The sequence below is a fragment of the Mercurialis annua genome, linkage group LG2 (genome assembly GCF_937616625.2).
Source record: "Mercurialis annua linkage group LG2, ddMerAnnu1.2, whole genome shotgun sequence".
NCBI classification, from domain to species: Eukaryota; Viridiplantae; Streptophyta; class Magnoliopsida; order Malpighiales; family Euphorbiaceae; genus Mercurialis; species Mercurialis annua.
The window spans coordinates 11,399,420-11,471,508 of record NC_065571.1 but is presented as its reverse complement, the minus strand read 5'-3'; the positions used below and the strand labels follow the sequence as shown (position 1 = coordinate 11,471,508).

General features: G+C 32.5%; 4 protein-coding genes across 5 annotated transcripts; all 4 read left to right on the top strand.

The window, feature by feature from the left end:
• The first annotated feature begins 22,757 nt into the window (after positions 1 to 22,757).
• On the top strand, positions 22,758 to 34,040 carry LOC126669014 (ubiquitin carboxyl-terminal hydrolase 14). Its single transcript, XM_050362290.2, has 20 exons — positions 22,758 to 23,015; positions 23,219 to 23,390; positions 23,839 to 23,951; positions 24,098 to 24,434; positions 25,455 to 25,549; positions 26,955 to 27,088; positions 27,162 to 27,218; positions 28,293 to 28,370; positions 28,739 to 28,793; positions 28,876 to 28,914; positions 29,902 to 29,982; positions 30,892 to 31,090; positions 31,167 to 31,224; positions 31,299 to 31,421; positions 31,520 to 31,608; positions 31,704 to 31,793; positions 32,742 to 32,912; positions 33,061 to 33,182; positions 33,275 to 33,416; positions 33,658 to 34,040. The coding sequence occupies exons 1-20, from the start codon at positions 22,920 to 22,922 to the stop codon at positions 33,834 to 33,836; spliced, it is 2,430 nt and encodes an 809-aa protein (XP_050218247.1). The 5' UTR covers positions 22,758 to 22,919; the 3' UTR covers positions 33,837 to 34,040.
• Positions 34,041 to 39,190: 5,150 nt separating this feature from the next.
• Positions 39,191 to 40,571, top strand: LOC126667444 (uncharacterized). Its single transcript, XM_050360417.2, has 2 exons — positions 39,191 to 39,620; positions 39,784 to 40,571. Exons 1-2 carry the CDS (start codon positions 39,315 to 39,317, stop codon positions 40,327 to 40,329), a joined length of 852 nt encoding a protein of 283 aa, XP_050216374.1. The 5' UTR covers positions 39,191 to 39,314; the 3' UTR covers positions 40,330 to 40,571.
• A 1,581-nt stretch (positions 40,572 to 42,152) lies between these two features.
• LOC126668173 (tRNA (guanine(37)-N1)-methyltransferase 1) lies at positions 42,153 to 49,080 on the top strand. Its single transcript, XM_050361385.1, has 9 exons — positions 42,153 to 42,164; positions 42,919 to 43,929; positions 44,641 to 44,739; positions 45,534 to 45,653; positions 45,739 to 45,905; positions 46,459 to 46,529; positions 46,857 to 46,999; positions 48,475 to 48,702; positions 48,858 to 49,080. Exons 1-9 carry the CDS (start codon positions 42,153 to 42,155, stop codon positions 48,999 to 49,001), a joined length of 1,995 nt encoding a protein of 664 aa, XP_050217342.1. The 3' UTR covers positions 49,002 to 49,080.
• Positions 49,081 to 62,345: 13,265 nt separating this feature from the next.
• On the top strand, positions 62,346 to 64,099 carry LOC126669797 (uncharacterized). 2 transcript variants are annotated; one of them, XM_050363359.2, is made up of 3 exons: positions 62,346 to 62,997; positions 63,397 to 63,549; positions 63,674 to 64,099. In XM_050363359.2, the coding sequence occupies exons 1-3, from the start codon at positions 62,506 to 62,508 to the stop codon at positions 63,908 to 63,910; spliced, it is 882 nt and encodes a 293-aa protein (XP_050219316.1). In that variant the 5' UTR covers positions 62,346 to 62,505; the 3' UTR covers positions 63,911 to 64,099. The 2 variants fall into 2 exon arrangements, with proteins under 2 accessions (XP_050219316.1, XP_050219314.1); XM_050363357.2 differs by having other exon boundaries at positions 62,350 to 62,997; positions 63,394 to 63,549.
• The last annotated feature ends 7,990 nt before the right edge of the window (positions 64,100 to 72,089 follow it).

The following is a 72,089-nucleotide window of genomic DNA, read 5'->3' as shown; positions in this document are numbered from 1 at the left end:
GATTAGTAAAACATAATCATCAGTCAACATCATACTAGTCTCAATGTTCTATTAAGACTAGGGATAGATGGTATATAATTCTTTTATTAAACCTAAGGGTTCTACTATCAAGTCACATACTCGATGACCTTAGAAAGAATTAACCATTCAAGTATTTTAATCATTAATATAAAATGATAAAAACTGCCAATCAATAAATAATAAAATGATAAAGTCAAAACATGGTCAAACATGATTGACCTAGTGCATATCACTAACAAATTGTATGTTCTATGTCAAATTATCGGATTTAGTTTTAATTTTTTTTGTTGAAATTTTTATAGGTGTAAACCGTATTAGATTCGATTTAATAAAATTTGATTTAAAAAAGAATAATTTAATTTGATGAATATAAACGTGTATACATTTAATTTCTATAAAAAATATAGGAATAGAATGTCAACAAAATTTGAATACAGGGACCGAAAATAGGTTATCCAAAATAATAAATAACAACTACATGCCCATAGGTGGAACTACCTTATGATAGCCACAAATGTCTTTTTTTTTCATTTTTATTTATTTATCCGTAAATTTTCAAATATTTTCCAAAAAATATATATTTTTAAATCGGTTACAAATCATATAAACTACTTATTGTTAGGGGTGACCACGTTTCACAAACCGAAAATTTCGGTTCAGAATTTCCGATTCACAGTTCAACACTTGAATTGACAATTTTGGTTTGGAATTGCCGGTTACAGTTCACGGCTTGAAAAATTAATTAATTTTTATAAAGGTTCAATTTAAACTTAAATTGAAATTAAACTTAATATTAATAATTAATCAATACTTAAAATTAAAAATCATTTAATTTATCATAAATTTTATTAATTAATTATTTATATGCAGTAGATATAATCATATTGCTATAAAAAATGGTTAGCATTTAAAAGAAATAACAAATTAAAATATATTAGAATAAATAAATAATTGATGAAAACCCAACTCCACATAGTAATATTACGAACCGAGTCATGTGGTATTCGCCGACCGAAACGGACCTCGGAAGTCTCCGAAAAATGATAAATCAAAGAGAATCAAGTTCGAATTAAGGAAGATCGAGTCTTACGAGGTTCATCCACTTAAAATAGAATCCATACGGATTCACCTAAACAAGTACAAGAGCGAATCCTTAGGATTCAGTAATCAGATCTGAATGCGGATATTCAAAGATTTAGAATTTGAATATATAATTCAATACCGATAACGGAGGAGATTCTAGAAGATTCAGATCTTCTAGAAGAACAATAATACATTCCTATTCAGAATCATATTTCTATTTGAGAAGTATAATCCTATTTAGCAGACTTATTTTTAAATAGACTCGCATGCCAAATAAGAATCTTTTTCCTATTTGAACTCATATGCTAGTATATGCTAAGTGGGAATTCATTTCCAATTTGGACTCTACAAGGTATTTTTCTTCATGCTCACTATAAAAATGACTTGAGGTATGCCTATGCATAAATTAATTAGAATTACAATTAATACTCTCTTATACTCATAACTTACTTAAGAATCAGAGCGTTCATCGAACAACCATCGTCCTATCAACAATCTAACGTTATTTTGTAGGGTAACACCCGTTGAGAAGTCAGACTCCATCAATTGGCGCCGTTTGTGGGAAAAGCTTGACAAAACTTTGAATCGGAGAAGTTATCAGAACCAAACAAATACATATTGAATGATGAATTCTAAACAGGAATGAACCCAAGAATAAACAACATGTCGACACCTATTTTCCGGTTAGGTAAAAGTGATAAGAGACTGAAGCGTCCAATAATAACTTCTAGAGAAATTCGTCTGAGTGACGGGCTTGTGGTGCACTTGTTTGGATTCAAGCTGGTCAGATCAGTGCGTAGTTGCAAATCTAAAAGATTAAAAAATAATTAGCTATAGCCTATTGTCATCTAAGTCTGAGAAATTGGACTAATTATAATATTTTAGAAGTTTATGGGCCAATTTGCAAGTTTGAAGTCGTATTTAATATTTTCGGGCGCAAAATAAACTTTTAGACCCATTTTGCTTAGCATGCAAGGTTTAATACGAATTTAATTTGCAAAATCATAAATATAAATGTTATACTTAATCTTAATCCCTATTAGACTTCTAAAGCTATCACTCCACACACTCTCACATTCCTGATGTAATACGAACACCTAAGTCAACCTAAATCACTACAAATGGGACCTTAGGGCAGCCTAGCTAAATGTCGAACCAGCGAAATTATTACGTATAGAAAATCAAACACCAAACACTAGGAAAATTTAGTGTAGGCCGAACTCCTCAAGCACATACGTTAGTCGATCAAATAAGCTAGAAATGCTTCAATCACTAAGAACATATTATTGCATATCTATCCGAAGATGGATTCCACATCCGGATCACCAGAAAACAAGTTAAGGACTCAGAAAGGTACTTTTGAGGATCCAAATTTTTTTTGCATCACTATTTATCATATTTAATTTAGAACTTCTAAAATTGATATATTAGATTGCATGTTTAGGTTGTTTGGCTGTGAAATTTCCATAAAATGTGTTTTTGTCATAATTGTCATGTTTTTAAACTTTTGATATGATTGCCATGAAATTAACTTAGAAACATGTTTATAGGTTGTTTTATATGTTTGAATCATGTGTTGAAACTGTTTAATTTTAATACTTAGAATACATGCTTGTAGCCCAAATTGCCATAATAACCATGTTTGCCATGTTGATTGTGTTCTTAGTTGTTTTGTCACGATTGCCATGAAATCAGCTTAGAAACATGTATTTAGGGTGTTTAATTTGATGTTAGACACCGTGTTTCGATTCCAGTATGTTCCAGAGAGTTTCCTTGTGTCTTTTTATCTTTTTGAGTGTTTTTGAATGAAACCGAACCAAAAAGATGAGTCCCCTCGACCTAGCCATGATGGCACCGCCGCCACCACTTATAGTGGCGCCACTGTTCGTCCATGTTCTTGATCCCATAATGTTCACAAATCTTCTAGATTCAATCCAATCGAATTTTTGTGTTTCTGAGTTCATTTGAACCCGGAATTGGACCCCGTTTTAAGCCCATGGACATGTAATTAGTTATAGGATCTTTTGTTATATTGTAATGGGTCAATTCTAAATTATTTCGAACCTATAAGCCTAAACTTGTAACCTGCTATGCCCACCGGGCCTCGAATTCCAAGCCCACCAAAACCAGACTATTCCAAACATGATTTCGGGTTTGTTTAAATTCGGAATCAACCCTGGTTTGAACCACTGGACCTGTATCAACAAAACAAAGAACTTATGTGTTTGACTATGTCCATATTCCGATAACACAGACCGACTGACGACAGATGAGGTGTCACATCCGTATTTTATCGTTAGATATGCATTCATTATCATTCATTCAAATTATAAAGTATATTTAGAATGTCAATTCATTGGTTTGAGAACTGATAGGACTCAATTAAAAATGAAGTTCGTTGATAAATTAGGTTGATTTTGTTTGTTTTAAACGAATTAAAACTTTGAAATTTAAATGGACCTTATGAAATTGTGCAAGGACTAAATGAAATATTATCATTTATATATAAATCAATTATTTTATTTTACATACAAATATCCTTTATTATAACTTAAAAAGCACCCTTTTAATGTTTGTTTTGTTCAAAACCTTAAACCTAAAAGAAGAATTCGAATTCCATCATCCCTAACTCCATTTCAGCAACCTAAACCTCAATTATTCAAGTTGTAAGATATTAGAAGGTGTGGAAGAACCTACTTGGTAAGTTCTTGTTGGGTTTTCTAGGTTCATAACGCAGCGGAATTTCAAAATTTTTTCTAAAAACCCAAACCAAGATCCATATAATTCGAATTAACAGAATAAGTACTTACTTGTATGTCGAATTCAACAGCAATGTAGGAAGGAAGGAGGTGGTTCACTTTGGTGATACCTGGCCTCGGATCAGAAACGCCTCCAAAAGAACGCGTCCTCTACGAGTATCCACACGAACAGACCTTAGCCAAAACTAGTGCTTGTGTGCTAGCACTATTGTTTCACAAGCAATTTCGAATTTTAGTGATTTAGTGAATAATGAATTTCGTGATTCTCAAACCAATTGCTTAATGTGTATTTATAGTGATAAACAACACTAGGGTTTGAGACAAATTCGAATTTCAATCTCATTGCAATTCTACAAGTTTATGTTTATCAAAAACTCCTTTTTGATAATTATCCATATATATTAATTACTATATTTATTATCTTTCAAAAATAATAAATTAAGGAAAATACTTATCCTTAAATTTCGAATTAATATATATATTTATTAATATATATATATTACGAATTATATATATATATATAATACGTAATATATATATATATATATATATATATATATATATATATATATATATATATATATATATATATATATATATATATATATATATATATATATATATATATATATATATATATATAATTAATCACTTAATCACATTGGGCTTGTACAACCCATAACTGTTTTGGGCCTGTTCTTAGTGTGCGACCCTGTAGGTTCATATAACGTTGGCAGTAGGCTCGAAATCCCTATTTCAGCCCACAAGTCATAAGTGGCCTCTAGCAAGACATTATGACTACCCAAGTTATACGAATATCGATAATCCGATTTAACCATTTACAATAATATTTTAATCCTTTTGTCTCTCGATATCCAGATTGAATATAAGGCATAGTCCTGTCATCCTTATAATATTCAATCATTAGTTTCTTGACTCTAAGTAGACTGAAAATGACAACTCCTTATCAATTAGCATGGCCATGCATTTCCTTCAGTCTATCTTTTTCAAGGGGCCCATATATATCTTACTCAAATAAATGAGGGACAAATTCCTTCTCAGTCACTCACATTTCTCACATAGTTTCTTTCATATCCAATGACAATCTATTCCATTATCTTGTTAAAGATAATCTAAGACTGTATCAAATATGAAATAGCTATGTAGAAATCCATGATGATTTCAAGGTCAAAGGATTATACTAATAGAACTGTAATGAGAATTACTTATGACAGTGATCTATGTAGTATTCTCACAGTGGGTCATCCAGTGCCTTATTTCTCAAATAGCACCTATGATTTGACTTAATATCTCATATACATGATTAGTAAAACATAATCATCAGTCAACATCATACTAGTCTCAATGTTATATTAAGACTAGGGATAGATGGTATATAATTGTTTTATTAAACCTAAGGGTTCTACTATCAAGTCACATACTTGATGACCTTAGAAAGAATTAACCATTCAAGTATTTTAATCATTAATATAAAATGATAAAAACTGCCAATCAATAAATAACAAAATGATAAAGTCAAAACATGATCAAACATGATTGACCTAGTGCATATCACTAACAGTTCTTGTATCAATTTGTGCTTTAAATTATAGTTTACCTCTTTGTTGCTTTGTTCTGTTTTATAACATAAATTAAAGATTTTGTATTTTGCACATAAGTCGAGTTATATCACTCCAAATCAAGTAAATCTTGATTCCAGAGAAACTCTAGAGTGTCTCCTACAACTTTTGTTCTTTAAGTTTAAATTGGTTTGATCGTTTCGAAACCTAAAATCACATGGACAGTTTATTGCTTCAACTGTGAAGGCAGTTTGACCTCACCTTATTAAAACTTGCATAATTCATTGCTCAGATGTTGAATTGGTGAAATTATTTTTACTTTGAATTCTAGACTCAGAGGGCTAAAATTTACCTAAGGGTTTGTTAAAATTATGTCTCTATTGTTCCAAGGACATGTTATATTAGAGGCCTAATGTTCTGCCTACTAAGGCAGATTTGTTGCCAAGTTTATAATCATGCATACATCATATAGAAATCCATTTGTATGAGCTGAATTTAGGTCAATTCAGTTTTAGATATGTGTATAAGTATATATATGTGGTTGTGATGGTATTTTGGGATTTACATTTATGATTTAGGTACTCGTTTTGGCAACGACATTGCAAATAGGAAGTAAGGCAACTTTTGACGATATTTTGGACTAGTTTTGGTTGTTGTGTTGTGAGTAGATATACTAGCCCTTGTTACTGAAATCAATTTGCTATTTTGATATTCAAAGTGTCAAGGTTTATTGTGTTTTAAATGGTTTTATATGGTTGTTTGATAACGCACGAACGGTGTTCGATGAAATATTTCTTTGAACGTTTCAAATGATACCTTGTGCAATGGTGTTTATAAATGAAAGATGTTTTGATTTAAATCAATATGTAGAATTTATTATGGTTAAGATATTATCCTTTTGATATATATGGACTTATTGGTAATGAGAGTGTGTAATACCCCAAATTATTTAATTATCTAATTGGACCACGTGTCCAGTTTGGATTCGCCAGAGTGGTGATATCAGAAGAATTTCTGAAAAGATAAAGTAAATAGTTTCAAGTAAGTCGGTTTTGAGAAATTAACTATGAGAAAACTAAGGTTATATTTCAATTCTAAAGTTAGAATTGGAATTAAAAGGAAAAATGTCAAGAAAAGTCCAAAATAAGGTATAGGGACCAAACCGGTAATTTAGCCACTTTGTGTCGAAAATAGAAATATTGGATTTGACGGGAAAGTGTTATTATCGAGATTTGTATTATTTATAGGATATAAATAATATGTATAAGTCGTAATAAAAGAGATTAACGATTTAGTTATGGACTAAATCGTATGATTGAAAAGTTTAAAGGATAAATGATAGAAAGCAAAAAGAACAAGGACCAAAGTGGCACTTTAGCCGGATTATATATGAAATGAAAATATGAATTTGAGAATCAGGAAGCGTCCAGAGAGATTGAGAGATTTCCGATCGATTTCCGTCGTTTCGCCGCCGTTTCTCCGTTCGACGTCCGATTCGAGCGATTCAAGCGGCGATTTCTTCAGAACGGAAAGCTCTATCACCTCCGGCCATCAAATTAAGGTAAGAGGTCGGGTTTTGGCATGAAAAAGATGGTTTTGTGGGCTGTTTTCATGGGATTATGATTTTGGATTGAATTTGACGTTTTTGAGTTTATTATGGCGTTTTTGAAGAAACCGAGATATGGGTATTGAGCGTGGGTATGTTTAGCACGTCGGGATTGTGGCGAAACCCCGGAAAATCTGATTTCCGGGGCTGTGCACGTGGTACACGACCGTGTACCACGGGTGCACGAACGTGTACTTCTCATGGTACACGAACGTGTACAATGAGTACACGAACGTGTACCCCTGAGGTGCACGAACGTGTACTCAGTTGCACGATCGTGCACCCACCAAAACGCACACCCGTGCACCCCAACTCGCCTCCACACGTATGCAAACTGTAATTGACCTAGGCATTCGACGTTTTGAGTAATTTGACTCTAAAGGACGGGTTTCGGACTTTGAGAGTCATTAATCTCGAGATTAGCTCGACGTTTTAGATAAATAATAATAATGGAAAACGTCAAGGACGTTAAGCGATTTTCAATTATGAGAAATAGTATTCGCTAAGTCGTTTATACGACTAGAGATATTGAATACGTAAATAAGTGTAAAACAAAACTAAATCCTAAAACTTAAAAGAATTATACGTACAAGAATACGAGAATCACGTCTAACTATTAACGATTTATCAGACGTGTCAGCGAGTAGTGGAGTCAATAGAGGCGGACTAGCGAGAGCATACTATCAAATCGATCATATTATTTCTTGGATTGCGGTCACTGTGAGTTGCACTTTACTTTCGTGTATTATCGATTAATATTATGTTGATATCATATTATATATATATATACTGTTTATATGGATCGCACTATATATATATATATATGAATTGTTGATATGCTACATGTTCTGATTAAGTTTTATGTACGAGAACCTAGTATGCGATCCAACGAAACTAGCTACCTATTGGGTGTCAATAGGCTGTGTGATCACCAGTAATCGAGTCAGTCTAGCGTGTCTGACTATAAGATATGATTTGAGATGCATGCATGGTTTGATTATGAAAGCTATAATGTGAATGCTATACGAGAGTGAACTCGGTTACAGTGTAACCTGAGCCCCGTATCTAGCAGGTTGGACCTACCAGTGGGTTGGACCCACTTATTTGGGGATTAAGAGATATGTTCTGACTGACGTGGTTGAACGTGAACGCTCCCGGGTCAGACTAATGGAATCAGTATGATTTGAATAATAGTGAGTTACGTTATGTTTCAGGATTTTAGTTTCGAAAGGATCGAGTACTTGTTCATATGTATTTTCATATTAATATTGATTTGAAATGCGATGCTATGTTTTTAAAATAATACCGTTAGTAAACTGTGAACTCACTCAGTATTTCCCCAAATACTGACCCCTCACCTTTGATGTCTTCCAGGTGCTTAGCTTGTGGACCTAGCTAGAGGCCAATTTTGGGGTGCAGAAGTCAGCTGTATATGTTAGTTTATGACTTCTGTGAGTGCTGCAGTAGTGGTCCTGTGTCAACAGAAGAGTAGCCTAATCAGCAGTTTACTTTGATTGTATATATCAACTGCTGTATTTGTCTATATGCTTTTGATAGGCTACGTACGTTATATTTGATCCACGGCCCCAGATGCCAGTGAGATGTTTGAAACACTAACTGATGTATATAGTACCGCGAGGCCAGTTCGTACAGGGTACGGTAACTAGAGCCCGCGAGGTTTTGAAACAGTTAGTGTACATATTCGGTTATATGTTATATATATATGTATATTTGCTTCCGTTGTTTGTTGTTATTTGTTTATATTATATTTGCGAAAAATAAATTGTGATTTTAGGCTTGCTACGGGTTCCGGAGCTACCACTCCCGTTCCCTAGCGCCGGTTGCGGCTCAATAAATTTTGGGTCGTGACAATGTTGGTATCAGAGCAGTTTGGTCCAGTTACCACTGCAAGTTTGTTTCAATGCTTGTTTGAGAGCAGTTTGGTCCAGTTACCACTGCTAGAGTTGTCTGATTGCTTGTTTGACCGGGAGTATCTGTCAGTAAGTATACCTAGGAACTACTGCAGCAAGAGTCAGACCGTGGTTGTCTGTAATTGTGTTATGTGTGCATTAGTAAGTGAATAGTATCTGTTTATACAGACGACTAAGGCAATTAAGTATGTGTTGCTTGTGCTAAGATATAGAAGGTGGTTACATGTTTGCAAATTATGATCGATTGAGAGGGTTAAGTATTTGTTATTTGCACTGAGATTGTTAAGTGATTATCTGCTTGCAAATTACATGCAGTTGGATTAAATGCTAAATGTTTACAGCATTATATAAGCTGACTTGGGAATTGCGTGTGAAATGGGCTCAGATGGTCGCTTACGTTCGAAATTGTTTCTTTTCAGCATGTCTGGGCAAAACGGAGCTCAGTCGCATGCTGATGAAGAACGGGAGGAAGCGCCTCCTATATTTCAAAACGGGTTTCATAATGAAGTGGGCGACCCATCTGGGGTCCATCAGAATGGATTCCACGCAAACCATGGAGCATCGCCAGAAATATATCAAAATGGTTTTATGTCTGTGTCAGAGATAGGTAGTTCTTCCAAAAACAGAGTTAGAGAACATTCGCCGGAGATTGAATACAGCGAAGAAGAGGAAGAGGAACCGGAGGAAGACCCGGAAGAGGATCTTGAAGAAGATTCTGAGGAAGACCCTGAGGAGGATCCTGAGGAGGATCCAGAAGAAGAATTAGAAGAAGAAGCAGAAGAGGAAAATCCTCAGGAAGAAGAGTATGAAGAAGAAGAGTTAGATGAGTTAGACGTTGAGGAATACAGAGGTGACTATTTCTGGTCAAGTGTGCGGAGATACCGCAATTTGAGGGAAGATGCGGACATAGCTAATGGTCAGGCGCAGTGTCACGACCCAAATTATTGAGCCGAGACCGGCGCTAGGGAATGGGAGTGGTAGCTCCGAAACCCGTAGCAAGCCTAAAACCACTCTAACTTTTTCGCGGAAACGCAAACACAACTATCCTATAAACATGTAATAATAAGACACGTTTACAATCATAACGTACATCATATATATATCACATCATCGATACAACCATAGTGGGTATCTCACTTCCGTAACTTGTACGTACTAGCCCGTCTATCGATCAATACAAAACTGACAACCAAAAGACATCACATCAAACAAACATTAAATACGTACACAACCTATAAGACCTAACTATACTAGGCTAAGACTCGTCACACGTATACTACTGCAGCACCAAGGGGTCTTGTACCCAGCACACCAAAAATGGTCTGTCTGATCTGACTCTAAACACCTGAAAAACATCAATGTGAGGGGTCAGTATTTGGGGAAATACTGAGTGAGAAAACACATTACTAGGGTATTATAGAAAATAACATCGCATTTAAAACAAAACACATATATACAAACATATTATACTTCAAGCATTTGATCCGATCGAAACCCTAATATCTTAGTATGCATAATGAACATTATCACAACATCTAACGATCGATCGATATGAGTCCGGGATAGTTCAACCAGCCGACTCGCAGATACAGGCCCCGGGATAGTTCAACCAGATAGGCTCTGTATCGCATGCACAAACAAGTATGATAGACGACCCATGAAATCTCTATCTATGACTTACCCGGACGCTGGTGATCACACAGCCTATTGACACCCAATAGGTAGCTTGTTTCCCCCGGATCATATACTAGTTTTCACAATCTATATATGTTCGATAATACGATGTACAAATTCATTTAAACTCGATTATCTACGTATTATTTATATCCCAATAAATAATACTACTCCAAAAATAATTATTTCCGTCGATAATCTTCCAATTTCTATTCTCGAGGCTAAATTGGCTAATTTGCACTTTGGTCCTTGAATTCTTCAAAATTGACAATTTAGCCCAAAATGAATCCGCGTCCAAATTTTAAAAGGTCTCCGATTGACCTGAAACTTTTACCACCAATACTATGAAACATTTCGCAGACCTTGGCGAAATAATTCCATTTTCGGACTTAACTGGTTAAATTACCACTTTAGTCCCTGATCTAAAGTTTGTGACTTTTCTTGATATTTTTCCTTATTTTCTTATTCCAATCCATAAACAATTACGTCCTACTCCATATTATCCTTTTCTTTAATATCCAATATATTTATTTCTGTAACTCCGGTCCTTCTCTACCGGACACGTTGTACTAAACGGCACCTGAACTTACGGGGTATTACATTCTTCCCCCCTTATAAAAATTCGTCCTCGAATTTTCATACTACCTTTTAATTTATCTTAAATCGTTAACATCTTTAGCTCCAAAATGTATAATCGTATCGTCATTCCATCATTGACGATTTTCTAATATCACGCAATATTCACATCATCTTATCATAAGGGTAATCTTCTATCTTCAGAGCATAACTATAAGTTGATTCCTATACTCGACTATCCCATTTTTATACTTATATCATACAGTATGAACGTCCTAGTTCACCGTCCAATCATTTTCATTCCGCTATTCACGTACATCTATCATTCACTTCTCTTATACAAACTTCATCCTTCATATCCACTTCTTCTCTTATATCCTTGTTTAAGATCTTTGACATCCCGTCAAAGAGATACTTACTTTCTAACACATCACTAATCGGGTACATATCACTGTCCAACGTATTCACGATCTTAACTATATACTAGCTCGTTAATTCGAAACTAAGTTCATATCCTAGAAGCATAACGTCTATTTTTTCGCAACTATACGTATTCATTCGCCTCTTGGTCTTGACCGCAGCTTGCTCGCGAGCACTTCACTTCCGTTACAGAGTTCTGGTCTAGGTATACTTACATGAAAACAAAACTCTTTCAAAACTCTTTCGATAAAACGATTCATCTTGAACTTTAAATCAAATTTCATTTTCATTTTAACAAAATTGTGCACTAGGGTGATGACGTCTCTCATCCCCAAAGAGTTGCCACATCTCACCTTTTCGTCCGAACATAATGCATATGATGCATGTCCTATTGATGTATGTACAGATATATGTAGTGATGCACTTCTATCAATGTCGTGGCACTTATCGATGACTATCGCGGGTCTAGGCACAACTATGTTTTCAAAATCGTTTACACAAACAACTTTCAAAAAGTTTTAAACTTCGAGTTTTGTAAGTTCTCTAGACATTTAAACTCTGTACACGGTAGGTTCTTCCACTTCTGTAACTTCATACTTCTTCTTCATGCACATCTCGACATTTTGATAATTCGATTTCGATACCATCTATACATCGTATACGTATTTCGCAAAGAAACAAACAAAGGTTTCACAATCCATCGATCATACTTGTCATAATGAAACAAACAAGAATTTCACAATCCATCGATCATACTTATCATAATGAAACAAACAAGAATTCTCAATCAATCAAAAATTCACAATCAATCAGCTCGATCTTAAAACAAATAATACAAACGACTTGGATCAGACATGGCTCAATTCTATAGCTGCAGTAGTTCCTAGCTTAGTCTAATGACATAATACCTAGGAACAAACAAACACCAATCACAGACTCGCAGTGGTATCATGGACCAACTGCACTCAAATCACATATTAGCAGAGGTAACTGGACCAACTGCTCTGATACCAACTTTGTCACGACCCAAATTATTGAGCCGAGACCGGCGCTAGGGAATGGGAGTGGTAGCTCCGAAACCCGTAGCAAGCCTAAAACCACTCTAACTTTTTCGCGGAAACGCAAACACAACTATCCTATAAACATGTAATAAGAAGACACGTTTACAATCATAACGTACATCATATATATCACATCATCGATACAACCATAGTGGGCATCTCACTTCCGTAACTTGTACGTACTAGCCCGTCTATCGATCAATACAAAACTGACAACCAAAAGACGTCACATCAAACAAACATTAAATACGTACACAACCTATAAAACCTAACTATACTAGGCTAAGACTCGTCACACGTATACTACTGCAGCACCAAGGGGTCTTGTACCCAGCACACCAAAAATGGTCTGTCTGATCTGACTCTAAACACCTGAAAAACATCAATGTGAGGGGTCAGTATTTGGGGAAATACTGAGTGAGAAAACACATTACTAGGGTATTATAGAAAATAACATCGCATTTAAAACAAAACACATATATACAAACATATTATACTTCAAGCATTTGATCCGATCGAAACCCTAATATCTTAGTATGCATAATGAACATTATCACAACATCTAACGATCGATCGATATGAGTCCGGGATAGTTCAACCAGCCGACTCGCAGATACAGGCCCCGGGATAGTTCAACCAGATAGGCTCTGTATCGCATGCACAAACAAGTATGATAGACGACCCATGAAATCTCTATCTATGACTTACCCGGACGCTGGTGATCACACAGCCTATTGACACCCAATAGGTAGCTTGTTTCCCCCGGATCATATACTAGTTTTCACAATCTATATATGTTCGATAATACGATGTACAAATTCATTTAAACTCGATTATCTACGTATTATTTATATCCCAATAAATAATACTACTCCAAAAATAATTATTTCCGTCGATAATCTTCCAATTTCTATTCTCGAGGCTAAATTGGCTAATTTGCACTTTGGTCCTTGAATTCTTCAAAATTGACAATTTAGCCCAAAATGAATCCGCGTCCAAATTTTAAAAGGTCTCCGATTGACCTGAAACTTTTACCACCAATACTATGAAACATTTCGCAGACCTTGGCGAAATAATTCCATTTTCGGACTTAACTGGTTAAATTACCACTTTAGTCCCTGATCTAAAGTTTGTGACTTTTCTTGATATTTTTCCTTATTTTCTTATTCCAATCCATAAACAATTACGTCCTACTCCATATTATCCTTTTCTTTAATATCCAATATATTTATTTCTGTAACTCCGGTCCTTCTCTACCGGACACGTTGTACTAAACGGCACCTGAACTTACGGGGTATTACACGCAGATAGCCCTAAATCAGGTTAGGAGGCAAATGCGTTCTTTTTCTAGAGGGATGTTAACTGTAGGAGCGTACTCTACTGATTTTCTGCGGATGGCAGAGGGAGTCCCTAATCTGAACGAAGACAATAGGACCATTAATCGTAGATATGTCAGGGGTTTAGGACCTCAGTTTGATGAGCTGTATGAGCACGTGGACGAACATTTCAGCACGCTTACTACGATGGCCCGTAGGACTGAAACAGAGCATGAATGGTCGGGTGATCCGATACGACCTTATTACTTTAGACGTGAGTACCACCCAGATTATGTCAGTACGTCCTCCAGAACTACAACCAACCCCTATTTTGTGCAAAGAGGTGGACGAAACTCAGGTAGAACAGTTAGGGGCCGTCATACAGGCATAGTTATTAGGGAACCTAACGTTCTGCGTCAGGCACCCCCAGGTATTAGCAATTTATATGCTTTAAGTATTGTGTTTATGTGTTTGCATTATTGTGTTTATATAATTGCTGCATTGCATAGTGGAATGTCAGTAATAGGTTTTGCCTTTAGAATAATACCTCGGAAAGCGAGAACCTATAGGAAGCGTTGTAGTTAAACACGCGCCTAATAAAAGAACATATAAGCATAACACACAAAAACAATAATATAATAAACGATAAATAATACATTTATCGCGAACGTAATTCCTACATTACGTTCTAGAAGTTGTGAAGAAAGAGATGGGTTACCAACAGGGAATCGATGTGAAACATCGGTACCTGCGTTTGTATAGGACATGGTACAGAGTGTTAAAGAAGTGGTTGTGGTGATTACAGCAGTAGAAAATGTTGAATTAAATTAAGTTATCGGAGATATGGAGAAAGAATTGATGTGATAGGAGAATAGTCAGGAAAATGACAGAAGGTGACAGCAATACAAAAATTTAAAATATACCCAATAAGTATAAAGAAAGCTGTTAATAGTCGCAGAGTGTACAATCTAGAGTAACTTACGATTTTATGAAAAATTTTAAGATTTTTCAAAATACAATTGTGCTCAGACATAGCATATGATATTACATAATCACGATAGGAATGCATAAAAGATTGATTTTTAAAATTTTAGATCATGCATCATATCTTTACAATGATAAAGAAAAATGCGATTTCGAGCAACTCTTTGGTGATGAGAGATGTCATCACTCTGAGCTACAATTGTACTAATGATTTCAAACGAGTTATGAAAAGTGATTTAAAAGAGCTGGCCAGCCAAAGAATGTTTTGAAATCTTTTGTTAGTAAGTGAACTCAGATGTGAAACTCTGCGACGGATAATAAAATGTTCTTAGTAAATAAGAATAAAATTTAAAAGCAAATCCCAATAACAGAATAAAGCCCTGTTAATGATAATTGCAATAATGTTAAGGGAGCTACAGTAAAATGTGAACGAGGAGTTATTGCCGGAGAGCGAACGCAGTCAAGATGCAGTGCGCTGGCAATATTTAAGGATATAGTAATTATCCTTATGTTAGAATGAAGGATGAAATGACAGAGAATCATGTTAGACGAAAGAAACGTAACAAATACGTAAAGACGAAGAATATAACGATTATTCTTATGGTGAAATAAGTAGTATAGCGAACGAGGAACAAAATAGAGAAAAGAAATTGAAAGTATAAAGGAAGAGAAAATGATACTATAAATGATGAACATGAAGTGATATTTAAAGGATATAACTTTATCAATATCAGTGTTCGAAAATACAGAAATAGAAAGAAAAAGGATACAGACGATAAAGAAGATAATCTTGTAAGACGTGGAAGTTAGAAATTTGATAGATCAAGAGAGATAATGATGCTATATGACTGATATTAAGTGAAGTCACTAATATCAACATTAAGAGCTATAGATTGCGTAACTGAAAGGAGAAAAGTTAAGTTGTAAAATTCTAGTATAAGGAGAAAGGCACACGTATAGGCATACGTGTCAGTAAATGTAAGAATTGTGGATAAGATGAAAGAAAGTATAATGAAGGAAACTCATATACCCTTAAGATTTAGTAAGATGAATAGAGGAGAAAGTTCTAGAAATACGTCAGAAGGGTTATCAGAATAGAACAGCAATAATGGAGCTATTATAAATGAAGGAAAGACGTAGCGAATACAGTAAGTAAATGATAAGATGATACTTCATTGCTATTGGACAGATAGGAGTGAATTGTATCTAAGAAGCCACAATATCAAAGAACGAGAGATGGTATTAGTATAAAGAGATCAAGGTATTTAAAGACAATTAGAACCATGTTATAAGTGCTAGAGAAGCATAAGGAGTGTAGGACAACAAAAATCGAAACTATTCCCTAATTTTGGAAGTTGTAAAGTCAAGTATGATCTAAATGCTAAGAGTGATCGAGAACACTTTAAGAAGAAAATGTGAGACGAAAGAGAAAGTTGTTTATACAGTAAGAAGGAATGACGATAAAGGAAGTAAATAAATTATTAAGGATCTACTGAATCCGTTATAAATTAAAGGTAAGGATGAAGTTAAGTGAAAATTTGTCACTAAGATGAATTCTTAAGAAATTTAAATGTTGAGAAACATTCTTGAGACAATTAAGTATTAAAGAGGCATATAAGATTCTTATGAGGTCAACATGAATAGGGAATTGCGACGTAAAGGAAAGACAATTTTGACTGAAAAGCCAATAAGAGATTCGAGACGAACCTCAAAGGAGCAACTAGAGAGGGAAGTGAAAAGGATAAGAATACGAATAGTATTAGTAACAAAGGCAACTGTACAAGCCATATGATTAAAAGTAATGTGAAATGAAACGTTTAAGACAATAGTAAAGGATGAAGGATCACGACCAACAGAACGACGTGAAGTTCACGATAGATTAAAGGAGCAAAGGAAAGAGAAATGGAAGATAGTGAAAAGAGTATCAAGTTTAGCTACGTTAAGAGAAAGTGAAAGTATTAAACATAGTGCAAGTTGAGAAAGATTGGTTAATGAAGAATGAAGTGTCAGTAAGGATGAAATTGGCACGCCGTGACCATTCACGTATAAAGAAGACTAGTAGCAACCTATGGCTACTAAGAATGAAATGACGAAACGAGAAAACACTAAGTTATGATTAGTTACAACCAAATAGCAACGACGCAAGGATTATGATGTTAAGGATGCAATTACAGCTACATTATTCTGGAAAGACGACAGATGAAACAAGATGATATCGTCAGATGATAGCAAAGATTGAAAGTCGTAGATTGTGCTTATAAAAGGAAATACTCGTAGAAGTACGAATGAAGTAAGTACGTCATTAAAGGTGTAATCAATACGTCGTGACCATTCACGTATAAAAGAGACAAGTAGCGACCCGATGACGATTAAGAATGAGACAATAGAGTTGGAAAGTATCAAGTGAGGATTAATCGACGCTAATGATGATCAGGAAGATCACGACCAGTTGTAGATGACGAAAAGAGACGAGACGAGAGTAACAATAAGAAGATTCTCAGCTATGCTACGATAAGAGACTACTATGAGCAAGATAGATAATCGATTAGTGATAAGTGTAAGGTCACAGCTTTAGACGGAAAGCTAAGAGTTAAAGTAAAAGAAAAAGCTATGATTGACACATAGTAATGGACGTCAAGGAAGATATAAGAATAATTTAAAAGTCCCAATAAGTTTTATGAAAATTCGAGGACGAATTTTTATAAGGGGGGAAGAATGTAATACCCAAATTATTTAATTATCTAATTGGACCACGTGTCCAGTTTGGATTCGCCAGAGTGGTGATATCAGAAGAATTTCTGAAAAGATAAAGTAAATAGTTTCAAGTAAGTCGGTTTTGAGAAATTAACTATGAGAAAACTAAGGTTATATTTCAATTCTAAAGTTAGAATTGGAATTAAAAGGAAAAATGTCAAGAAAAGTCCAAAATAAGGTATAGGGACCAAACCGGTAATTTAGCCACTTTGTGTCGAAAATAGAAATATTGGATTTGACGGGAAAGTGTTATTATCGAGATTTGTATTATTTATAGGATATAAATAATACGTATAAGTCGTAATAAAAGAGATTAACGATTTAGTTATGGACTAAATCGTATGATTGAAAAGTTTAAAGGATAAATGATAGAAAGCAAAAAGAACAAGGACCAAAGTGGCACTTTAGCCGGATTATATATGAAATGAAAATATGAATTTGAGAATCAGGAAGCGTCCAGAGAGATTGAGAGATTTCCGATCGATTTCCGTCGTTTCGCCGCCGTTTCTCCGTTCGACGTCCGATTCGAGCGATTCAAGCGGCGATTTCTTCAGAACGGAAAGCTCTATCACCTCCGGCCATCAAATTAAGGTAAGAGGTCGGGTTTTGGCATGAAAAAGATGGTTTTGTGGGCTGTTTTCATGGGATTATGATTTTGGATTGAATTTGACGTTTTTGAGTTTATTATGGCGTTTTTGAAGAAACCGAGATATGGGTATTGAGCGTGGGTATGTTTAGCACGTCGGGATTGTGGCGAAACCCCGGAAAATCTGATTTCCGGGGCTGTGCACGTGGTACACGACCGTGTACCACGGGTGCACGAACGTGTACTTCTCATGGTACACGAACGTGTACAATGAGTACACGAACGTGTACCCCTGAGGTGCACGAACGTGTACTCAGTTGCACGATCGTGCACCCACCAAAACGCACACCCGTGCACCCCAACTCGCCTCCACACGTATGCAAACTGTAATTGACCTAGGCATTCGACGTTTTGAGTAATTTGACTCTAAAGGACGGGTTTCGGACTTTGAGAGTCATTAATCTCGAGATTAGCTCGACGTTTTAGATAAATAATAATAATGGAAAACGTCAAGGACGTTAAGCGATTTTCAATTATGAGAAATAGTATTCGCTAAGTCGTTTATACGACTAGAGATATTGAATACGTAAATAAGTGTAAAACAAAACTAAATCCTAAAACTTAAAAGAATTATACGTACAAGAATACGAGAATCACGTCTAACTATTAACGATTTATCAGACGTGTCAGCGAGTAGTGGAGTCAATAGAGGCGGACTAGCGAGAGCATACTATCAAATCGATCATATCATTTCTTGGATTGCGGTCACTGTGAGTTGCACTTTACTTTCGTGTATTATCGATTAATATTATGTTGATATCATATTATATATATATATACTGTTTATATGCATCGCACTATATATATATATATATATGAATTGTTGATATGCTACATGTTCTGATTAAGTTTTATGTACGAGAACCTAGTATGCGATCCAACGAAACTAGCTACCTATTGGGTGTCAATAGGCTGTGTGATCACCAGTAATCGAGTCAGTCTAGCGTGTCTGACTATAAGATATGATTTGAGATGCATGCATGGTTTGATTATGAAAGCTATAATGTGAATGCTATACGAGAGTGAACTCGGTTACAGTGTAACCTGAGCCCCGTATCTAGCAGGTTGGACCTACCAGTGGGTTGGACCCACTTCTTTGGGGATTAAGAGATATGTTCTGACTGACGTGGTTGAACGTGAACGCTCCCGGGTCAGACTAATGGAATCAGTATGATTTGAATAATAGTGAGTTACGTTATGTTTCAGGATTTTAGTTTCGAAAGGATCGAGTACTTGTTCATATGTATTTTCATATTAATATTGATTTGAAATGCGATGCTATGTTTTTAAAATAATACCGTTAGTAAACTGTGAACTCACTCAGTATTTCCCCAAATACTGACCCCTCACCTTTGATGTCTTCCAGGTGCTTAGCTTGTGGACCTAGCTAGAGGCCAATTTTGGGGTGCAGAAGTCAGCTGTATATGTTAGTTTATGACTTCTGTGAGTGCTGCAGTAGTGGTCCTGTGTCAACAGAAGAGTAGCCTAATCAGCAGTTTACTTTGATTGTATATATCAACTGCTGTATTTGTCTATATGCTTTTGATAGGCTACGTACGTTATATTTGATCCACGGCCCCAGATGCCAGTGAGATGTTTGAAACACTAACTGATGTATATAGTACCGCGAGGCCAGTTCGTACAGGGTACGGTAACTAGAGCCCGCGAGGTTTTGAAACAGTTAGTGTACATATTCGGTTATATGTTATATATATATGTATATTTGCTTCCGTTGTTTGTTGTTATTTGTTTATATTATATTTGCGAAAAATAAATTGTGATTTTAGGCTTGCTACGGGTTCCGGAGCTACCACTCCCGTTCCCTAGCGCCGGTTGCGGCTCAATAAATTTTGGGTCGTGACAGAGTGTCATGCCTTTCGGCGACTTCAATAGTCATTTGATTTGGTAAATGACGTATGAAAATGTTTGAGTTGGTTAAGTTTTGAATAATAATTTAAAATGGTTTTGTTATTTAATTGTATTGAGCTTTGATGAAATTATTTGAGATTTATTTTATGTAATATGCCTATTCTGTAATGATATATTTGGGAGGTGCTGAGTTGTGATATGCACCTGGTTATGTGCTGGTTAGTTATATGCACATATGAGATATTGTGGGTGTCTATGCGCATTTGACACAAGGCACTTGATTGATGGCCAGTGAAGGGAGAAGAGCTGAGTGCTAATGATGGAGAAGGGTTAGCCATGAAATGTGCATAGATATGTTGGCTAGACTATAGATCAGCGTTGTGTTCCTGATTACATGTCTATGGTTGATATTATTATTACGAGGTAATATATCACTTTTATAGTAGACGATTGATACATATTATGCTTCTTATTTAAAGTTAAATTGCTTTGATACAGTTTATATTTGTAAATGCTTTCATATTGGATTTTACAAGTATTGTGTGTTCTATTGAATAGTTTTCTAGTATGCGTTATTATATGATATACTAACATTAAGTATATAAATATTTTATGGTTGTTATGTCTATTCACTGATTTTTCGCTCATATTAGTTGTTTAAAACCTTTTCAGTTAGCAGGACAATTTACAGTATAGTTAACTAGAAAGGGAATTGGGCATAGAGTTTCGACTTGAGACATAGAGTTTGGCTACATCTCCGAGTTTTGAGATGTCTTAATATTTTGGTTTAGAATAAACTTATTCGTAAATATACATATATATTTTGTATCGTATGTATAAAAATTTGTAACAATACTTAGTTTTAATACAATGACTTAAAATAAAATGTTGTATAAAGGTTTTTCATATATTTATGCTTAATTATTTGTAGAACATGTTTTACAATGGTGATTTGGAGATAAAGATATTTTAAATAACCGTCAATCTCATGCTAAGTAAGGCGGGGTCTGATATGAGGGCCAAACACTCCGGGTTTACAAGGTTTAAAAGTATCTCTAACCTTATATGTGTATCAACTACGCGTGTGTATGTTTATAATGTTTATACGCTTTCCAAAACTTGTCCAAATCCTATATTAACAAACTAATGAACTTAATCACGTTAAAGTAGTTAAATCTAGCAAGTCCAGCAAATCACTTAGAAATAATTGCATTGCCATGAAAATGTAATTAGTGATTGTATAGGCATTCAAGATGACTTAGTAAAATCAATCTCACTTAGACATTCAGTTTAGAATTTATGCATGCAAAACGGTAAAGACCCATCACTGTCTGTTATATGATGGAAACCACCAGGATTACATAATTGTGTAGGAGTACATGCTACATGTCTCACATGCAGATCGAGTCATATGCGCGTCCTACTTGTTTACTGCTTTCAGACGTGTTTACATTTCTAGTACTATATCCTATGGACTGCATGAGTGTTAAGATGAGATGTCTGGATATGTCACGCAAATATTCGAAGTGTTCGATAAGTCAAGTATAAGAGTTTTGGTAGTATCCACGATCCCAGTTTTTTGGTCCGATGTAAGGTGATCTCAACCATAAGCGTGAGAGATCTACCCAATCGGTGGAAAGGCATTTCCTAATTTAAATAGATGGAAACTCCATTATTTTCAAAACCTAACCAGATCCGAAATCAGGCATAGGTCTGGGCGAGCGGACTCGAATCCCGCAACGCTCACACAACCAATGGACCCAAAAAAATCTGGAAATCACTACACCTCTTGCTCTGCCTACCGGAGAAAAAACATCAAATGTCACGGGACTAACCTCGGCGGCAGGAAGCTTAAGCTTGAATCTCTTGAATTTAACACGTGAGTATCAAACTCAACAAATAATTGGATCAAACCATATCACTTTCCCATTCTTAGATGAGTCAGGAAAACCAGCCCTTACGGCGGTTTTCCGGTCTAATCTGGACAAAATAGTAAAGGAAGCAAGAAACGCGACAAAAGCGCACATAGCAAGCATTAACCTTCAAAGGACTAAGTTCGTGACTCCTCACATCAACCGTCGTAAGCGAAATTTGGAGACACTAGGATGAAACCAAGAAAATCGGAGAAATACTAGCGATGAAGGAAGAAATCAAGAGGCTCAGAGAAACGCCGGAGATGAAGGGAGAATCCTGAAAAACAAAAACAAAACACTGATCAAAACAACAAAGATCGAGCAAGAAACGAAGAAAATAGAGGAAACGCCGCACAAAACAATGAATAACGAAACAATGCGAGAAGTGAAGGAGAAAATCTTGGGAAAAACGAGCAAATTGCTACTTAAATCTTTCTTAATATAATGAAAATTTTGAGCTAATTCCACCATGAAAGAAAGTTGAGGGGTCAAATTGGCATTTTAATACCAACTTAAAACCCTCCATTAGCCCCTTAAAAAAATTTAATTAATCTTGAAAATAAAACCCTCTTCTTTCACTCCCGTCTCTATATAAAACGGTTCGAATATTTATGCCAGTAATCAGTTGTGAATTTCGTTTAAGGCAAGCAAAGCATAAGTTATTTCTTTGAACTTAGATAGGTAGATAGATTCATAGTTTCAAATTGATAAACCCTAATTCAGTGAATGGAGCTGCTCCGATCAAATCTCTCCCGGGTTCGGATTCCAGAGCCTACTAATCGTATCTACAAAAATGAATGCTGCGTCTCCTTCGATACTCCGGTAATGTTTTTCGATTTTAAGTATTTGTTTTGTTCGACCTGAGTAACTGTTTGTGCGAGAAAGAAAAATTACAGATTCTAAAGTGTTATTGTGCTTGAAATATGTTGAAATGAGTTGAGTTGAGTGAAATTTGATTTTAGTTTGATTTTATGCTTTTGATGATTCACTAATTTAATGGCGCGTTATTCGTGATGAATGTGCAGAAGTCGGAAGGTGGATTGTTTGTCGACATGAATTCGTTTCTTGCATTTGGAAAAGATTGTGTTGGTTGGAACTATGAGAAGACTGGTAATAGTGTTTATTTGCACATTAAGCAGAAGGTGAAGTTGGTGCCAGAAGATAGGCCGTTGAAAAAACCAACGTTGTTGGCTATAGGTAATACTAAATACATGATGATTATGGTAGTTTGGTAGCTTTTCTTAGCTTCTATTACTGCACTGAGAATATGACATGGACTGATTGATATTGAAGCTTAAATTATGAGTTGAATTATGATTGTAGAAGAACAAATATTTATCTGTAAAAGTGCATTTTGATTGATTATATGAGGTGTTAGTCCTTCCAATAGTTAGAAAATGATTATATTTGAGGCGTCTGTCTGCAAAGATTGTCGTCCCATGAATCGGGATTTTGGGTTGGAAGACCCCTATATGTGATGGATATTGATTGATGAGTACATCGGTGCCTTCAAACAAAAAATAAGGATAATGAAAAAGGAAGTTCTCTCATGAAAATGTTTTTGTTCAATTTTTTCTAAGTATCAATAATTTCAGTATCTTTTGGCTGGCAGGGTGAAATCTTTTCATATGTTTATGCCTTGTAGGTGTTGAAGGAGGATTTGACAACAACGAACCTGAATATGAAGAAAGTCAGAGTGTTGTGGTATTGCCTGATTATGTTACTTTCCCGTTTCCTTCTGTTGAGTTGCCGGAGAAGGTTCGTGATTCTTGTGCTTTAAATTCTTATTTTCATTTCTCATGTGTAGTTTTACCACCTAGAGGAAAGCCTAAATGTGACTAGTTATGTGTAATTTTACTACCCAGAGAAAGACCTGATGTAATTGTTACTACTTTTAAATTCAGGTAAGGTTGGCAGTTGATGCCATTTTAATGGCTGAAGGTGCAGAGTGGAAAGAACAGCTTGCTGCATGGAACCCTGATAACAAGCAAGTCAGTGCATTTGCTATGAATTTACAACAGGTTGACAATGGCGTTATTGTTCCTCCATCGGGGTGGCAATGTGCAAAGTGTGACAAAAAAGAGAACCTCTGGCTTAATCTTACTGATGGAATGATCCTCTGTGGACGGAGAAACTGGGACGGAACTGGTGGCAACAACCATGCTTTTGATAACTTCAAGGAGACAGGTTACCCTCTTGCAGTGAAGCTTGGGACAATAACTGCTGATCTGGAAGCAGCAGGTATGCCACTTCGCATTAGGAAGAAAGGGAACTTTCTTTATTTTTATTTTTATGTGACTCCTTTCGTTGGCGCTTCTGAATTGATAATGTGAATGTCTAACATAATTATTGGCACATTGAGTACAGTGTTAAAATCATTTATAGTTGCTTATGCTAGACAATGATTGTTGAGTATAAGTAAAATAGTGTTATTTTATGCCATTAATTGCAAAGAGTAAGTTCAATAATCTTGAAATAGCCCAGAAGTTTGGGGATACAGCTATTGGGGAAAGAAGCTTTCTTGTAAATAACTAAATAATAATTTGAATGCAACAGTTTTACTTTTCCAACTAAAAGGCTCAAGTTGCTTTATGTTATTAGTTATTTTTCTGTACATAGTCAAAAAGTACACGTGCACCACAAATGGAAGAGTTCTGAATTTTCTGCGAGTTACTTGTTAGGGTTATCTAGCAGATATTTATCATCGAATAAACTGGCTAAGCCATTAACTAAGCTCGAATGGCTGGCTTGTTAGGAGTTCAAACTTTTGAGAATTGGTTGGTTTTAATTGCAAGTATTACTATGATGATTGATTTTACATAATTATTAGGGAAAATTTTGGCATTGGATTTTCCTACCTGCTTTTGTGTGTTTCGTTTTTATGTATCTGTAGCGTCCTTTTGGAACCTTACTTTTAGGAGAAATAGAATATACCATGTTGTCACAAACATCATTTTCTAAAAAGCATAAATAAGAAAAAAAATGTTCAAAACTATGAGCTCGAAATTGATGCCAACCTAGATTTTAGAGTGTTATCATGTCTAGTTAATCAAAAGGAAAAACAATTTTCTCTAATATACTGGATGCTACATGTTTCCTGGAAACTAATGAGTAAATTAAAAATCAATGTTTGACATGTTGTGCTGGAGCTGATAATCTGGGAAGTTGGATTACTTTCCAGATTTTCCTGCTTAACATTATTTTGACAACCTATTGCAATTTCTCGGAACTTACCAATGGTTAACTACTGTGGCAGCTCAGATGTATATTCTTATCCGGAGGATGATAGCGTTCTGGATCCAAATTTAGCGCAGCATCTGGCATTTTTTGGCATTGATTTTTCATCGTTACAGAAGGTTAGTTTTGTGTGATGTGTTATAGCATATTTCTAAATATAGCATTTTTGGTGTCAAATGTAAACATATATTGAATGTATGTTCAGTATCATAATATCATTGCATATGCCAGTCTTATTCTTTCTAGTTGTTGATGATTGACCTTAAATGTGATTTAAATTTGAGGATTTATTATTGCTGTTTGCATATCTCATTTCTTTCCTTAATTTCTTGAAGGCCATTTTTATGATTTAGAAACCTGAGGAATTTTATTTAGACCTCTTACTTGTAGTATTCCCCTGAGTTCATTTCTAATTTATGCTTCCAATTATCTTCTAGAATAAGAGTTATGGGCATATGTAATCTTATTCTTGACTAACTAATTAATATCTTTTATTATTGATATGTGCTTTAGCACCATTCCAAAGGGTTGGATTGGAGTAGGGTTAAGTTTATGAGTAACAGTGAGAAATAAATAGGTCTTACTATTTTTATTTACTCTTCAAATTATTGGTGCAACTTTGGCTGGGCTAGCTAAACATTAATCATTAGTTATAGAATGGAATTGGTTGACAATGATTGCTGAAAGAAGTGTGTTGATATCTAAGCATAACTGCATAAGTATATGACTGAAAATATTAATGAAAGAGCTTTCTCTTATGCAAGGAATTTTCTTGCTTTTTGTACAAGTAATGGATTATCCATAACAAATTAAATTATTGATGTATAGAAAAAACTGAAAACAACTTCCCTTTATTCTATGTAAGAAAAGAATTTAGAGCTCGGCTAAACCTTGTAATTGTACTTGTCTATGTGTGAGTTGGTTGTCAATTATCCATAATTCCATCTCTTTTTGCTCAAGTTTGAATTCAGAATCTCATTTGCATTTTTATTTGTGAGGAGAGCTTTATTTTCTATCCTTGAGATGATTGACACTTTGTTTGACTTCAGTAATTTTACATAATTTTCTTTTTCTAGAAAAGCATCTGAAGATATTTGATCCTTTAATCAATAATATTGTTCACACAGTTTGCTGTTGGATTGTCTATTTACATAGGTAGATAGGTTTTCTTAGCAGCAACCTTGTGAACTCTGAAAACCAGTGCAGAATAGTCATTTGTTTCATTTTGGCCACGTCAGCTTCTCAGTGTCTAAAATGCCCGAGTGTAGGAGCAGAATTAGGATTCTTACTTGGGGAAGCCAATGTTTTATATGAAGTATGCTACTGGAAGGCAATCATGATGTGGGGGCTACAGTTGAAATACAAAAATCAGTTGGGGTTATGTTTTAGAAAATGATCCTGAAATGTCCTGTTGAACTTTGAAATCTCGAAAACTATTGGCCTCCTTGAGAAGGTCTTTGAGCTTCAATTGAATCTAAAGATTCAGATCTAACTTGGAAATTGGTATCTCTTTCTTATTTTCAGACTGAAATGACAACTGCTGAAAGGGAACTTGACCAGAATATTAACTTTGATTGGAACCGAATTCAAGAAAGTGGACAGGAGCTGGAACCAATATTTGGGCCAGGTTATACGGGACTCCGGAATCTCGGGAACAGGTAAGGCCAGTGTTTGGGATTGTGACAATGATGTTAATTTTTTTCAAGTTTTTTCTTACATTTTTACCTGCAGTTGCTACATGGCAGCAACAATGCAAGTTGTGTTCTCAACAAGATCCTTCTATTCACGGTTAGTTTACTTTAATTGCATTACTCTCATGAAACACATATATAACTTTTTGTATACACATGCGCATAGACTTGCATTTGTAGTTTTAGTATAGGAAGTTATTTTGCATGTGTTAACAGATGGTTTAATTTTTTTGGTACTTTGGTTATCTTTTAGGGTTTTATTTATTGAGATAATGGCCTTTAATGTATATGAATATGTCTTAGTAGGCTTTTAATCAACTGAGCCTTTTATATTTAATAAATAATTGAGGATTAATATATTGGTCTAATATGCTTAGCTACAAAAAGCTATGATCTTATTATATATATTTACATTACGTTCCAAATACTTGCGTCTCAAGCAAATGTGGTTTACCGTGCTTTGAACCGAATCAAGGTACCAACTAAACCCACCGTCTAAGTGTTGCAAAATGATTACGTAATGAGTTTCATTTCCATTCACATGCCACATTCTTGGTAACTTGATACATACACACACAAGGGTTTTATGTGCAAGCATTTATATCTTAGAAAAATTGAATATTGTGATTAGTGGACTTCCATAAATTGCTCACTTCATAGTTTTTTTAAGAATAACAAAAATATAATTTGAGACTTACCTAACAGTTTAAGTTTTTGAGTTGATTGGGTACTTGGCTTAGTTTTAGCTCTATGATCGTTTAGTCTAGAGTTTGATTTTTGACAACCATCATTTGGCTAATTAAATATTTGAGAACAGAGTAAGGTGGAACTGTGTTTGTTCATGCTTCAAGTCCAATGAGCATTCACATGTTAGAGATAATAAAACTATAGTCGGAATCTCACTTAACAATTTAATTTTTTGGGTTGATTTGCTATTTAACAACAGTTGAGCTAGTTTCTAGTTGGCCATTTTTTTATCATAACATCATTTGATGTTCTTTTGATTTTTGATTAGTGTTCTTTTTATCTATTTTATCATAACACCATTTTTTTTATCATAACATCATTCAACCTATCTAACGTTTTGATTTTTAATTCACAAATTGAGAATTCTGATCCTTAAAAATACATATATGTTTGTTAATTTCGGCTCCTTGGGTTTTGTTGGCAGGTATTATTCAAGCCATACCTTGAAAGAGGCATTTAATATGGCTCCTGCTGATCCGACTGTAGACTTAAATATGCAATTGTAAGTAATATTCAAGTTTATAGCGCTGTTTTTCTCATCCAAACTTCCTAAGGATGATTGTATTTATTCTTGTTGATTATTATGAAGTGAAGTCGTCAAAATAAATCTGTAATCGTTACATAAGATTAATTTCTATTGTCACTAGCATACAAAGAAGTACGTAATGTATATCATCTTCTTTAATATGTTTTCTAAAGGCTTATCAAATGTATTTGTTTGTCTTTCACCTTTTCCCTTTATAATTCTTTAATTCGATGAAGCGTCCATTTGTATTATTTTTACAAGGAAACTTGTCACTTTCCAAAGTTATTTGTATTGTGTATCTGTATTAATGATGCATCTTCGTATGCCTTGGTTTTAAATGGCAGGACAAAGCTGGGACATGGTTTGCTGTCTGGTAAATATTCTGTACCAGCAATGGAGGTATGGAAATGAGCAATTTTCATATCTTCATTAAATTACTTTCTTTTTCTGATAGCTAATTTTTTATGCTTTTGTCATCCAGAAAGATGATAATGCAAGTGCTGTAACCTCAAAGAGCTCTGTAAGCTTCTATCTTAACTTTTTGTCAATTTGCTGGCTTTATGATAGATTCTTAGAGATCTTAAAATTACATAATGGATCCTTATGAATTATTTATTTATATATTATCTGAACAATGTTTTTAGCCAGTAAACTAGAGTGAACTCTTTTGATAAAAAGCAGCCAATGCACCTAACAACTATAAGAATTATTTAAGAACCTAACACTTATACTTATTGATAAATCCAACTTTAAAGGATTAATTAACATGCCTGTAACCTCTTTAAGTTCTTTGCAAGCATGATTGAGACAGTGAATTATCTGTTTTCTTTAACTTCCACCTGACTCAGTCAGCTAAACATTTAAATATCTATTTAATGAACTTGCATTCTCATTCTTTCACAAATCACCAACTAACTTTGGTGGCTTTATGAATTTTAGAGCGTCTGATAAAATTTGCCTGGAAAATTGTATAAGATAGAATGGCCGCAACTCCAGGGATCATACCAGAAGGGAGTGTCTTTATCACCTCCTAAGCTGTACCAAAAGAACTGCTTGATCTCAGGCCTTAGTTGCAGAAGATGTCTAAACCCAGCTTGTAATGCTTTTGTGACACTTTAGGTGTTCAATTTTTTAAACTTAGTAGCTGCAATTTGAGAGGTCAATTGAGTAGCCTTGTCAATTAGCAAGTAATAGTTATTAATAATATGTTTGGCATCTGGCCTTGTTCCCATAAACTCTTAATCTAAACCAATTTAACCAATACGCTATTGAACCTTTATATTGCCTCTTTAAATGGCTAGAATTTAACCTTGAACTTCACATTTTCATATTCATTGCAAGTTTTAGCTGATATTGTTAGTGACTTTGTTTGTTTTTCTTCACATACTAATCAATTGAATCTGGCAGTTATTTAAGATATTTGCTTTGTTTTTTTATACCCATGCTTTTCCTGGTCTTAGTTGATATTTCTCTTTTTTTTCCTTGTGTTGTTTTCTGCAAAAACTAGAAACAGGAAGGAATACCCCCTCGCATGTTCAAGGCAGTTATTGCTGCCAGCCATCCCGAGTTTTCTTCTATGAGGCAACAGGTATATTCTCAATGATACTTGTTAGGCCGACTAATTATCTGATTGCTTCCCATTAACGGGCAATCCTCGAAAAATAAGTTTTCAGTAAATGAACTGGCTAAACAAGTCTACTAATTATTAACACTCGTAATTCATTTATTTGCCACTCAATGTTATCTTTTAGGTGGGAGGATGGAATTTTACTTTTTTCTATTTGTGTTACGGAAACAATATAATAGGAATTTTTGTCTTCTTGTATGTTCTAATTCACTTGACTGTGCTATGATCAGTCTGACTAAAATAAAAGGTTTGACCTGCTTTTTTTTGTTATTGTTGGAAGAATGATGTTATCTTTGACTGTGGCCTAAAGTTGCTACTTGCGGTGGTTATGTAACAAGGAATGTTTGTTTTTATAGATTTAGTTTATAATATATATAGATGTTTGGAAACAGTTTTCCGGAGGAGTATCCATGTTTTAATGTTAAATTTGCTAATTAATACGAACTATTATGTTGACTGTTCAATTTCAAATGTTGACTATAAATATTTGAAAAGGAATGACTATATGGTTGAAAAGAAAAGCAACGGTTAACTATCATTCTATTATACGTTTCATTAATTAAGTATTATAAATTATTAGTAACAAACTATAAATGCAATGTTTCAGAGTTTGAATTCTCATTGAAGATAATTATAACATGCATATACCTTGCTTTTTTTGAAGTGTAATTATACAATTCTTTACATTGTTATACTGTATTAAGGGATGCAATTTCCTGACTTTAGTATTCTCGTTCATGTTATGAATAACTAAAATGTTTGTGTTGATTTTGACCCATTGAGTACAATTTATAGCACCACCGTTGTGGAGAATGTCGATTATGATCATTGCTTGCTTTGGTGAATATTTGACATCAACCTTGTGTGTAGGATGCACTGGAGTTCTTCCTACATTTTCTTGATCAAGTTGAACGTGTTAATGGTGGGAACGCTGCATTGGATCCTTCAAGGAGTTTCAAATTTGGAATTGAGGAGCGTATATTGTGTTCATCTGGAATGGTAGCTTATAATAAAAGGCTTGACTATATTCTTTCACTGAATATTCCATTACATGAAGCTACCAATAAAGGTATTTTTCTTTTTCACATTTTCTTGGAAATATGTTTTTGTAATTTACTAGCTGATTTGGTCTGTTGAAAATGTAGAAGAACTCGCATCCTTCCATAAGTTGAAAGCAAAAGCGGTTTCAGAGGGGAAAGATATGTAAGTATTGAGGTGGTATTTTTATCCTGTGTAGCTGTCAGAATTTTTGCTTAGCACTTTTCTCTTGCAAACAGCTCCAGTGAAGAAATTGTACGGCCAAGGGTACCTCTAGAGGCATGTCTAGCTAACTTTTCAGCTCCGGAGGAGATTCAGGACTTCTACAGCACTGCTTTGAATGCCAAAACAACATCACAAAAGTAAGCTTTCTTTTGTGTCTTAAGATTGGAAAGTTATTGAAAACAATTTGTCAGAAAATTTCAGCGGCACATTTATGTTAATTGGGCACCCTCTTTAGGACTGCCGGCTTCACTTCATTCCCTGATTGTTTGGTATTGCACATGAGGAAATTTGTTATGGAGGAAGGCTGGGTGCCAAAAAAACTTGGTAAAATATTTGTATCTGTTATGTTCTTACCTCTTACTGGTTGTCCAAAATGTTAATTGGGCCATATTGATGAGTTAATTTTCCCCCCCGTCCAGATGTATATGTAGACGTTCCTGATATCATAGATATCAGTCACATGCGAAGCAGGGGCCTTCAACCAGGGGAGCAATTGTTGCCAGAGGGAGGTATATATGTTTTTTAGAATTCCTTCTTTGATCTGTGTTCCTGAATTATAATTATACTATAAGACTTAGTTAACAATGTTACATGCGAGAAACCAATTAGATTATGGAATAATGTTTAAGCTGGTTTGGTGTTTACTTGTCAATGAAATCAACAATTTGCATAAAAAGGTTTTTTATTTATTTATTTTGGTGTTGAGGAAAAGGGTAAGAACATGTGAGGCCTGCAATTATGGGTACTTCCTTTACTGATTTATAATTGCTGTACGATTGGCTTTGTCAAATTTCAAGTGCATATGGTGGTGTGTCACTGATTGGGTGCTCTCTTGACGATTGGACTGTATTTAAGCTGGGTTGTCTTTTTTTTTTTTTTACCATTGTCAAATTATAATTAACTATAATAAACCCACCAAATGTACATTTGGCGGGTTTATTATAGTTACTATAGAACTTTGGAACTTGGTGATCGTGACCTTCAAATTAACATAATGACATTTGAAATCTCAATTGAGCTTGTAAGTTGATCAAGAATCATGTACTATCTGTGTAGATTATGTCAAATACTTTGTCATTTCTTTAATTTCTCCAATGCAGTCCTACGCTGTTTGTTAATTGGAAACAAAAATGTGCTTTTTTACTTTAGGAACTGGCGGGAATGTTTTTTGCTGAATGAGTGAAATTTCATCTTTAAAGCTCAAGGAAGATCCTTATGATTTATCCTCAGCATCTGATTATGATTTTCATTTTCACAGTATATTTTTTCTCTCATCACTTAATTGTTGTCCTATGCACAGTTGAATGTTTAATTATACTGTTTAATATTAATTGTTTGCCCTTAATATGTTTTTGGATGTTCATCTTTGCTCTGAGTTTTTTTTTTCCGTCTATTCTTTTTCTTTCTTCATTTCTCTTCGAGAATAAATTTCTCATATGCTACTCTGCATTGCACAGTTTCTGGGGGTGAGGTGGAAGCAAATAAGATTGTGGCAAATGAGGATATCGTCTCTCAGCTTGTCTCGATGGGGTTCAATCATCTTCATTGTCAGAAAGCTGCTATAAATACCTTCAACTCAGGAGTAGAGGAGGCAATGAATTGGTTACTTTCCCACATGGACGATCCAGGTATTCAATTATAGTCATAGTTTGACAAATGTCTTCATGGCTGCAGAAAGCAATTTCGCCCTTCTTGATGTTTTATTTTTCAATTCGTACTTTTAGTTGTGTGGTGATATTCTGTTGTGTGATTAATTCCAGTTAGTACTTTTTTCAGATATAGATGCTCCTATTTCTCAAGAGGCACGAGATGCTGAAGTTGTTGACCAAGCTCAAATTGATACTTTGATCTCATTTGGTTTTCAAGAAGAACTTGCTCGAAAAGCACTTAAGGCATCGGTAATATTCTATAGCTTGGCATTCTTTTCCAGATGCGGTAACAATAATTGCCTCCAAATAATTTTATTTTCACTATTACTAAAATTTCACAGGGTGGGGACATTGAGAAAGCAACCGACTGGATATTTAATAACCCCGATGCTGCTGCTTCTGCTTCATCTGATATGGATGCCACCACTACAAGCACCACTTCTGCCTCAAATGACAACACTGGACTGCCTGATGGAGGAGGAAGTCAGTTTCTCGACCCTTATCTTGTTTGTTTTTAATATCGCTTACATTCATTATTGTTTCTACTTGTTACTCTTGCTTTTTTTGGATTTCAACACCTAACGACTGTTTTGTCTAAATCTATTGATTTAATTCATCTAAAATCTTCAATCAAAATGGTGCTTAGGATTAGTGTGTAAATGAAGTGGTGAATTGTGAAATACATTCCTCTGCTTTAGTGTTGAAATGTTTGTACTTTGTGCAGGATATAGGCTAATTGGGATAGTGAGCCATATGGGAACGTCGACACAGTGTGGGCATTACGTTGCTCATATCCTGAAAGATGGGCGGTGGGTTATTTTCAACGATGACAAGGTTGGGGTTTCTGTAAATCCACCAAAGGACATGGGATATTTATACTTTTTTGAGAGGCTTACCAATTAGAATTCTGAATTTTCATTTTTACATAGCAAAGACACATCAGTAGCACATTTCTTTTGAGCTTTTATAGCAACTCAAAATCTGATCGATATTCACAAATTTTGCTTGACCAGTCGGTTACTATCAGATTTTCATTTTGTTAAACTGAATTGGGGAAAAAGAATGAAAAGTAAAACTTGGACATGAGTGCCTTGTTTTCTTTATAAATCTAGCAATTTCTTGCATTGCAGGTCTAGTTGGCTGATATACAATGAAATCTAAAGGTACTTCATGCTACGATTAATTGTCCCACATCAGATTTAAAACAAGCCAAGAAATGTGAAATTAATTATTTTATAATCTAATCCTAATCATCCAATCTTGTTTTTCATCACCGCACACCATTGGTGTTCTTGCAGCCACCATCGTGGCTGCTGCTGTCTTTAACTCCGCGGCTGCCTTTGCCACTGGCCAAACGTTTCCTTTTATTTTCAGTTTTCATTGTAAAGCCAAAGATCTAGCCTGCATGGATGAGCTAGTTGTCAAATAATTAAATTTCAGTGATTAGGGTTACATTTAGAATAATTAATCCCACACAGATTGAATGTGCTAGTTGTCAATATAATTATATTTTGAAAAAAGGCTAAAAAATGACCCTCATGTTCAAAAATGATCCTCTTGAGCCACTTCATGTTTTTTGAGACTCAATTGTGACCCTCATATTCACAAAACCTAAATTTGCACTCCCCGTGAGGCTTAATTGTGACTTTTCATGTTTTTAGAGAAGATGCGGATTTTAGTTTTCGTTAACATGAGGGTCATAATTAAGTTTCAAAAAAACATAAAGAGGCCTTAAGAGTTTGAGGGAAAATATGAGGGTCATTTTTAAGCCCTTTGCCTTATGCTTTATATATTCGTTATGAATTAAAGAAAATTAAATTGGATTGGGATTCCCTCAAGTTCATTTTAAACTTGAGGGGGTCATGTTCACGATTTATACTGTTCATTATAAAATGAACGGTGTAGATCAAAAAAGCATAATTTTAATCAAATTAATCTACACTGTTCATTTTGTAATGAACGGTATAGATCGTGAACATGACCCCCTCAAGTTCAAATGAACTTGAGAGAATCCCAATCCAATTAAATTTATATACAATGAACAAAAAAAATCCATAGAATATAGACAAACTAATTTTATTAATATTACATCGCTATCTATATTTCTTTTTTCTTTTATACTATAATAAAAAAGAAAATTTCGATCTTTCAAAACGTTGAAATCATCTAACAAAATAGACAGATTCTTTGTTTCAAACGAGTTGACTTGGGAAGAAGAAATTTTTATTGATGATCTATGAAACAACTATGTATCTTCTTTGTTAGTATTACATTTTTATTTTGTAAGTTTATTTTAAATATTATAATGCTTTGAATGTCAACGCTTCATAGTAGAAGGCTAGAAGATAAATTTAATCAGACAAAAACCCATCTTTGTAGATGTAAAATTATGGATTTCCAATCAATGAAAAGCGACAGGAACACTTCTAAATTTATTTTGACAAATTCCCTGCTTTTCTTCTTCAATTTATAAGAGAGGAAAAGTTCAAGCATAGAATTTTTATGTTTGACAATACAGTACGGCAAAAAATATATATTTTTTTGTCTAAATTCAATTGGAAAAGTTTATCATAATAAATTTTTTTATTTTTTTATTTTCATATTACGTTACATCTTATCTATTTTTTTTAAATCGGAATAAAAAGAAAGATTTATTCTTATTAAATAAGTTTTAATTAATAGTTTAGTGTTAGAAAGAATATCTGTTTACTATTAATATTGTACAAATAAAAGGGCAATTAAATTTAGGCTCGTATACAATGGATTAAATCTTTGAAAAAAAAAATATAGTCCTTTTCAATTTAAAGCTTAAATGAATGTGCTCGGACATATATTTTTTTTTTAAATAGTGGGATCGATTTTTTACAAATGCTTCTAAAAATTCTCCTTCTTGGATGATAAAAAGGGTTAATTCAACTTTTTACACAGAGTTTTATTTTAATCACAACCTTTGAAAGCTGGCATTTAAAGGCACGACCTTATATTTTGTTTTAAATCTATCACTAAAATAAAATTCGGTATATTTTTTATGACTAAAAATTATTAATCCTACATATTCTAATTGAAAGATAATAAAATTTGGTGTCGATTTATAATTTGAGTTTTTCACTAATGGTTTAGTGAAAAACTTAGTCAACAAAAATACATTAAAATGATAGATTTGAAACAAAATAAAAGGTTATGGTTTTATAAGATAACTTTTAAAGGTCGTGATTAAAATAAAATTTCGCATAAAAATCGTGATTGTTTATGAAATTAACCCTAAAAAAAATACCAGCTCTTTTGACCATATCATGCCAATATATATAAGGGTATGATTCAATTGCTAGAACAGAAATAAAAATATTGATTTAAAATACCAAATCCTAAATATATTTATTGTCCAAAACATATTTCAATAAATATAATAAAATAAATGCAATTAAATGAATTAGTTATTTTCTATCTCCACACTTGTAATTTTTAACAAAATTATAAAATGTCCTCATAGATAACCTTAAGTGGTAGAATTATTGTATTTCAATTTAAGTGCACAAGTTCTAGTCATTCCTTCCTATTATAATAATAAAAAATCAACTTTCAATATATTTTAATTTATTTATTTTCTATATATAACGAGTTTAAAGTATTGTCTTCGTATCAACTTTTGTTTTACATTCATGAATATTTTTTAGATATCTGTATTAAGTAGATCGTCGCTCTTTAACTGCCAACCATCAATTGTCTTTGATAATCTATTTATTTATCCAGAATTTTTTAAATTTTAATTGTATTGCTCCATCAGATTGTCTTTTTTAATCTTTTTACTTTTTTTAGAAATCATTTTACGCTGTCTTTGACTATTCTTTTTTTATTTTTAATCACATTGTATTTCCTCTTTAGCTCCTTCTTGGCATAGATTGAGGAGTAAATTATTCAACTGCTCGTACCAACAATTTTAAATCTATATGATATTTTGTTTAAACAGATACATATCAATCAATATAAGTAATAACTAATTTGGTTGTGTAGTATTAGAAGACATTTTCAATCTAATTTTCTGATTTTCGAAAAATATATTTCAATATGTAGATCAGAAATGTAATGGAATGGTCTATCTAATGGCTAAAAAAGCCTTTATCGATGGCTAATTCTGCAGTATTCATCCTTTTGTTACGGAATGACTTTACTCAAATTTGTTGAAAAATATATCTATACTTTTCATACAGAAAATCAAAATTGGTTGTGTAAAGAATCCGTTTTACTTATAAGTAACATAAACAATTAATAATATGATTACCTTTGCAAAATAATTGTATTTTAGCCATGCATTATTATTTGGTTAATGGTTTGATCTTGGTGATAATTTATTATATTATGTTTTCTGATTGTTTGAATTTACCAATTAAAGGAATATTTTTATTTTTGTCTAACCTTTGAATAAGGAAAATAAAAGAATACAAGTTTCAATTTTATGCCTAGAAATATTCATTATCAGTGAAGAAAATAGAAGTGGAATCTAAATTAAGTAAATGGACAATGCTAAAACGTGTCAAATTGGCATATTAGATCGACTAATAATATTTGTTTTACTGCTTGTTTTATTTCTAAAAATATATCTTTAGACGCCATTTAGATCGAAGAGTTTTAAACAAATAAAATTTATAAATTTTAAAAAATTCTATCGTTTGGTGTGAAAAAATTTCATGAGAATCTCGATTGTAATAATACTTCATCCTCAAAAATCCAATAATTTCTCACCTCCAATATAAAAAACTTGAAATTCGTCATTTTTAATTAGCGATGGGTTGTGTTATATTTTAAATACTTTAAATATATCCCAATAAATTCATAAATTTTATATTTAATCCAAACAATGAAATTTATAAATTTAATTCAATCCATAGATCTCAAGAACCCTTAGTTCGAATAGCGATTTAATCTTTTTTGAGGTTTAACTTTAGATCATATATAATTAATTTAAGGAATAACTAAAAAAATTATTTAAAAAATCTTTTAATTTTAAAAATATGTTTTAAAATCATATTTTTTTCATCTTTATCTAAAAGATATATTTTTTGTTTACTTTTTATCTATTTACTTTTAATCATAATAAAGTGTAAAGATGTAGCCTACAAATTTAAAATGAATAATTTATAAATATATTTATAATTTTTTTTTGCCACTCTTAGATTATTTTAAAATTTTGTTCCTGATTTAAAACTTCCGAAAATCAGATAATTGACTGGAACATCTAAAAATTGTAACTAATATCATAGTTAAATTTTATTTTATCCTTCCTCACATTTGACTAGAACAAAATTTAAAAATCCAAAGCATACAAGTGTGAAGTGTAAATGACATTCATGCAAGGCTTAGAATTTTAAAATTAAATTATAATTTTTGGAAAATTAATTTTGTTATATAAAAATTCAATTTGTTGTAAAAAAAACTAAATATTACTAAAATAACTCAAACCTTTGCTCAAATGAATATTGAAAATGCATGTAATTTAATTTTTTGAAAGATGATTAATTATTTAAAAATCGATTTACAACACAAATTATTTTAATAAATGTATATAACAAATGTTAATATTTGTTGCACAGTAAAAAAATCAACTGTTAACCGGTCAAACAATCAACAGTCAAGTGATCAACATATCATCATGATCCCGCTAGCCGGCTAAATTTTCAGCGATCGGCCGCTGCCGGACCATCACTTGCTACCCCTCTAAACTACGACTCTCATATTTTCAATAAATTTGTAAATAAAAAATAAAAATAGGTAAATAAGTTTAAATAGTAAAATAGAAAAAGTAATTTTTTAAAAGTTTAAAATACTTTTTCAAATAAATTTTTAAAATATGTGAAACATATACTTTTTTTTTCGACGAATGTGAAACATATACTTGCTTCAATTTAAATTATAAATTACAGTGTTTTAGATAATTTAATAAAAACGGCAAAATGCCATTTCTTTTTATACTTTACTCACTTCCTGTAATTAACTTTTTTAAAACAAAAACCCCTTCACTAAATCATTAATAGACACTAGTATATTTTTAGTTTTAACTATAATATTAACGTTTAGTAAGTGAGATGTAAAATTATCCCCAATAATATCCATAATCTATTAATTATAGTAAACATTAATTTACTCGCTCGTTTTAACATTAAAATAACGGAGATTACAAAGCGGCAAAAATCGCCAACGGCCGCTAAAAACCGTCTTTTTAAGGCTGCTTAAATTTATAATTAAGGATTATACTAATTAATATCTAAACCACTCTTTCATTTTCCCTTGCTTTCTCAGATTCCACCACAATTTTCTCACCCCACAAACGCTCCCTAAATCCTCGCCATCACCACACACTCCTCAACCATCCATTTATCACTCGCCATGCACTCTACAAAACCACCACCCCACCATCATCCTCACATCTTCAAGAAATCTAATTCAAATAATATTAATCTTTTTTTATGTTTAAAGCCCGTGGTTGTCGAAGATTTATTTGCCAATCCTAAGGGTGGCACTTCTTCAAATTCAGTTTTTAAATTTTTTGATATGGAACGTAAAGATGATGTTATTTTCCCCCGTGTTTATTCGGCTCCGGAGTTTACTGACTCCGCCGCTAATCACCCGAAAAAGAAGAGTAAACGGCGGTTTTTACGTGTAGTTAAGGCGGTTTTCTTCGAGACATCGCTGGTTCGTAGTATAATATATTTCATTTTTTTATTATTACGTCGTTTACTTTGTTCACTTATTACTGTGATGTGAAATTTTTGCAATGTTATCTTACGTTTTTAGAATTCTTACGTTTTTAGGTATTTTGGGAGTCTGAAATGTGAATTTTTTGTGATGTTTTCAGGCGAAGAAGATTAAGAGAAGAACATCAATGAAGAAGAAGAAGCATTCAAATGGAGAAACATTATCTAAAGTTGATAAGGATTTGAACTTAGTAAAAGAAAAATTACTGCAGCAAAAGAAATTTTTTGATGGAACAAGTGTTGCTTCAACCATGTCATCTTCCGTTAATTCAACTGCTTCTTCGATCAACAGTTCAACCCGATTCGTCGAAAAGGGAACTTGGTTCGGGTCGTTTAATCCGATAGGGGAGAATAATAAGAAGAAACAAGAAACTATGATTCAAGAAGACGGAAAGGGTCATTACGGATCAAATACCGGGTTGTTCTTGCTTCTCGTAACACTTTTGGTTTTGGTATTATGGGGTAAAATATTTGCTATTTTATGTACTTCGACATGGCTGTTTTTCGTTCCGAATTGGAGCAGTATTTCCGGTAGGAAATCGCTTAAGATTAGTAAGATTCATGGCGATTCGCCGGAGATGGAAGAGAACAAGAAGAAGATCATCATGGAAGGGTTTTTGGAGAGAAACCGTAATCGTCTTCTTTGACAAATAAGTATTTATTTAAACAATAGAGGTAACTAAATTTATTTAAATTAATTCGAGAATTCTGCCAAATTGGAGAGTGTTTTATTTTTTTTAGTTTATGTTGCAGCATGCTTTAAGTGTAAATACGAATTTCTGCAAGATTTTATGGGTTGTGAATGTAATTTGGAGGGCTAGTTTGTAGTAATTTATACAGCTAGCCCTCTATTATTGTTTAATTTTTCTTTTTTTGCAATTTTTGCATTGTAATAATTGTTATGTCAAGTGAATGACAATTATACCACATGAAGAAATTATTGACTGCATTGAAGTTCTATTTTTCTGTTTAATTTGGAATTCTGAGATCATTAGTGTATTTTGTTAATTTCTTACAAGGCCATCAAGCATTTTGAATTTATTTCATCAATTTGGTGCGACCAGTAGTGGCGTACATGAAATATTTTTAGGGTAATTATAGGGAGAAAATTCTAATCGGCCATTTCTTTATTTTTAATTAAGGCAGGAGTTAAAATTGAAACTTTTAAAAAAAATTGAGTTTCTGATCATTTTCCGATCAGGGTGTTCTTATGGATCCACCTGTGAGTGGTTCGGCCACTGCGATCAGTACTGTTATAATTAAAATAATGAAGAAATGAGGTAGAAGAAATAAAATGGCTAGCGAGTTAGGTAGCACGGACACGGACACGGAAAAATGGGACACTTGAACATGGTGGAACGGTATTTTTTTAAGGTTTTTTTATATAAAAGAATGAAATTATTTGTCTGAAACGTCAAGTGTCTGGAACGGGACACGTTGATTAAATGAAGTGTCTATGCTATCTAGCCGGTGAAAGCAGAGGGATATATTTTTTAAAAATACTACTGAGAAAATTAGAAAATAACTAAAAGTAATCGGTGATTGGAGGGAGAAATCATCTTCAAAAATTAGCTTAATAGGTGTGTGATCCATTTATATATTTTTTTTTCTTCCAAAGGCTAAACGTGATCCATTTATATACATACAAAATGAGAATTTAGCAATGTGGTACAAACCCAATTTCGATACACATAATCTTAATTGATTTGGTTCTTAAAAGGGTTAATTGTGCAAATAACATTAAAAACGAAAAAACAAGATTAGAAAGCTTAAAATGCCGGATTGTAGAATTTGCAGCAGGCAGTGGTGCCAGAAATGCCAAATGGAACCGTAATAAGCCGAGTAGGTAGGATCACTGCCTTAACATGATGATTGTTATAGTATTATCTTTGTTACTTTAGGGACATAAACTTTTTTTTATGGATAGAAATATATTAAAAGTCAAAAGGTGTAGTAAAAACTTATCCAATTATATTTGTAAGGCTTAATTACTTAAAAACCACTCACCTTGAATTTTTTTTCGTTTATACCCTGACCTAGAAAAAATTCATTTATACCCTGACGTATGTATTTATGTTTCATCTCTACCCCGAGACACTAAATTAACCTCTTTTCATTAAGAAAAAAGTTTAAAATAGTTCTTCATTTTTGACCTAAGCTAATTAGAGATTAATTAGAAATGATTTTTTCTCTAAATGAAGGACTATTTTGAACTTTTTTAAAAATGAAAAGAGGTTAATTTAGTGTCTCGGGGTAGAGGTGAAACATAAACACATGCTTCAGGGTATAAATGAACTTTTTTTTAGGTCATGGTATAAACGAAAAAAAAGTTCAAGGTGGGTGGTTTTTAAGTAATTAAGCCTATTTGTAAAACATGCAAAATTAACGTATTTTGACTCTATCTCATGAGTCAATCCAGAATTTAATAAAAAAAATTCTGATTTTCCTTTTTTAAAATTTTCGCACAAAAATGAAGCACTGGGTGAGATATTAGAGGTTACGATTAAGAAAAGAGGTCAAAGATACAAATCAAAATTTGGAGAACAAAATATAATAAGGATTCCAAAAGAAATTCAAATTTGAATAAGAAAATTCCCTATTATATAATCTGAAAAGAAAAACAGCATTCGAGAAACAACTAAGGATCGCCATCTCTTTACTTTGGACTTCGTTCTGAAAAACTCTACTATTTAGACGTAAAAATCATATAATTTAGGCTTAAATACATAAAAAAATCACCAATTTTCGCGTGTTTTTAGTATTTAACATGAACTAATGATTTTGACATACAAATACATGAACTTCCAAAATATTACGACAAGGACACTGACACCGTTTTAAGTGTAAAATGGCGCCGTTTTTGATGTAAAACGAAAAACGGCACTGTTTTAGATATAAAACGCTACCGGTTTAAATAAAAAAATGCAAACGTGATACATAATTACAGAAAGTTCACGTTAAATATGCTAAAATTAAAAATTCATGTTAAATACCAAAAACACGCGAAAGTTTATAATTTCTGATGCATTTAAGCCTATAATTTATAATAGATTGTCGTTTCATTTCTTTTTAGATTATGTTTGATTTATAAAAAGTTTAATGGAAAAAAAACCCACACCATTATTAATTATTGCAATTATATTTAATTTTTTTAATTTTTATAATAATATTCAAATTGTATTATTTTGTTGCAGTAATTTTTAAAATCTCAGTTTGTTAGTTAGTTTTCGAGGTAGGGATCGAATTCACAATCTTTTGATGTATTTGAAGATGTCTTAACCAAGTACTACCACTTCCTGGTCCCTTTGAACCCTCTTAGCAAAATAGATAAAACCCTTGTCTTTCTCACTGGGAATGAACAAATGGTAACCAAGTTTCTTCTCCCTCTCACAATTATCTCCCCAACCACCACCACCCAATTATTTCTGTCCCCAAAACCCCATCTCTCAAAGCTCACCATTATTTCTCTTTTCTCTACTCTAACTTCTACCACCTTACCTGCACATCAACCCACCATTTCCCCAAAAGCCTTCCTTTATGGCCCCTCTCTTTCAAAAGGCAAATACCCTCAACCCCAGTTGAACCCAAAACTCCTTAATGGAGATGAAAAACACCCAGAAGAGAGAAAAGAAACAATCTTTGATGATGATTGTGTTATAAATGAGGAAAATTTCATAAGGGTATTTGATGTAGCTGCACTTAGAGTTCCTGCTAAGGATTGTTTTGCTTTGGAGAGTAGAATCCGTGGCCATTTGTTGAACTGCCCGCGGGTTCGGAACATTGCTAGAGTTTCTGGTGATGAGGTTGATGATGGGATTGTTTCTTTGTTGGGAGATGATAGTAGTGGCAGTGAAGAAGAGGAGAAAATTGATGTGTTGGATAGGAGGATTTATGGGAGAGCAGAAGGGGATGGGGAGCAACTAAGTCCTGTTTTGTATAGGGAGAAGTTGGCTAATGAGTTTAATTCTAGAGGGTTTTTGAAGTTTAGGAATTTAGCTAAGATTTCGCGGCCGCCGAAGCGGAAGAAAAAGGAGGGAGGAGGGAGTGAGGGAATTAAGAAGAGAAATGCGAAGGATGAATTTGCTTCTGTGGAAGTTGTGGAGGAGGATGAGGGGAGAGATGATTGGAAACGTTTATTGGGGGATGAGTTTGAAGGGAGGAGGAAGTGGAGAGGTTCGACGAGATTGTTGCTTTTGGATGAGAGGTATGCAGATAAGAGAATGGAGGATTTGCCTCAAGCTATCAAGGTTGCTAATCTGAATTGTTTTCAGGCTTTGTGAGTCAATTTCACATATTTTTCCCTTCGTAGCATTTACTATTTGCTTCTTATTTTGCCCCTTATATTGCATATTGTTTATAGTGATCATGATTCAAGAATATGGTTCTGCTTGCTTTGTATGGTTGATTTCTATTTCATAACTATAGAATAGTTAGTTGGTTTTTGTCTATTTTGATTAGTATCTGTGTTGCTCTACCCTGTTTGCATTTAGCTGAGGTCAGTGATAATTATGCTTAATCTTAAAATGATTCATGTCTTACTATGTATGTAGCCCGAGTGGCGGTAGGAGTACAGAGATAGTTGTTTAAATCACCCATCACATTTTGTTGCTGGTGAAGTAAGTTCTGAATTAAAAAAAAAAGTATTGTCAGGCTCAAAATAACAACACTTAAATAGCATTTCAGTATTAAGGTGTTGCCATGTTGCATAAATAAGTTATGTGGAAGCAATATGTGAGAGACTGAGAGTTTAATAACCACATGATACTTGAAAGCAAATCTTTCATATAATAAAAATAAAACGCCATTGTCATTGGTTTAAGAGAATGACGCATCGGAATGACTTGGCTCGAGACCACAATATCGACGTGTTTGTAGATTCTTTTAATTGTGATACTTCATTTTACTAGCCATCATTTTTTATATGATGTCAAATGTAATGTATTTGTACCGTTTTTCAGGTTGCTTTACAAGAAGCCATGAAAGAAAATCCCACTTCTACTTTTGAGCTTGTTAGATGCAAGTTGACTTTGTTTTATGATTATTGGCAGATGAATGAGGTAAATTTCATCAAATTTGCAATTATTATATTTTATTTGTATGTCGTGTCCTTTTGATTAAATGGTGAACTATATCTCTATTCTAGAAGAGCTACTCTCAGGTTTTCGAACCCAGAAGACTGGTAAGATAGAATTATATTTTCATTCAAATATAGTTTTGTAGGGTTTCTTAACTTTCTTCGAGACTTGAGATTTCCTTAAATTCATGTCCTTTTCCATGCCTTAAAATGGACCGAGTTATCAATAAATCAAGTGAACACCTCAATTTAGGGTTGGTCATATATATCCTCATTATGATGTAGGATCTCAAACTGCTTTATAGTAAATCTGAGACTGGTACTTTGTATGGATTATTTTATTATTTAACTTATATTCTAACAATCCTTAACCTATTGTATTTCTAGTAACTTTTTTTATCAAAATGTTGTTTTTTTTGTGCGATATTTGTTGTCTTACATGGATATTGGGGTGTTGAATTATGATGTTAAATGAATCAGACTTAAGCAATCACCCTTAAGCATGTCAAACTCGAGATTTAGCTGATTCAAAACCAAGTAGAGTTGGGAAACTGCTATGGTTAATGAAGTTCTTGAACTGGAATTATGCTTTTATAAGCTAAACCCTTTTCAACTCTAGCCGTGTGCTTATGCTCTTATTATTTATAATGTTATTGTCATGTAGTTTGTTGACAAGGCATCCCGCTTACGCGAATACACTAGAGGTTCATGTTTTACTGAGAAATGCTGAGAGGTTGCAACATAACTTGTGAAATCTTATAGCTACTATTTCTTCAGGTCTTGGAGGCCATGCTGCCAAAAGGTGCAATTATTCCATCAGCTTTTGAGACAGTTGGGCATATTGCACACTTGAACTTGCGAGATGAGCATATGCCATACAAGAAGCTTATAGCGAAGGTGCTTATTTTTGGAAGCTTCTAGTTTGTACTATCTTGACGTTTTACCCCACAATTTTTTTATAAATGTATTCATCTCTTTGCAGGTAGTCCTGGATAAAAATAAGCCCAAGATAAAAACCGTTGTAAATAAGATTGATGCCATACATAATGACTACAGAACGATGCAGCTTGAGGTTTTAGCAGGAAATCACTCCCTGGTGACCATGGTAGTTGAGAACGGACTACGATTTCATGTGGATTTATCAACGGTGTATGTTTACTCATCCAACTGAACTTTTAAGATGTTTGGTCACTTTATGTTATGGTTAGAATTAAATTGGCAATGCTGCTTCTTTCTATCTTGTTTGGTTTACTCTCCTAAATGCATCTCTTTGTTGATGTTTTGCAGTTACGATTCACTATCAGTCTATTTTCTTTGTTATTTGATACCGTGAAGTTGCTAGCATTCATTTGATGTCCATGCGTTGAAAGAACCAATCACTGGTACTTATAATTATTAGGTTGTAATACCTTTATTAGAAAGCATAACCTACAAATCTGAGTGCTTTAACTACCCTATAGGTATCTCTAGTTCCCTACGCCATAGGCCTCCCAATTGCTTTAGTTAATTCTCTTGCAGTCAGCTGACATTTCTCTGCTTCCTTCTGTATTCAGTAATTTTATATAATTCTGACTTTCTCAATTTTGCATGATTGTGTATGCATTGGAATAATCTGGTGCATTTTGCATGTGGAGTCTTGGGTGGACTTACAGATAAAAAACGGATTAAAGTTTACCGAGAGCTTACAGTTTGTTCCTTACAGGTATTGGAATTCAAGGCTTGCAACTGAAAGACAAAGGCTTCTGAATGGTTTTACGCGCAATGATGTTGTTTGTAAGTTTTAATTTTTTTATCTCATTTGTTTTCGTAATATATACATATAAAGTATAAACATTAAAGTCAAGCACCTACCTGTAATTGTTTGTTTAGAGGCTTTCATGTTAATTTCTTTCAGTTTCAGATATGAAACATTATCAAAAGTTGAAAGGCAAGAGTCTTAAATAATGGAAACCTCCCTTGAGAGGAGGACATGTGCTCTGTTTTTATAATGCCAATGTCATTTGGAAAACCTTTTCAAAGTTATGCTCCAAAGCCATGCATCTTATTTGGGCCGTGGTTCTATTGATGTGCAGAGTTGTTTCATTTCTTTTGGTTTGATAGGTGATGTTTTCTCTGGTGTTGGCCCAATAGCTCTATCCGCCGCAAAAATAGTAAAGCGTGTATATGCCAATGATTTGAACCCTTTTGCTGTAGATTATTTGGAGAGAAATAGTGTCTTAAACAAGCTTGAGAAGAAGATTAAGGTATGGTCATCTTATATTTGAATAATAGTTTGTGACAGTTACTTTCGACTGTTAGGTATATTATTAAAAGTTTTATGCAACTGAGAAAACATAGTGTTTCATTGCTACTTGATGTTATCACCCTCCCACATTTTGTGTTAATCTTTTTCTTTTTTCTCATATATTAACAGTTCATGGATGAATGATACATGAAATGTGTGGATGAACTCTTGAACATAACTTTAGAGTATAGGATTTTTTTTATTCTGATTACATTTTAAATTAGCATCAGCCGAGATAGAGAATTTTAGTTGCTGTGTTGCACATTGTTCTGATATGAGAGGTTAATTCTGTTAAGGCATTTAATTGCAATTATATTTTACCCTGGAATCAACGTTCTTCAAATTAATTATCTTGCAATATAGTGATAGAAGAATAGAAATAGAAGTTTAGCTGCTGATGCTCGGTATTCTGATGCGAGTGAAATTTTAGTAAGATAAGTTTGTCTAGGCATTAGTTGTTATTATTGCTTAGGGCATCTCCAAGGGAAGTCACCATTTTTCCCTCACCATTTTTCAATTTGGTGAATTTTCACCAAATTCACTCCAATGGTCATCACCAAATTCTTCACCAAAAAACCTATTTTTTTACTTTTTAATATAATAATCATTTTTAATTCTTAACATTTTATACACTTTTTACCAATTACACCCACAAACTTATTTATGCTCATATTCGTCCGAATTATAATATTATTCATATTTTTAAAAATAAATTGCTATTAATTTTTTTAATTATGAATATCTTATAAAATTTAATTTATATTAAAATTATTTAAAATGAAAATTACATTAATTTATTTAAATTAACACAATAAAAAACTAAAATAAACATTACATTAATTTATTTAAATTAACTCAACATAAAAACTAAAATTAATTATGTAATATTTTTTTAATTGTCTCGTAAAATTATTAATGTAAGATGTTTATGTTATTATTTTATAAAATTATTCATGTAATATTTTTATATCATTGTCTCGTTAAATTATTTAATAAATAAGTAATTAATTAAATACAACTATTATTTATATGTACTAAAGTGTAAATTAACCACATTATTATATTCAAAAAGTGAAATGGTGAAGGAAAAATTCCTTCACCATTTTTGATGAAAGAGAGTGTGAGGGAGTCATCAAAATGCATTTTGGTGACTCCCTTGGAGATGGGAAGTCATCAATTCCCATTTTGATGACTCCCCTTGGAGATGGTCTACGCTGGAATCAACTTTTACCATCTCCATTGTGCTTCAAATAGATGATCACGAATTATCTCAAGAGGTGTGTAGATAATGAGCTTAGTCGCAGTTGCATAGTGTTCTGGTGTGGGAATAAAATTCTTGAGATAATTTTTCATATGCATCTATTCGGTATTACGGGTAGAATTAGTTCCTCGAATGTGCTCTAAATTAATGATATTTATTTATGAATTATGTAGGTTTTTAATATGGATGGAAGGAGATTCATTGATGCTATATTCTCAAGTGACAGAGCTCAGACCATCACACAGGTGGTTATGAATTTGCCTAATGATGCAGTAGAATATCTAGATGCGTTCAGGGAAATATTCAAAGATAAACCCAACAAACGAGAAATAAATGCTTTACCAATGATCCATGTTTATGGGTTCTCCAAAGCTCGAGATCCAGAATTCGACTTTCATGAGGTCTGTTGCCAAATATTCTTCAAGGAAATATTAAACTCTTTTACATTATTTCACCATCATCACATGCTAGACTTATTATTAACACGCATTGTGTCTGATCTATTGTATACTCTGGTTACCATGCTAATTCGTTTCTTAAAATATGTAAAATGCAGCGGATAAGGATTGCCTTAGCGGAGGTAGCCGTGAACGTAGAAATGCGTCGGGTACGTCTAGTTGCTCCGGGAAAATGGATGTTATGTGCATCATTTAGGGTTCCTGAGAGTGTAGCATTTGGAAAGACCAAGTTAAATAAATAGATCAACCTCAAAGTTGTATATCAGTTTTCTTCCATATTTATATCATCGATTCAATTAATTTTTGATCACTTTGCTAGTATATGTCTTGCTCTGAGCAAGTTATTTTACAATATCTTATTGCTGGGTTGGGTCCCATAACTGTGTGTTTTTTTCTATAACTGATTCAGAAAATTTGCTAATTTCAGACATTATTATTATTATTCTAATTACTTAGTAGGGTTCAAAATAATAAACTGTATATATATAGAAAGTAACAATTTGAATTTTATTGATAATATCATGATAAATAAATAAATAAATAAAGGTATTTTGATATGTAAATAAATGACTTGTAAACATATTTTTATTTTAAACTTAGAACACCTTAAATGATAATAAAAATCATCATTTTAAAACCAGGAAGTATAAATTTCAGGCTTTTAAACTAACTTTTTTTTACATAACCAAGCTAAAATGTGAAAATCGTATGTTTTTTTAACTATTTACTTAACTTTAAAAAAATTGAGATTTGCTACTTAGACCCATTTCAATTATTTTTCTTATTATAATTGTGAATCATCTTTTCAGGTAAATATTCAATTTCTCTTCATAAAGTTATGCAAAGAATGAAGAAATGATGTATAATTTTGGATTTAGATAAATATAAGATATGATTATGATAAAATATAGATATTGGTAGAGAATGATAGATAGCATAATATCAATATTTGTAGTTTAACTGAATATGTTTTAATGACTAGGTACTTAAAACAGTTTCAAACAAATCTTACTTAAACCTAAAAAACTAATTTGGCAACTTAGATAGTAATATATCAATTAGGTGAAACCACATCATATGGTATAATAAATAATATAAAAAATATGAAATTAAATAACATTATTTTATTATATAGTTAAATTCTAAACATCTTTGGAACTGCGGAGTAGGGCTGTGCAATCCGTCGGTTCGGTCGGTTTCGATGACCAAACTGAAAAAATCGAAACCGAAGTTGGGCAAAAAACCAAAATTGAACTTAAACCAAAGTTAGGTTCAGACCGCATCAAACCGAAATGTTTCGGTTTGGCTTGGTTCGTTTAAAACCGAATTCTTTTATTATCTTTATTTATTATTTTAAAAAAATAAAAAAATTATTGACTAATGATATTTTATATACGTCATTTGTACATTTTATCTATTATAAAAAAATTATTAAACCTATATATTAAGTATAATTAAAAATAAAGACTTAAAAAGTGAAAACAAATATATCAATTTTATATTTTTTTTGAAAAAATAACTTTTTAAATTTGTTATTTGGTTTTTTCGGTCGGTTTAGTTTTCAAAAAGATAAATCCAAATTGAAAACCGAATATCAAAGTTTCATGTTGATAGAAATTGAACCAAATTGTTTTAACCAAAAAACCGAACTAACATTAGAATTCCTGTTCGGTTCGGGTTTTTTTGGTCGTTTCGATTTCTGCACACCCCTACTGCAAAGGCTCCCCCTTGTTCCCCTTCTCTTCATGAAAAAATGTACATAAATGCTTTAAAATTCAAAGGCTAGGATCAACTCATTCCCCAAACAATATTTATTCTTTTGTTTTAATTAAAGAAATGGAGTAAGTTGCAATGTCATGTAGAATCTATTTAAAGGTAAGGATTTGGGAGAATTGGGTGTAAGTGAGGTTGATGGGTAAGGGTAAAATGGAAAATAAAGATTGGAAAATCTGAGTTAGAGATTGGAAATCTAAACATAATTACTTTGTGGTCCTAAGATTTTAGGTATGGAGAGAAAGAATCTTTGGCTTTTTTGGTCTTAAATAGTTACATTTTTCACAAGTTGCATAAAGCCTAAACTAACACTTTCTCTAAACTTCATATTTCTAACAATGCTTATCACCTACCCTATTCCACTCTTTTCTACATTTATACCCCTTCATTTTGCAATGTCTTAAAGCATCTCTTTGAAACTTCTGTTTGAGGTCAGAATAACACTTTTTTATTTGATTAAACAAAAATCAAAACTATTATTTTAGATTTACTTTATAAAAATTATGGTTATTTATATACTATATAAAAACTCCACCCTTTCACTTTCACAAAAATAACAATTTATTCTTCTTCTTTTTTGAAAATACAATTTATTCTTTTTAAATTTGGTAATCGTTGCTCTAAAGTTATTATGTTTTGCCTGAATGCATATGTGGAAAATCAAAAAATAGATGATTTTTCACGTAATTGATGTTGTGATATTATTTCAAACATTATTAGTGTGTTCTTTTGACAAAACGATATTATTTTGAACTCATTAAACTCAACTCTTACTTTTTATTTTATTGACCAAAGCTCAATGTTGTGTTTAATAAGTTTACAAACATTATCTTTTTTTTTCAATAACTTATACTATCGTTTGATTTTTTTACCACAATGTCAATTATGTTGCATTCAGGTGATAGAAATAATTTGATAAGTAAAAGTGTCAAATTTAAAAAGGATGTGATATTTTTTGATAATTTTAAAAATTGTTCTTTAATCACTATTTTTGTAATAGGTGGATGTATTTTGGCTGAACACATAGTTTGACCCCTGAACTTGTACCATTATACTCATCTAACCTCCAAACTTAACGTCTCACCTATCGAACCCCCGCACTTGTTAAATAATCCGATTTGACCCCCGAACTTGATAAATACGTAAACATTGAACCCTTCCGTACAAATTTTTCTAGAATATTTCAAGTGACAGGTGGACACAAAGGGTTCAATTTTTACATATTTATTAAGTTCGGGGGTCAAATCGGATTATTTAACAAGTTCAGAGGTTCGATAGGTGAGACGTTAAGTTTAGGGGTTAGATAGGTAAAATAGTACGAGTTCAGAGACCAAACTATATATTAAGCCATGTATTTTACAAATAGCTCTAGAAATATTTCCTTTTTGTTTTACTTGTTTTTCCACAAATAATAAATTTCCGAAAAAACCCAAATCATTTCAATAACGCGGTTTCATATATTTGACCTCTATAGAGATCTAATTAGAGAAAACATACCTGCCAAGACATAGAAGTTAAATATATTGAAAACCCATTATGTCAAATTGGATTTGGCATTAATTAACATTTAAGCAACATTTATGTTGAAATTTCTTTTCTTTTTTTGCTTTGATGAAGGCAGGACGGCCCTGAAATAGTACTAGTGTAAGTAATTAAAAGTTTCTGATATAAAAAGGGATCAATTGTTCTAACCTTATTAGAGTGATCTAATAACTAAAAAATCCCTAAACTTTAAAATATTTTCCAATCATATACCCAATCATCTAATGTTTTCGACTAAATCTTATATTATTGATTGTATTTCAGTTTTATTATTTTGTTCAACTAAAACAAAATCTAGAAAGTACTCTTTATGTGTTCTACCACATTAAAAATTAAAAGATAAAAAAGTTTAATGATAAAAAATACCATATTTTCTCAATTGAATAAGTATATAATGAAATAACATATTAAGAATTCAAGATATGTCCGGTTATTAGACATTTTTTCAATGGAAAAATAACTTATTTACCCACATTTTAACATTTTTGTCAAAATCATGATTTTAAATTTTATCAGTTTGATCCATTATCTAATAAATCTTTGCCAGATAGACTCACGACTCATTTGGCCGGAGTTGGCATGGTTCAAGTTTATATACGTCACGTAAGATAAATTTTGTACATGTAATTGTAGACGAACAACATTGCGTCATATTAGCTCAAAACGAGTTATGTGTATGTTTGAAAAAGATCTAAAAAATGATTGATCAAACTGGTAAAATTTAATTTCATAATATATTTGACAAGTACCAAATAGTATAGAAAATAACGGATAATCACTTTCAATGAACTATAACTCAAACGGTATAAGCGATGGGCAACGAACTGCTAGATTGTGGGTTCAAATCCTCCCACAAGCGCTCCCCCTTCTTAATTATTAAAAAAAACAAATAATCACTGAAATTTATTTCAATTTGAAATGAGATAATAAGTTTAAAAATATATAAAATTTTAGATTGTTTTTAATGATTAAGTCTATTAAAAATGTATTACTGCTAATTTTAAATTAATTTTCCTTTTTGTATAATCATTCTTGGTTTTCTTTTATTCTGTAATTCTTTTTGTGATATACTTAAAAAAGGTTTTTTTTTTGTTTATTTTCCAAAGCATTATTAATGGATTCTTTAAAAGTATTATATTATTTAATTTAAAGAGTTTGTTAATAAATTAAAAATTCAATAAACTCTTTATAATTTAAATTTAATGTAGAGAATGAAAATGGCCAACCTCACTAATTATTTCATATTTTATTAATAGAATATTAAATTTTAAAATATTTTAACTATTTTATCTCTTAAAATATAAATATTATATTTTTCCAACATAAAAATAAATTAGAAAATAAATAAAATAAAATAAATTAAGAATAATTATTTTATAATTATAAAAATAAAATAAAATAAAATAAAAATTATAAATTAAAGAGTTTATTAGACTACAAATACAAATTCTACTGTTTATTTTTAGGCCTAATTACTTTAAAAAAATCCCACCTTATAACATTTATTCGTTTAGACCCTGATCTAGGAAAAAGTTTATTTGTATTCTTTTTGTTATTTTTCATTTTCGTCTCTACCTAAAGAGCTAATTTGACCTCTTTTTATTTGGAAAAATATTCAAAATGATCCTTTATATTTAGCTTATATTCTAATTAAACATTAATTTATAATGTTTTCATACTTTAATTAATTTAATTGTCAAAAATTTAAATTTTAGGATAGAGTTGAAAACAAAAAATCAAAAAAATTGTGCAAATGAACTTTTTCCTACGTGAGGGTATAAACAAAAAAATATTATAAGGTGGATATTTTTTAAATAATTAGGCCTTATTTTTATAATATTCTTTGTTTTACCAAAATCCAAAAGTGACAATTGAAAATGCTCTTTATAACCCGTTTGTAAATGATGACCTGTGTAATCCTAAATATCAGCTGCCAATTTAACTAACTATAGTGTTTCTTTTATCAATTGTTCAATAAATGCATTGGCGTTTTTTGTGTGTGTTTTTAAATGATAGAATTAAGAAATTTTATAAAAATATCAAAATTTCTGGAAATAATTATAAAAATAGAATTTGACTATTTTATTTATAAAAAATCAAGTTGACTAATTTTTTAAATAAAAAAAATCAAGTTGACATTAAAATTTATGATCAAATTAATACTTATAAAAGTACCCAAAAAAATCAAAAAGTATTTACAAAAACATGGTTCGAATTTGTTGTTGGTATAACTGCGGTATATTTTAATATTATTGTCTATAACGTGCAAGTATAGTTTGATGTGTATATTTTTAATTTATTGTTAGTTTAATTTTAGTATGTTGTAAGTAAGTAATCTATTGTTGATATACTTTTAGTATACTTTCAATTTATATAATATTTTACCACTTTATTATATTATTAGTGCGAATAAATATTTATAAAATATCATATGTAAATATAATTATATTTTCAGTTAATTTTTATATTAGTATTATTACAATTATATTATATTTTTAGTTTATATATATAAATTTATAATATAACTAAAAAAATATGTAGATTATACAATTTTAAAGTTTAGGGATTCAAGTAGATGTTAAGTAAAAGGTGATCAATTTGAACCTTTTTACAAATAAAAAGTTATTTTTAACCCTTACAACATATCATATTCTTTCTTTTAATCCTCAAAACAGTGAACAGTAATAAAACCTTCCTCTCATCATTATAACTCAACCAAATCACTTCCGCTAACAGCCAAAAGTATGAGAAATCTCCCTCTTGACTTCACAAATATGTTTCTAAATTTGATTTTGTTTATTATTACTGTAAATTGGTGGATTTAAAAATGAAAGTCGAGTTAAAAAAGAGACAACAAAATTCGGTCATTTTTATGTATCTTTTAACCAGCTTATAGAAATTTAACCAGCAACTTGAACACCTTTGGAGTAACCATCATTTGCTAATAAAAATCACAGAAAAATAATGGTTGGAGATGAAGGACAGTACCGGTTTTTGAGAGGAAGGTAACATAATATTTGGTGCAATGAGATGCACCTCTCTATAAGGTTTTGGTTGTCGTTTGGTACCAATACGGAGGTGTATATATGAGTATTTTTTTTTTATTAAATATAGATCTATTCTAATTGTTAGCGGAAATTATGAAGGTTAATTATCATTGTTAGCTATTTTTTAAACAGGCAACACAGTCTGATAGAGCTGAGTGTCGAACCTCCAACCTCATACACAATTCTTAGAGTTTGGCCACTAGGCCAAGCCTTCATGTGTGTATATATGAGTATAAATTTAATGTTATGTTTACAAAATAAAATAATTAAATGATATATTTATGAAAGATAAAATCTAATTTTGCAAATACAAAATAAAAAAACTCTTAAGTTTTTAAATAGTAATATCACCTTTTTTTGATTAATGGTGTAACTTTTCTATAAATTTAAATATCTAAATCAAACTTTAATTTATTGCCTTGATCCCATACATGTAAGGTAAATTTGCTATTTTTAGACGTTCTAAAATAATAATTTTAACTATATTATTATTATTTTAAATTAAATAATTAAGTTGAAATATATAGCACATTTTATTCTTTAGGACTTTTCAAAAAACTATTTTTAATTGTAAGAAGTAATTGGTGTTTTTAAAATATACAATTAATATATTGAGAATATTTGAATGATTAAATTAAATTAAAAAAAATTACTTCCTCCGTCCCAATAGAGTTGTCCACTTTAACTTTATCACACAGTTTAAGAAAAGCAATTATTGTTTCTGTATTTTATAAAAAAATTCTTACTTTTTTTGTCATACCCCTATTTAATGTAGGGTTCATTTGCAATTTACTTTCAATTTACTCATTAGTGGATTTTAAATAGGGGTAATATAGTGAAATTAAGTGTAAACATTAGTTACTTTTTAAAAGTGGACGAGAGTTTTGGGACAAATTTTTTTTTTAAAATGGACAACTCTATTGGGACGGAAAGAGTATACAATAACCAATTAAATGATAGTTTTTTCAATTTTGCCCAACACAAACTTAGTCTATATCTGTAGGCTAGTAATCACCTATGGCCCTAACTTTTGAGGGTCCGTACACAAAACTTCATGTTGTTCAATAACGGACACAAAATCCTTCGATCTTTGTGGCAGCTCCATTCACCAATATTTTTATGGAAGAAAATACCCCTTATGTTTTGGCGGCTGTAATTCTTAAAAACAAAAAAAACAAAATTAGCGGCGCCAGATGTCAGCTGACACGTCACCAAATATTCAAAAAAGAAAAAAAAGACCCAAAATACTCCTGAAAAACTTTAATCAAATCAAAATCTAACCACATTTAATTAAAGCCAACCCATCCGATCAAAGAGTTTTGTGCCCATTTTTAGACATCAGGAGATTTTGTGCACGGACCCTTAAAAGTCAAGGGCTATGGATTATTAATAGCTATATATGTAGGATAAAGGAAATTATAAAATGATTATTATGATATCCATGATAGATTTTAAATCTGAATTCTAACACTTCTGATTTTCATTGAAAGATAAAATAGTAACTTTATCAGGGGTGGAACTACCGTGGAAGGATGAGGGGGCAACTTTTTCTGATAAACAAACTCTTTGAATTTTTAGATTTTTATGTCATCCTCTAACTTTTTCTTTTTTCTTTTTCTAATTTTTTTCAAGTTTGCAATTTTATATAATTCCGCCCTTGAGCTATTATATAATTTCTACAAAGTGAAAAATATGTTTTTAACATCCATTATAGAATAATAATATCCTTTATGTTTTTTGACTTGTTTATTTATCTAAAATTGTACATATCAAAAAAGTGTTATTTTCATCTTAAATTATAAGTACAAATATACTAATATAAATCTATTAATTAATAAATACTTTATAAATTAAATTATAGAGTCATTTATTAGAAATATATAAATTTAGAAGACAAATTTTAGTAGCAAACAAGTATGAATCATTTTAAATCAACTATGTCGATCACTTAGTAAAATTATTTAAATTTAATTAATTTGACTCATGATGAAAAGAGTATATCTAAAAAATTCAGCAAATATCATACACACTCATTAGGTTTGCATTCACCACTAAATTTTTGGGAATCTATACACATCCTCATGATCCATCCAAATCCAAAAACAAGTAACATGTCAAGTGAACTTTGTATCCTCAAATTAAGTGTGATGATAACCCTTTAAACTTGAATAAAGACTATAAATTTCTTTCTCAATTGCAAATAAGAGTGTGTATTCGTTTAAAGCAAACTGAACTAAAGTGATATTTATAATCCATAAAAACCAAAAAAAATTCAAATTAATCAATATTTGACTCATTTGATTTTCTACCGATTCAGTTTGATTTATATTAAAACTTAACTTTTTAATACTCATAATCAAAAATTGATAAAACAATAGAATCGAAAAATTAATTACTTTTAAAATATCAATACAAATCAAATTGATCTTAACAATGCAATTATTGATTAAGGTGGATTATTTGCATTTAAAATTTTCACATTTCACGTTTGTAGTGCTTTAAGCACAACATTTAAAATGTAGCACTATACAATATATGCTTGTTAAGTTTGACACTATATAAGTTAATATTGTTTTTCTTTTATCAAATGATGTCGTTTTTTCCAATTTTTAATGATTAAAATGACAAGAAATAATGCTTTTCTTTTTATAATATATTTTAAAAGACATACTTAAATCCCTATAAAGGGAAGAATAAATAATTTTTCTTTCAAATAATCCTATTAAGTGTTGTCTCATTGAATATACTCAAATTGTAAGAGTGTGAAGGGAAATATAGGAAGTGAAGTTGATGATTAGCACGAGTGAAATGGTCCCAAATGCATAGGCAAAGGAAGAAAAACCCTAAGCCGTATCTCTAGTGTATCAAATCCCTAACAATTCCATGCAGGCCACAATCTGCTGCATAGCACCTAAGAATCCCTCCATGTCTGCCTATTCCCATCCTCACACGTGCCACCTCTCTTCTTCCTTCAGCCGCCTCTTCTCTTCTCTCTCTATACCATATCCCACCTACCATCCGCTAGCTTAATCATACCCACTTCGCCACGTGTCCTATGACCTTTATGCCACGTGGCGTGTAGAGATCACTCATCAAATAATTAAGATCTATGATGACCATAATGGACTATTTTGTTTGTGTAGACAAATCAGAAAGTTCGCTAAATATGTAATTTGGACCCTCATATATAAATCTATTTTCAACTTAAACTTTAAATTTGTCTCTCTACAAAAATTTCTCTAACTTCTTTTTGAAACCAAAGCTTTGATTTTGAAGGAGGTGAGGCGATGAGTCCAGTTTTGTGTCGGAAGTTCATTGTTTCGATAAGACACGATAAAAAGAATGAAAATAGCTTTTTATCATGATCGATTTTCTCATCAGCCTTACGTTTACTCTCTTATTTTATCTTAATTTTATTTCATTAAATTGGTCTGTTTGTGAAGATCTGTTGGATTTTTTATGTGTCTTGATTTTAATGTGTTTTGATAATTTTAATTAATATTGTTTGTGTCCATTTTTCTTTTGCTCAAGGTTGTTTAGCGTTTGTTGAAACTCAAATTCAAATTTCTTGGCAAATTAAGAATGTAGTCCAATCATTGAAGTATCTTTGATATGAATGTAATATCTCGTGTTTTCCGTTGTGTTTCTGTTGAGTTTCCAATAAATTTTTAATTCGTTTGCGGATCCAGGTTAAGTCTGGTGGGCCTGACTCGAAAGAGTCCTTTTCTAGACCCTAATCGTGCATCTGAAGCAAGCACCTTGTGCTTGCTGTCAGGTGCACGAGCGTGCACTTAAATAGTAGTGCAGGAGCGTGCACTTAAATAGTAGTGCACGATCGTGCACCTCAAGTGCACGAGCGTTCACCTGGATAAGAGTGCACCCTATTTTGAAGGATCACCTGAAGGATCAAATTGATATTTTTTTCTAATAAAAAAGAATCAATTTAGTTTTTAGGGTGTAATTGGAAACGAAAGCTGCGAATTAGGGTGATATAAATAAAATTACAACGTCAGGTTGCAAGTGAAAGGGCTAAAACGTTGGAGTTTTTTGGTAGAGCTGGCCATGGGCCGGGTCAGCCTGTGAACCGGCCCGTAGAATCGGACTAAAACTGGCCCAGAACCGTAGAAATGGCGGTTCCGGGCCGGTTCCAAATTTGTTGAACCGTGAACTGGCGATTGTGGGTCGAAACTGGCGGTTCAAGAGTCGAACCCGTTGATAAAAAAATACATATTATATATTAAAATATATATTATATCTTTATCATAATATATATATATATATATTTTTGCAGTAAAATATATGTTATATTTCTTTTAGTTAAATTTTTTATTAATATTTTATTTTCAAAAACATTTTTTTATTTTTTTGTAATACTATCTCCTTGAGTTATTTTATTGTTAAATTATATTTTTTCAGTAATTAAATTTTAATTTTATTTCAATATTTTTTCTAAACCGTCCTAAACCGGAACCGAAACCGTCCGATTCTGAACCATTATAAAACCGTCTCTTAGGCGGTTTCAGGCGGGTTCCACTTTATTTTAAACCGTGACCCGACGGTTCCGAACCGGAACCGCCGATATGAACCGTGGCCAGTTTTAGTTTTTGGTGATTAAGTCTTTCATAATTGCATAAGAAGCAAAGATAGATTCATCATTAAGTCTATATAAAATGAACCGAGAGACTGAATCTAACAATTGGAATGAACATGAATTTTCAGAGTCTAACAGCACTTATCAGTTAACTGCAATCCAAATTAAGAAGAAAAATAAAGATCTCCTAACAAATTAAGAGTCATTTTTCTTAGAAAAAAAGGTTACAAATTAATCCTTAACATCTGGATTACTATTTACAGAATATGAATATATTTTCAATTTTTTGCAAATATCAATTCTAAATATTTAGAAAAATACACAATTATATTACTTAAAATAATATAAGTAAAAACAAATTCCAGTTTAATATTTCCACTACCTTTTCAAGCGTGCCGTTTATTTTTATGGTGGTGAATTAAGTGAAAGATTTGACATATTAAATTAAATTTCAGTTTAATTTTAAAAATTTATTTTAAATATGAAAATAAATAAAAATATATTTTTGAAATTAAATGAATTAATAAATTTAATTTTTATTTTATATTTGTTTATTTTTAGTTTTTAGCAAATTATTTTTTTAGAATTTAAAATGGTCCCAATAAGAAATTTAAAAAAAATCAATAAAATTAAGAAAATAAATTTAAGGGTTAAATTAAATTTGTTAAGGAATTAGATCTCATAAAATATATTTTTATTTATATTAATTTTTATGACTTTATTGACTACCACGAAAAATAAATAAAATAATTAAAATATTAACAAAAATAAGAGTAGAAGATTATACTATTTGATTTTTAAATAGGAGTGACAAGCTACGAATTTTGTTATATTTGAGGAGTGTTGAGGTAATTTTCTCATTTTAATATTTAGTCTAATAATTTTTTTAAATTTAAAATGGTTACATTCTGCTATGAATTGATTCAATTGACTCGAAAACAATAATTATAGATTTTATCGTTAACAGACCCTATTTTTTTATTTTAATCATGCACTATCAACAAAATTATAGTGATAATTAAATAAATACCAATAGCTCCAAAAAAAAGAAGAGGATTTTGCAATAAAGATAGCAAAATTGGTGAAAAAATAGGTTACCATATTAGAGAGTACCACATGGAATCAGCTTTTTGATGTTTCTAAATGCGAAGAAAGAATCATTACTACCCTATTGCATAGGCAGATTCATCCATTCATTACCAAATCTTACTATTTTATTTAATTATTTTTCATTTTAGCAACCTTCAATTTGTATTTTGAAAAACTGAATGGGTAAGGCTATATATCTACAAAATTTCGATTAACTGAATAGTAAAAATGAAACCAAATACACACACACATATAGTAGACTATGATTGAAGGTATGGCATAATTTAGTTAAATACCAGAAAAATTATACTCCGGAGATACAATATATTTATATAATTTATATAATTTCAATTTTTGTAAAGGTAATTTAAAAAAAATTGAGCTACGACTCAGAGTGCCTGCCTATACATATATAAGTGTTATACATGAAACACTAAAAATAATGAGATATCGACTTTTATAGTTTAAATAAAATTAATTAAATTTATTAAAATCGATATATATTTACGATCTTACTGATTTGTAGTTCACCGATTCAACTGGCTTTCTAGTTAAACCACAGTTTAAATTATAGTATAAGATTTAGTTTGTGGTCGAGTTTAGTATATTGAAAACCGAATTGATAGCTGAACGGTAAAGCTATCAATTTTTTGTTCAACCTTCAATTAAATGCTTGAATAAATATATGTAAAAGATAATTAAATTATCGATATGGTTTATGGTCCAAAAGATTGAACTATCGGTTTAATCGGGTAGAGTCCAATTAGACCAAAGAGTTGGTCGAACCAATTTGAAAGTTACACTAATGGCATAGTCATAAAATTTAGTTAGGGCAGACAAACTATAAAATATTTAATTTTAATTAACGATTTTTTTCAAACTAACTAAAGCGGATTTTGAAAAAAAAAATCTCCGACCAAATGTGGTGAGAGCGAACGCATGAGTTTATCCGTGAATGGTTCCGCAACTATGTTACACCATCAGCTTGGTGTAGACAAATAATCCATCAACCGTCCTTCATTCATGATCATCAGTTCACTGTTCCACCGCCACCGCCATCAGCCGGCCACCGGCACCATCGACCAGAAAGTACCATAATCTTTTAATTTTACAAAGAGTTAAAATTGTTATGTTTTGATGAAAAATAAATTGCGAGAAAGAAAAGGGTAATGATCATATATTAGCTAATTTGGACAAAACTGACACAAGTGGCTACGTTGTACCTTCTTTCTTATTTTAACATCTTCCCCACAGGATAATACCCCTATGGCTCCGACCGTGCCTGTTTTGTCTCTGGTTTTGACACGTGTCACCGGGCCCATTACACCCCAAAAAATCCACTTCTCTCTAACTTCGCTCACTGGAGGCGCGTGTACTACACTCTCTAGCATTGTAATGCAAGTGCAATACACGAACAATAAGTGAGAGTGGGATTGGATTAAATTTTTCCAATTTAAAGTTAAGAAAACAAAAGTTGCTATTTCCACTAATTATTAGACTGTTTCCAGGGAGAGTCTCTGGTTTCTGTTTTATCTGGAAATAACAAATTATCAGTGCGAGAGTGAGACAGTACTGAGAGTGAGTGAAAGATATATCAAAACTATCTCTATTAAGCATTACAAAAACAACTCATCTTCTTCAGTTTCACACTACCAAATATTGTTTAATTCTTTCAAAATTTCTCTCATTTTTCAAGCTTCTTCAATGGCCACTCCACTAGCTTACCTTCTCATGGCCAACAGACAAGAACAACCCACAAAAACCCCATTAAAACCAGACCCGCCGCTAGCTTCTAACCGTGGGAGAAAGCCCATGAACAACAAAGACAAAGCTCGTAAGAAAATCCCACAGAGAGGAATGGGTGTTGCTCAGCTTGAACGGTTAAGGCTCCAAGAAAATTTTAAAACCATTCAAGAAAGTACCAAGCTTGAGTCTTTTAGCAACGTTGTTCAACCCTCTCATTCAACTTTGTCATCTGTGCCCGACCCGATCCATAGCTTTCCCGTTCATTATGCGGTGAACTACGGTGGTGTGCCGCCATTTGTGGTTCCTAATCCGTATGTTAAAGTTCTGGTGGGAAATGAGAGTGGTGCTATTTCTGTGTATGAGAACTCTATTAAAGAGCTCTCTTCAATCCCAAAGCTTATCCACCATTATCAGCCTACTAGTACTCCCACATCGGATTTCTGGTTCAAGGTTTGTGTTTTTAAGGGTTTTGGTTTTCTTGGGTCTCCATGTTTCTGAAAATTTCTGTTTGTTTCTTGAGAATCTGTGTGGAAGGAGAAAGAAAAGGAAAAAGATCTCATATTTTTTGGTTTTCTAGGTTTTCAGAATGTCACAAAATTCTTGGCCTTCTCATGACAGTTCTCTAATTTTACTAATTAATATTTCTATTGATCTAATATTGAACTCATAGTTTTCTGTTTGGCCTATAAGAAACTGAAAGAAAGTTAAAGAAAATGAAATATAAAACTGTAAGGGTTTTGCTCTTTCATGACCTAAAATAAAACACTTGTTGCCATTTCTTACTGCATAAAATTTTTTTGTTATTGATTTTGCTAACATAATGTGATTAATTACCCTTTGTTGCAGAAGAATTTCAATGGAGAAAAAAACACAACGACAAGAACAGATCAAAAATTTCCAGAAATAACACCATTAAGATCAAATCTTGACTTAAATCATCACCCAAATGGATTTGAAGCTAGAGCTGCAAGAAGTGCAATTTATCACCACAATTTCAATGATGTAATAATCTCAAAACTCCTCAAGAAACAATCTTTTTTCCTTCTTTTTTCAAATCCAAACATTCAAATCAATATAAATTATTGGGTACTAATTACTTTTTGTTTATGGGCAACCAATCTTGTAGGGCACAGAAGCATCAGCAATCCACAGAAAACCAAACAAAAACAGTGGAAATATGGTAATGGAGTATGATTTTTTCCCAAGTGATAAAAAAAGCTTCAAAGAAATGGAATTTGGTGTAGCAGAAAGTTCAGTTGGTGCAGCTTCTTGTCTTACATATTCTGATCACAGTGGTGCTTCATCTTCTTCTTCATCATCATATTCCAATTCCATTGATTTGTCCCTCAAGCTTTCTTACTAGAAACAATTAGTTATATCTGTTTTTGTTTAGATGCTTTTTGATATCTGTGTTCTTGATTTACTACTGATCACTACTGCCCTATTATACCCTATACAGTTAGCTAGCTAATTATATGATCTTTTTGGTTTACAATTTGTTCTTGGGCTAATAGACCTGTAAGAATACTGCAATTCTATGCTCTTTCTTTAAGATTGTCAGTCACTGCTTTGATTTTCTCAGCTTTTATATATTTTCTTGCCATTAATTCTACATTTCTCTTATGATCTATCATCTACATTCTTCTAAGAAACTGTTAGTTTTTGGGTTCAATTTTTGCGATCATTAAATTTTAATTTTATAGATGCTAACCTTCAAAATTACTAATTAGATGTTTTTTTAGTGATTTCAGTCCAAATTGAGTGCACGTGATAATCGGATTTTGCCACACTACTCATCTTATGTTAATACCGGTATTAAATTTTTAGGGTCACTTTTATTTTGGTATAAGGAAAAAATTGTTTTATCTCTGGCAAGACCTGATTTGTCACACACGCTCAATTTAGTCTGAAATCACTAAAATACTTCATAGTGATTGTACTTTTAAAATTTAATATCTAAATTAAAGTTTCATAACTAAAATAAAATGAAAGTTTAGTGACCTATAAATTTAATGACTGATTTTACCTAAATTAATAAATGGGCAAATAGATCTGGTCTTTTGAAGATCAAATGATTTTTGTGATCAACAGGCAGCTGGGTAGATTGCTAGTAGATTCATAGATAGATTTATTTATATGCATGGATATTATATATTTGTGAGCAATCTTTCAGAGCTAAGGAGAAGTGACAAAATTTAATTAATGGACATCTAGTAGTACATCAAACATATCTATAGTTCAATTTTAGTTGGATGCATTTGTATTCATGTTTGTACAATTTTTCAATATGTTTTTGATTTTGTCTCATTTGCATTAAATTATTTCTGCAACTAACATATAAAACTATAGATAACAAATAAGATGACATGGTAGTTTTTTATACTTTTATATTAAATAAAAGCTTCATTTTCAAAATATTATGTTTCTTAAATGTTTTTGAATTTTAATTAAAAAATTGTTTGTTATACGTTTTCTTTTCTTTGTAGGCTATGTATATATCATAGTTTACTTATTTGTTTAGCTTCTATATTATTTGTTTTGAAACATACAAAATATAGAAGAGCATATGCAATTGGATGTTTGACCTTATTGAAATTGAAACAAATTTAGTTAATGTTTTAAGAACAAGTTTACAATGACTTCTTAAGCACTTTAGAAAGTTGTATGACTACTTACCAAAAGGTTATTGCATGATTGAATTATATTAAATTTACTTGAAAATAATTATGAATTGCTTTTAGACAATACATAACATTCATATATGTTTTTCTTATTTTATATGACATCATAAGAAAAAGATTATTAGTTTTTGAATAAGTAAAAAGGCAACTATTTAGCTAGTAGGGTGCATAACGAAGTATATATAGCACAATGAACTCAAAATTCAACATCAATGATGTATTTTTATGAGAAGGATCAAATGCATTGGGGGAGATTTATTAGCTTTTAGTGGTGTATCTAGAAATATTAGAAAAATATTTGTTATTTAAGAAGAATATATAATCGAACAGTATCACCAAAAATAGAAGACGAAAGGAGAGGTATATGTGCGCCCGTCCTTAGTTGAAGTTGATCGAAAATGTATATTTAAAAAAATAAAAATTTATTCCGTATATCTCGTCTTCTCTGACTAAAACTGGTGAATCGTGTAGAAAGGCTACTATTTCGGCTGTCATGTCCCCACCTCCGCCTCTATTTGCTTAGGATGATCGAATCGACTTGATTTTGTGTAGTTTTTAGAAATAAAAGGTAAATATACCAAAAATAGAAATCCAAAAACTGCATTAAGAACTCTTCAGTTCTAATAATTTACCCTTTTTTTTAGTTTTATGATAATCAATTCTAAAAACATAAAGATTACAATTTGGGTTAAGAAAAAAACTCTAGCCGTCTCTCTCTTTGAGAAACCTCTCAAACCCTAGTAAGTTTTCTTCTTTTTGTCATTTGGGAGGTGGTTTTTGGCCATTCTTGGCCTAAAATCACCTCCCTAATCTCTCATATTCAGTCTATTTAGCGTTCTTCATAGTTTTTATCTTTGATTTTGAATAAAATTTCTTTTTTGGCCATTTATGGTCTAGATCTAGAAATTATTTTTTATTCTAGTATCTTAATTTCATTAGATCTGATCTAATCGAAATTAAGAATAGTTTATTTTCATCGTTAAAGATGAAATTGTTTTTTGCGATGCAAGCGACTTGGATCTCTAAAACAATTAGAGCCACCATCTTACGACGGATTTCATCAAATATCGGTATGTTTTGCGTCAATATCGATGATGTCTTTAATGTTCAAGAGAAGAGATATATCACAGAAGATGTGATCAAAGACTTTAACGATGAAGTTATAGCTGCTAGCTGTAGCAGTCGTGCGATTAAAGGTAGTAATATGTAATACCCCAAAATATTTAAGTACCTAATTGGACCACGTGTCCAGTCTGGGTTCGCCAGAGTGGCGAAATCAAAAAGAATTCTGATAAAAAAATTAAGATAAATAAGTTTTAGCAGATTGGTTTTGTAAAGGATTATGGTGAAGGATTTAATAATGTATTTCAATTCTAAAGTCAGAATTGGAATTGTAAGGAAAAATGTCAAGAAAAAGCCCAAAATAAAGTATAGGGACCAAAGTGGTAATTTAGCCACTTTGGGACGAAAATGGAATTATTTCGCCAAGGTCCGCGAAATGTCTTATAGTATATGTGGTAAAAAGTTTCGGGTCAATCGGAGACCTTTTAAAATTTGGACGCGGATGCGTTTTGGACTAAAATGCAACTTTTGAGAAGTTTAAGGGCTAAAGTGTAAATTAGCCAATTAAGTCTCGAGAATAGTAATTAAAAGATTTTGACGGAAAATAATAATATCGAGTTAGTATTATTTATATGAATATAAATAATACGTGAGCAATCGAGTTAAAATAATAATTTAACCATTTGGTTAATTATTGAAGTTTAAAAGAGAAATGGTTTAAGTTAAAGAAATGAAGGATCAAAGTGGACAGTTAACCAAGATATATAAGTAACTTTCCTTAAGAATAAGGAAAGAAGAAATGATCAGAAGGTGATGGAAACAGACGAAGGGAATTTGACGATCGTCGTCGATCCGCCGCCGTTTCGCCGTTTCTCGTCCAAATCGCGAGTTCTTTATATCGATTCGTTCAGAATTCGATTCTCTATCATCGCTAAGCTTCAAATTGAGGTAAGCTTGACGTTTTTATTATGAGAATTGATAAATAAGGGTTATTTCGTTTTAACGAATTAAACGAATCGTAATCGCGTTTCTATTGGCGTTTTTGATGATATTTGAGATGGTTATTAATGGAAATCGTGCTAGAATCGATTTTGGATGTTTAAGCACGTCGGAATTGGCCCGGGGAATGAACCCCGGGGCTGCACATTGGCAGCCGTATGCTGCACGAACGTGCAGTACACGTTCGTGTAGCATACTGCACGAACGTGCAGTACACGTTCGTGTAGCAGACTGCACGAACGTGTAGCACACGTTCGTGTAGGACACTACACGAACGTGGAGCACACGAACGTGCAGCGTACTGCACGAACGTGCAGTACACTGCTGCACGAACGTGCAGTCCTTCGCCGAGTGAGGAATCCTGATTTGGGCTTTCTGGGCCCTGACGCGACGCAGAAACTCGATTTCAAACAATTTCAAGTCGTGTAATCAATCGTGATTCGATTGAATATCAAAACGTAAACTAGGACGTTTAAAAGAGAAGTGTGATTAAGAGATTATCAAGTTAAGAATCGTATTTGAAATACGATTATGTTAACCTAAGTTTATAACTTAGGGTTTTGATACTAAGTCAACGTTTATGGATTAAACGTATAGGTAACTCGATTAAATAACTGACGTACCGACAAGCTATCAAGCCAGTTAGCGGGAGTGGATACGTGAGTGGACAATGCATGGAGCTTACGCTTGCGGGATTATAATAATGCAGTTTTTGGATAGCGGTCACTGTGAGTGGCAATTTACTTTCACGTATTATTATAAAAGTCATTTTCTTATATTATGAATGTTATTATTATATTCATTGTATCTATATGATTTGTTCATATAAGATATTGCGCTTGATGAGTTTGATTATGCACGTTTTTGTATTCATTGTTTAAATATGAATAGTTAGTATGAGATCTATAGAAGTCAATACCTATTGAGTATCAATAGGCTATGAGATTATCAGTAAGTCATTCTAGCGTGTCTAGATTGTCAATAAGATTACGAAATGCGCATACGATAAGAGTGCGATACGAGAGTGAACTCGGTTAAAATAACCTGAGCCCCATGAGAGTGAACTCGGTTAAGTAACCTGAGCCCCGTATCTAGTGGGTTGGACCCACCAGTGAGTTGGACTCACACTTTGGGATTAAGAGATTGGTTGCGACTGACGTGGTCGAGTGTGAACACTCCCGGGTTGGACCATTTGGATCAAGTTGATTCGATTATATAAGTTTAGCGAATCAAGGATTAGAGTTTTGATAGAGTCTGTTAATTAGGAACGTTTACTGTGTGCTTATATTATGTATGGAATTTGTATACGTATTAAGCGTGTGACGCTATATTTTGATAATACTATAAGTAACTTGCAAACTCACTCAGTATTTTCCCAAATACTGACCCCTCACTTTGATGTTTGCAGGTAGTAGAAGTCGGATCAGACAAACCATCTCCATTGTGCTAGAAGTCATTGGACTTGCACAAGTATGAGTTACATGAGCTGCAGTAGTCAGTAGTTGTCAATCTAAGATTGGTAAATTGATTTCAAATAGTTAGTTTTGAATGTAAACTCTAATATGATATTTTAATATCTATATTATATTATTTAAAGAGTTTTCTGAAAACGTTTTATATATAATAATATGTTTTCAATTGCGAAAAATTATTAATGGTTTTAGGCTTGCTACGGGTTTCGGAGCTACCACTCCCATTCCCTAGCGCCGGTCTCGGCTCAATAATTTGGGTCGTGACAATTGTGGTATCAGAGCAGTTGGTCCAGTTACCTCTGCTAAGATGTGTTTGTCGGTTAAGTAATCTAGGAACTACTGCAGCTATAGAGATGAGCTTTGTCTGATCCCAGTTGTTTACGTTAAGTGTTTTGTGATAAGTATAATAGATTAAATTGTGAAATGTTTGGTTGACTTTCGTGACACGTATATACGAGATAAATATACATATAATTTTGTTTTCGATAAGATGTGCTTGCATGATATGAGATTGATTTGTATGAATTGAATCGGATACATCGGTTGGCTTCGCTATCGATGTCAGACAAATAAGATACATCGGTTGGCTTTGCTATCGATGTCAGGGATATAGGATACATCGGTTGGCTTCGCTATCGATGTCAGACGAAAGATATTAAGAATAATATGCTTTTTGAAATAAAGTTTCTAGGAGAGGTATTGCCTCCTATGAATAGAATATGATTGATGCGAATGTGATTTGATGTTAGATATATAGGTGTTTAGCATCAAATAGCAGGAGAGATGTTATTGGATTCGATCGATCGAAATTTTAGAAAGAGTGAGAAGAAAGACTACAAAGTTATAGAAGTTGAGGAACTTTCCAGAAGCAGAGTTTAAAGGTCTAGAGAACTTACAAAACTCGAAGTTTATAACTTTTAAAAGTTATTTGTTTAACGATTCTGAAAGCATAATTGTGCCTAGACCCGTAATAGTCATTGATAATTGCCACGACATTGATAGAAATGCATCACTACATACATCAATTCATGCATTGATAGAACATGCATCATATGCATTATGTTCAGACGAAGAGGTGAGATGTGGCAACTCTTTGGGGATGAGAGACGTCATCACCCTAGTGCACAATTTTGCTAAGATTTAAATGAAATTTTTAAATGAGTCGTTTTATTTGAAAGAGTTTTCAAAGAGTTTAGTTTTTAATGTAAGTATACCTAGACCAGAACTCTGTAAAGGAAGTAGAGTGCTCGCGAGCAAACTGTGATCAAGGCTAGGAGGCGAATGAATAAGTATAATTGTGAGAACATAGGATTTGTGTCTCTAGTTAATAAACTTAGCCTTGACTAAACAGGCTAGTACACAGTTAGAATAATATATGTGTTCGATTAATAATGTATAGAACATGTATGATGTGATTTGATACTGATAATGTTTGATTAAGTCCATGTGAGCGGAATGCTCGCAAGACTTAAGATGCGATACGTAATCAAGAAAATCTAGGGGACACTGATTTTCTTGAATCCGGTCAACATAGATGCTTATAGCTACGATAGTAATATGCGTTTAACATATACAACGCGAGTATATGTTTTGGCAATTGGCTAGTCTATGATGAGTCAGAACACTCAGAAGACTAGCAATAAGAGACGTATCATAGAAGGTAAAAAGGGAGGAGACGTTTCTAAAGTCCAACGTACATGGAAATCGATTAGACGTGAAGATTTGTAAGGATTATATTTTAAGGAATTTATCAGTATTCCTTTATATAATCGCTATACTATGAACAAAGAACTGCACGATCGCGTGCTGTTGCACAACAAGTATATGAGGTGCGGGAAGAAGATCGAGGTAACAAAAGTGAATGCACCCTAATCCGATTGGCTAGTAGAGGCCAAGAACGAGATAAAAGTCAACGAGAACTTAGTAAAGTAAGGTGAGAATATATAGGCATTGAAAATGACGTAATAACCCGACGTCATTATGAACTAGTTAGCTGTAAAAGCAACTGATATAAGTAACTATGTGTCAATAAAAGGATGATGAGTACAGAGATAGTATCAACGTAAAGAAAGAGACACCTATAAAGGTTTGATAATGGTATGGATAAGTTAAAGCTAAAGGAGTTTAGCGGATCAAGTGGTATGCCAAAACCTTTAGAAAAAGTAAAGTAAGATGTTGTATACATCGAGCGGATGACGGACAAACAGTAATGTCAATAAAGATGTCGATGAAAGGTTCAACCTATAATTAGTTCCGACATGCAATTGGAGCGGTGAAAGACCAAATAACATGAACTAAGTTTGTGACCCGATTTGGGAAATTCTTTCTACCATTAATTCCGATAAGGAATAATCGGGAAGAATCAAGGTTATTAGACCAGAAGATATGATGTAAATGAACAGTTGAAGTATACGATAAGAAAGATCGAGACATAAATAACAAGAACTGCAATTGGTGGATTAAGAGTTGAAACTTCCACCTCAAAGATTCGATTATGAAACGAATTAGTAAAGCGTAAAGGTGTAAAGGATTAAAAGGGTGTCAGACAAGATCAAACTTGTTTGATACATTCCCAGAAGCGGATCCTCAGGAAAAGGACTTCGGAGAGGAAGAATTATCAGACAAATCTGATATTGAAGAGTACTGGAATGAACATTTCTGATCCAGTGTACGGAAATATTACAATCTGAGGAAGGATGCAGAGATAGCTCTGAATCATGTAAGGAGGTAAATGCGCTCCTCCTCACAAGAAATGCTACCGGTAGGTCCACTAACTTCCGGCGTACGGTCAAGGGATTACCAAAGGTACATGACGTACATGATAAAGTATAAAGACGCAAAAGAAGGTTATGAATAATAAGAAATCAGTTAAAGTAAGCAGAGTTAAAGAAAGTACAGATAACCGCGTATATCGCGAGAAACTTGATAAGAGTTATTGAGGAATGAAAAAGAGAAAGTCATGTGAAAAGATGACGAGAAGATCAAATGAATTGAATTCTATGTAGTCGTTAACGCATAGAAACAAAAAGGGATAAAGATGATAGAGTCATATGAATGGATCCACTGACAGTTAGGATGTCAGTAAAGGGTATAGTATGACGATATATAAGTAATCGAGAATGTACTACGTTGATATTGCAGGCAAAAGAAGCTGCGACCATTACTAATTGGTAATCGGGGTTCAGAATGCCGAAACAAGAAATATCAGAAATACGAAATGCGATAGAGATGACATCAGCATATGATCGGCTTACAGACGGCCATGATGACAGTACGAATACGATAAGACGATACGTATACGATTAAGAACGCACTACGTCGGGAAAAT

What these genes read in the sequence shown, in the direction of transcription:
- LOC126669797 (XM_050363357.2), top strand. Translation starts at nt 62,506, where the DNA reads ATGGCCACTCCACTAGCTTACCTTCTCATGGCCAACAGACAAGAACAA. An exon ending in CATCGGATTTCTGGTTCAAG is followed by an intron (nt 62,998 to 63,393) that starts GTTTGTGTTTTT and finishes CCTTTGTTGCAG; the next exon opens with AAGAATTTCAATGGAGAAAA. An exon ending in ATCACCACAATTTCAATGAT is followed by an intron (nt 63,550 to 63,673) that starts GTAATAATCTCA and finishes CCAATCTTGTAG; the next exon opens with GGCACAGAAGCATCAGCAAT.
- LOC126669014 (XM_050362290.2), top strand. Translation starts at nt 22,920, where the DNA reads ATGGAGCTGCTCCGATCAAATCTCTCCCGGGTTCGGATTCCAGAGCCT. An exon ending in ACCAACGTTGTTGGCTATAG is followed by an intron (nt 23,391 to 23,838) that starts GTAATACTAAAT and finishes TATGCCTTGTAG; the next exon opens with GTGTTGAAGGAGGATTTGAC. An exon ending in ACATGAAGCTACCAATAAAG is followed by an intron (nt 31,091 to 31,166) that starts GTATTTTTCTTT and finishes TTGAAAATGTAG; the next exon opens with AAGAACTCGCATCCTTCCAT.
- LOC126667444 (XM_050360417.2), top strand. Translation starts at nt 39,315, where the DNA reads ATGCACTCTACAAAACCACCACCCCACCATCATCCTCACATCTTCAAG. An exon ending in TTTTCTTCGAGACATCGCTG is followed by an intron (nt 39,621 to 39,783) that starts GTTCGTAGTATA and finishes TGATGTTTTCAG; the next exon opens with GCGAAGAAGATTAAGAGAAG.
- LOC126668173 (XM_050361385.1), top strand. An exon ending in ATTATTGGCAGATGAATGAG is followed by an intron (nt 44,740 to 45,533) that starts GTAAATTTCATC and finishes CTATTTCTTCAG; the next exon opens with GTCTTGGAGGCCATGCTGCC. An exon ending in ACAAGAAGCTTATAGCGAAG is followed by an intron (nt 45,654 to 45,738) that starts GTGCTTATTTTT and finishes ATCTCTTTGCAG; the next exon opens with GTAGTCCTGGATAAAAATAA.